The sequence below is a fragment of the Bemisia tabaci genome, chromosome 1 (genome assembly GCF_918797505.1).
Source record: "Bemisia tabaci chromosome 1, PGI_BMITA_v3".
In the NCBI taxonomy this organism is placed as follows: domain Eukaryota; kingdom Metazoa; phylum Arthropoda; class Insecta; order Hemiptera; family Aleyrodidae; genus Bemisia; species Bemisia tabaci.
In genome coordinates this window covers 67,985,347-68,057,435 of record NC_092793.1, presented here as the reverse complement: position 1 = coordinate 68,057,435, position 72,089 = coordinate 67,985,347, and positions in this window count along the sequence as shown.

The window sequence follows — 72,089 nt, the reverse complement described above, 5'->3', positions numbered from 1 at the left end:
TATTAAGTGACCGTCCGGGTCCGGCCAGGCTAGATCGAATCGGGCACATTAATTAGAAGGGACAATTAATTACGAGCGGAAAGTGGAAAGTTCTCACGGGGAATCGGGGAAATAAAAATCCCCGAAAACCGGAACCAGTTTGCCGAAGGGATATTCTCAAGGCGGTGGCCGGAGGCCTTTGTTTTACGGGTCCGGAGCTTAATGGGCAGCGGAATTTACTCAAGAGACAAAAGGAAGGGTTACTCAGGTTGAATGACATTAAAACTGGTCAATCTCGAGGTGATGCCGCGGCCGCGGGCCGCGAGGGTCGGAACAGGTTTTCGCTGACCGCTCGGCGCCAAGGGATGAATCTCGAGGGGGAAAACCTGTTCCGGGCAGTTTTTTAAATGACCAAACCTGTCTTGTCCGGCCGCCGCCGCACCGCGCCGCGAGTGCAACAGCGAGGACACTCCGCCGCCGGACCAAGGGTTTCTCAGGGTAGCCCCATGCGTAATGATTGAATCAAATGATACCCCCTTTGTTTTACGCGCCCGACAGGTTCCGGCCACCTTTGTCCTCCCGGCCAGCCTCGTTCCGTGATATTTTCGCCTCGATTATATTTATCTTTCCGCGATGCCACCGTGGGAAGTGGGCGCTCGGCGAGCTTTTGTCTATGCTTTCTAGCGATTAGCCAAAAGTAAATTAGGACCCGGTCGCAGTGCGTCGGGAGACCGCTTCCTGGTCGGTCTTTGCCTCCACTCAAAACTTCTTCCGCTCGGATTTTGAGCTCCGGCTCTTGCTATCGACGGAAAACCATTATTTAGGTAAGGGAGTATGTAAACTATAGTAGACACTCGCTTTTTTCCACACTATGTGGCGGTTGTGAATGTCGGATAACGGAAATATCAATGAATCGATACCACTAACAGGCACGGAAAAAAAGAGGTAGGGGTTGTTGAATGGTATGGACATCTCTAATTTTTTGTGGTAGTACCCCAATAAATTAGGTTAATAACCAAAATGTTGCTGCATTACAGCAGTTAATTTTAAATGCCCACATTATCCAACAAATTGGGGTAGTGCCACAATTGCAAGGGATAATCTAACACTTTTTTTTCGGTGAAAAGTCTAAAAAATGTCATTTCCGACTCTATTCTTAACCAGGAAGCACAAGCTTCACAATTTATTTTACATACTTCAAAATTTTGCGTGAAGAAGTATTCACAATATTTGTGAAGGAGTATTTTTTGACTCGTAATTTAGACAAAAATCGTAGTCTGAAAGTGCCGTTATAATTTCTATTACCGATTGTCATCTTTCAAACTAGTCGGTTAACGTACCCTTCATTTATCAATTTCCGAAAGTAACTTCAAACAACGGTAAGAGTCCTATTTGCCCTCATAATATTTTGTCTATGGCAGGAGAAAAAATCCTGAAGTGTCTATTGAAATTCTTTCCGGCAAAGTTGTCTGATTAAATCGTGCAAAATAAAGATTGACCATGACCACTTCCGCTTAACTTTTCAGTGTTGGTTTTGAACGCCTCGAATGCATTTTTGAAACATTCTTTTTCGATTCGCATTTCAGCGGAGAAGGTAGCGGCTGTAAGAGAGGAACGGGACATTATTTTGAAGCACACTCAATTTTACTATTCGAAAAATGTCAGACTCATTGGCTTACTACCGCCACTAGCGATCATGTCTAGTCTGCCGTCCAGTCTGCCGGCACTTCTACTTCACAGCATTTTACAGTTGAGAAGTGCTGATTGAAGAAAGCTTGTGATGCATTGATGTGAGATACGTGTGTATCGCTCTCTTGAAGTTTGAAGTATTTCTCATGCTAAGACTCCGACATGTACATCAAAAACTCGGCACGTGATCCATTTTTTGTGGTTCATTCTCAGGCTATAGGCTGAACCTCCGAGAGAGCGATTCATCCCTTTTACTCCCTTTGCTCGGAAAAAGTTTAAAATTTAATTTGAACTTTTAAAATTCCCAAAGGTTGGCTCGTTCGACCTCTAGAAAAAATTACGATAAAAACCGTGAATGAATGAAAAGTTGCATGCCTGTCGATTGGTTTACAGTCAAAGTAGTTCTCTCTGTGTTTCGACCATTTTTGACTCCTGAAAATTTGGTCAGTCATCGTTGTCCCTCTGACGTAATCGCGTAACTCAGTTTTCACGTGAGCCCTGTTTTACGTGTAAATCCATGCATTCTGGAGCTCATGCGGGAACGAGGCGTGGCGTGATTTGCGGTCTATCGATATTTCCCGATTTGAAGCTGTGGTAAATAATCGATTATTAAGATGTTCGCTGCGAACACCCGTTTTTCGATACTGTTCCATAGGTTTAAATGACCGCAATCTATATATCGCAAAGCACGCCGCGCCACTGATACGGGAATAAAGATAAGCCCTTACGTCACACAGTGGATCGAGTCAATTAGAGAGGTCGGACATGAAATTTTTGGCTGAAAACGCAAATTTTGATGTACATTTCGTCACATTTTAAATTGTGAGGGGTGCTTCTAGAAGAAAATTTCACGAGGAAACCAATGGAACAGCTTTCAGAATCTCAAAGTTCTGTATAAACGGGCTTATAAGCTTTTAAAGTTTCCAAATTATGTCCGACCTCTCGTATTGACTCGTCCCACTGCGCGTCAATCGATTGAATCAATTATTAGGATAGATTATCGCTCGTGAATCAAATATTTCAGAAATGATTACTCGAGCATTCATTATTGGATTTTTGAATGGCACATCATCTATTATGGATGAAAATTTGGCGTCAGTGGAGCTTAGACGAGCTCTACGGAGGTGAAGGAGGGTGGGGGCGCTGAAGCGTGGTACGGTGGATTTTTGAATGAATCGAAACCCGGTTTCCCGTCCCGCGACCCGCGGTTTCGACCGCGCATTCCACGGCTGGCATTCCACTTGACCTATCCACTCCGAAGAGTGTTCTGTCATTTTTAGCTGACGCGCCCCAAGACCAGAACCAGTTCCAGAGGACGACACCGCACCGTCCGGTCCGAACCAGAAACCGCGTATCTGCCCCGGAGAAACTTTGGAGTTGCGCGATTTGAGCTTAGGAGGGAACTCCCCCGACGGAGACGCGGCCTGACCGCTAGCTGCCCATACCTGTTTGGGCCCGGGCTCATCACAGCAAGCTCAGCTTGAGTCGTTTATTACCCACATTTCACGCCTACTCTTTTTCGCCGAAGAAGAACAAGAAGGCAAGGCAAGGGTGTTAGATTCTACACTTTTTCATTTGTTGCTAGGCTATTTACGCGGGATGCAGCGTTGCCAACTCGTTCTAAGTGAGAAAAAGTACAGTAGAGAGACCGTTTCAGATATCTTCTTCTTTTTCGCTACTTGTTCGGAAAAGGGCATTCCTTACCCTGGGCTTGAGAACATGGCAAAATTTATTAAAGCAGAGAATCGAAAGGTTTAAAAGAGCAGTTTCTGACGAAACTTAGAAAGATTAAGTATCTCTAAATGTTGTTTTTCAAGTCGTGTCAAAAAAAAATTAATCGAATCGGCAATATTTTAATTCTGTAAATCTAGGGGGTACATCCCACGGCTCCAATTTTAACGATTCTTAACCCTTTGAGGCCTGAATTATTTCTAGCAGAGGAAAAAAAATGTTTGAAGTGGATTCTTACCCTCGATGGTCCTCGTATGAGCCCTGATTTTTAAATCATTGAATAAAAACTGAAACATTGATTCACTCCATATTCACATCTGAATTTTATAATTTGCCTATTTCCTTGTAAACTGTGTTCTCCAAAAAAATGTTTGATGTCAGGCAACAAAATGTTAGATAGTGAAAAAGAAAATTAGGATTAAACATGCACGATGCCATTTTCCCCTCAGGAAAGCCACATAATGATATAAACCTCGATTTTAGAGATGATCAAATATAAAGACATTGATCCGGAAATGTAATTTAAACTTTAGTTAAAACAATTCTAGCCAACCAAAAAAGAAAAAAAAAATCCCTTTTGACGGTTCTCTGAGAGTTGAAAAAAGTAAAAAAAAAAAAAAAAAAAAAGTGTCCGCTTGATCTTTCGTGCTCACATTGAGCAGTAAAAATACAAAACCTGGTTCGCCCTTTTGAGTCTTTTCAAGATTGTTTATGACATTCCTCTTTGCAAATAAATTTAGGTGCCTTCATATTAGAGATTTTCAATTGGAAAATTTGTCTCTAAATTTTAATCTTATTTCCATGACAGGGATCGTCAATCTTACAATTTGACCACTCAATTCCTGTTAAACTTTTAGTAGTAAGTGTGACCCCCAAACCGGAGGCGCGTGTTTCAGCCAGTCAAGTTTTAATTGTGGATTGATACTTTCAAAAGTATTAGCAACTCCTCCGTACAATTACTGAGTCTAAATACTTAACCTGTTTGCTTCTCTTCTATTGGCAGAGTCCGCCTTCCTTCAGCTAATATTCGTAGCTGTAAAAGTAAATGTTCATTTCGACTATTAGCACGGCTGATGTGGTATTCACTGGATCCCAAGTGTTGGAGTTAAGTGTGCCAGGCCCTGTGACATTTTTTTACACTTCGCGGCGAGGCTCAAACGCGACCACTAAAATCAATTAAAAATTCCCCGCACGAAGTGTTTTTAGTGATTTACAATAAATAATGATCGTTTTCCCCCACTCTCATTTTCAATCGACTTACTTTTATTGTTGCATCGCTCGGTCGCTCCAAGATTCCGACGAATGTTGAGAAAGAAAACAATTAATAAAATGCCTGATCAGACACTTCACGCGGAGTGGGAGGGGGTGGGGGGGGTGGAGGGTGCCTAAGAGAGAGGAAAAGTGGTCATGCAGGATCGAGATAGCTCAGGATCTCACCAGTTTTAAACTTACCGGAAACAATTTACTCATTGAAAATTTCTTACTCCTTGTCCATGCGATGAGCATCGATTTACTTTTAACGCTGAATTCTCAAATCTTAAATAAGAAAGAAAAAAAAAGGTGTGTAAAATCATATTACGATTTAATATTAAAATTTCAACCCTCACCTTTCTTTTGTTAAACTTCGAATTGAAGAATTTTCAATTCCCCAAATGAAACTTTGAACTCTTCATCGGTCAAAATTTTCCGCACTAAAAAAAGAGAAAAAAAGGATTTTTCTGTTCATTTTGATTTAATGAATTATAGTTATATTTGGTATTAGTTTTAATTATTTTAACACGAATTCACAAATATGCACGTAAAATGAAAAAAGGTCAAGCTAAGGGATATTATAAAATCTTTGAATTTGTTCGATAATGGATTGTGTAAATCATTACATTTAACGGACAAGAAGTGTGAGATTACACACTAAGACTTCCATGTCCGTGTCCGTCACGATTTTATTTCATTTTTTGCCCTTCTTTTTCATTCCAATTCAACTTATATTATTAGACGCATGCCTCGAACTTCCTGACATTGTAAAGTTGAGAACCGAGAGGAATCTGCTCCAGCAGAGACCTTTCCATCGACTTGTTGAAAATGTTGTGTCTACGAGATCTGAATCTGGGGTCTGTTGACCAAGAGTTAGAATCGCTGACCACTAGGCCAAACTTTCCGAGGGCTGGTTTTCTTGTAAACAAATAAAATATGTGTAATCGGAAATTTAGAAACGTTTCATCATAGACCCGTATTTTTCGACGCTCGTCATAGATCAAGTGTCATGCACCTAGAACTATACTACCGTGCTAAGGAAGAACGCCGCATGAACATTTGACAGTTGCCAAATTTCTCTTGATAAAAAATGTATTTTTGACAACATTCATGCATATTTTTCGTTGAAATTTTCAGATATTTTAGTTTAAATTGCGTACAAAATTGTCTGAAGATTTCGGCAAATAATATCCGCAATTTTCCCAGTAAATTCGGTTTTTGTCGAAGGAAACTTAACAACGTCTGAAGGTTTATACGGCGTTCTCCCTTAGCACGGCAGTTTATCACTTATCCACCAAGGAATGTAGCGTCCTCCATGCCATGCACGCAAATGAAGGGAAAATCTTGGGCGGAAAAGACGTCGGGGTTTGGAAGCGTGCGAGAGGGTAGACGGACGTAGCTGTGAAGGAAGCTGGGCAGCGGTAGCCGGGGTATAAGATTAAGAAAAAGGCCGCGAGGATGTGCGGGGGGTGGCGGGGTTAGGGGAAGTTTGAGCCGCATAATTGAGTCGGAAACGAAGACCAAGTTTCGGGCTGGGCGGTAGTTTGCGGCGGAGTGGTGGCTGAGGCGGCGGAGGCGGGTGGTGGTGGTTGGTGGTGGACAGGGGCCAGAGACCGGCGGCGGCGGCGGCAGGGGAGGAGACGCAGCGAGGGTAATTTCTGTTGAAAACTTTGGAAGAATAAGCTGAGCGATCACACTTGACTCGAATGTGGGAAACAGAGGCGAAGAAGAGAGAAAGAAAGGGGGACGAAGGAGGAGTGATGAGTAAGAAGGAGGGGGAAAAGTAATAAGAAAAAGTGTAATTTAAGAAGAAATATAGGTCTAATTAGACGTCGGTGGTCCGGGGCGGTGGGAGGGGGAGTTTAATAAGTGTGACGTCACGGGGGGTAGATGTGTCCATGGAGCTTGACCGCCAATCAACCCCCTCGCGCTAGTTTCTCATTAGTGAAGCTCACCGCTAAACACACTCCTTTCCGTGCCCTTTCTCTCGCAAATCAATAACTTCTTAGTTCTTTTAGCTTAATGAAGAAATGTTTCCTTGTTTCCGACGCATTCGCATTTCCATGAGAGCTTGATATTTAAAATCCGGGTCGTCCGGCCCTGTCTCCCGCCCCCGATCCCCTCCCCTACCCTTTCTCGATTTCCGCCGCAACTTCGTTGACCGTTGCTTTTACAACCCCCGCCCTTGCTTACGTCCTGACGTCTCCAATTCACTTAGCTATACTTTACGCCCACCCCCAAATTTTAACTCCGCGCTTTTGGAATTCGAATTTAAAGATTCGATACGTTGCCGTATTTCCGTCTCAAGAAAACAATGACATTGAGTGCCCCAGTTTGTATTTCTACGCGTGGTAGACATTGAGTCCTTTGAAAAACGATTATTTGGTGATTTTCAGATAGTCCTCACAACGAATTGCAAAAATTACTATGGCAGTAGGAACAATTCAAAGTGCTGTCCAGTTCATAAGATGGTACATAAACTGTTGAGCCTGAAAATAAAACAAAAGTCGGGACGCTGTAGCAAAAATTCAAAAACAGTGTATATATCAGGATACTCACGTTCCACTGAAGGCGAAAGACGGCGTACAAAAAGTGGACAATCCAACCACATTATGTTGTTATTTTCATTTTTTTTTTTTTTCAATTTTAAATAGTTTTGATTTTTAAGTTTTTATCGTGCTATTGAAAGTTCGCTTTATTTTCAAAAGAGGAAGTGTACTTTGGAAGGAGGAAGGAAAAACGCCGTATGAACATTCGAGAGTTGCCAAATCTGCTATGATAAAACGTGTATTTTTGACAACATTCATGCATATTTTTCCTTGAAATTCAAATATTTTACATTATATTGCGTTCAAATTTGTCAGAAATTTTTGGAAAATAAAATATTCAAAACCATCCCAATAAATTCGGTTTTTATCGGAGGAATTTGGCAACGTCTGAAGGCTCATACGGCGTTCTTCCTCAGCACGGTGGTATGCGCGCGTGTCAGTATATTGCGATGTTTTCAATTCTTTTACTGACATTTTAAATAGTAGATAACATTTTTTTTTCTACGGTAGAAGAATTGTTTTATTCACGCGCCTAAATTAAATGTAGGTAACACAGACTGAAAGGAGTATTCTATTCACGTGAATGTTCCAACATTTGAAATCACTGACTAAACTCACTGACTAGAATCCTAGTAATTCCCCGAAAAAACAGATAGTATTTTTCGCTACAAAAATAAATCATGACTAAATTACTGGAGCATATTTTTGGTGCCCTAATAATTATTCAAGCGCCTTCCACGTGGACCATTAATACGCCTGATTTCAAAACGGTATGGAAAACATAAATTCATAATCAAGGAGAAAAAAGCTACCGCCGTGCTCACGTAAAAATTCCATGGATCACTAAATTCAAAGCAACTAATTTTTGTCTCAGTCGATTAAAGATTTGACTGGGAACGACAATCGTTTTAGACGTCGTGAAAAAAGGATAAAAACCGTGGACTATAGTCAATAAAAAGCGAGCTGCCTCCGAGAGCTCTTAAGGCCCGACACGGATTTCGGGCGCTATCTGCGGGGGTACAGGAACGGATTAAAATTTATTAACTTTTTCTCAAAATTAAGGATTGCGTTATACCTATGTCCTCCTTCTCCGAGCCGGCCGGGCAGGGCGTTAATATGATATTAGTACAGTTTCAGGCTCCCCGATCGTAAATTTCCAGAGTCCGTTAATTAATACTCACGTGATGTCATCTCATTATTCATGTAAATTACCCGAATTTTACGGCTTTCGTGGTTTATAGGTTTTGTTCCATTCCGGCTAAAACGAAAAAATCAGGATTCATTCGAGCCTAAAATTGTACGAGTGTCATGAGCACCTATGTTCCCCGATCTTGATGCCTACACTCGGAATAATGCTTTTATGGCAGTCGTATAAATTTGAGTAAATTGGAGCCACCGGTATTGCCATAAATTTAGGGTTTTAAACGTTGACATTGTTTAGAATTGGAATGGTAATGATTGAAAATAGCGATCTGGCATCGACGAAGGAGACCAAATGACTCTACTCGATTTCACGCGTTGGGGAAAGGATTTTAAAACCAATCGTTATGATTTCATCCGACATCGACCGCTCCAGATGAGTTTTTACCTCTAATTTAAACCGGGTTAGGCTTTATCTTGGTCAAACGATGCGAGAAGTTAGCTGTGTGGGTCGCACAAAAATTAGCCGGGAGTGTCGCAAATTGAAGTTATCTGCACGAAACGACGTAGAAAATGAGCAACAAGTTCGTCTTGGTTGCTCACCAGCGCTTAAATTTAAAGGCCCTCATGTTTCCGAGAGGTCAACCACTAAATAGGATAAATATAAAATCACTACAGTACAAGACTCCTCATCAAATTTCTGAATCCATGTTAAATTTAAAGACGTTTTTGAACCCGATAAATGTGGCAGATACTATCGCTGTCAATTCAAATCTTCTCCTCCCCAAAAATAAAACTAATACATTATAATGAAAAAAATCGTTGGGAAGTACACTGGTAAAAAAAAGTAGCTTGAATCCAGAGTCCAGCCTCTTAAAAACATTGACAAGAAAAAGTACTCTTGATTCAAATGGAAATCCGCTTAAATCAAGAGGCTCTTCGATTCAAAGAAAAATCCGATTGAATCAAGAGTATTTTTTCTTGTCAATGTTTTTAAGAGTCTGGACTCTAGATCCAAGCTACTTTTTTTTTTACCAGTGTAACAATTGAGTTTGACGTTACGACGAGGTCATTTTTCCCTTGATCCGCAGGACGCAGTTATATACTTTCTCAGGAGATACATTAAGACTCTAAGAGGATCATTTTATCAGAAAACAGCGATGAAAATATTAACAATAAAGGTTAGCAATTTGAATTTCATAGTAATTGGCCAAAGGAAAAAAATCACTTTTCGATGAATAACTGTATATACTTCACCGGCAGAATCTGACATCGATGGAGTTATTAGAGATGCGGGTCAGTTTCCGGGAGATCAAGATGAAGAAGTGGCGGAACCGAATCATGAAGCGAACAGTTTGAACTTAATGCGATGCGATGCCGATTTGCGCAGCTTTGCTTTCTCCTTTTCCATGTAAAACTGCAAAATGTCATCTGCATCTGCGTTAGCAATTTGCATTGCACATTAACGCACCATCCGGGCCCGTTTTGCAAGTGTGTTGAAGCGCGGAAGTCAAGGGTGAGCTCACTCAAAGCGCTCATAGTTTCGTTGAGTAGCAGGATTCCTTAATCAAAATTACTTTTCAAAGGGCTCAGAGTCAGTGCGTCATCTTCCAAAATGACGTTAATCTGTTGAGATACAACTTTAAGTGAATAGATTTTTAGAAATATTTTATAGAAAAAAAACTCATCTTTAACATCTTAGAGAATAAGATACAAGTAATCCAATAATTTTCGTCAATTTCATGTCCTGAGAACGTGGCAGATTAGAATTTTAAATAGCTCCTTCTCAGCACCATAAATGTTTTTTGAACTCTAACCCTTAACCCATCGAAACTCCGATTTGTTGTGACGTTTAATGACTTTCTTTTGTCCAAAACTGATTTTGAGGTTGTCTTCTTGGCTTTGGTGTAAATGTCTTAATTTAGAGCTTGGATCAAAATAGGGTCATTTTTCTTGTTGACGCGATGATAGTCGATTGATAATATTAAAACTGCCATGAAATTTGTGTTAATAAAACTTCATCAAACCTAGAACATTGTATAGGAAGTTAGGATCCATTAACAACCTATGATCATGGAACAGTTAGAAAAAATTCCGCAAGTGCCCAATCGGAAATTTGACCTTGGGCGGATCGGAATAATATTGTGGCAATCTTAGCGAGATTGTGAGCATATTTCAACAGTAAGGTTGGCCTGAGAATCTTGGTACAATATACCATCAATACTGGATATATAACCTTAGTATTTTAATATTGCACCAATATTAGCAACATTAGAAATCCAAGGTCAGGTGGTGTTCGGTGATTCCAAGATTGTCACAATGTTGTCACAATATTGGTTATACAATATTGGTAAACTAATACTGTCGTAGAGTTATGTTTTCAATATTGCAGTAATATGTTAGTTTTAACATTGGCACATTATTAAAAAAAATACTGAACATAGGCTTCTGCTTATAATATTGACACAATATTAAGAAAACAAAATTGCTAAAATAATATCGATACGATGTTATCTTTGTGATACTGCGGTATTGTTATTATGTTAACATTCAATTAACGTTAGAACAACAAACATAACAGGCTTCTGTTCGTAATATTGTCATAATATTGACACAATATTGGATATCTAAAACTGCTGAATTGATATTATGCTAACATTATTTTTACAACATTGTGGTAATGTTCGCACTTTAACATTGTCACAAGATTAAGAAAATAAACATGTTAGGCTTCTGTTTCTAATATTGTCATAAGGTTAACACAATATTGTGCGCGGCGAGCACAATTCGACCGCGTTTGCTATTTCCGCCACCAGGGCGCGCTCGCCGCGGATCTGCCGTTACGGTCCCTTTAAGGGCAAATTAAAGGGCAAAAACTGCGACCTTTCGCTTTTTGACGTAATAGGCACATGATCCATAGGCGTCTAACCCATCTTACCGATATTCTTAGGCCAAGGGCTCAAATGGAGCTTTTTGGCAACGGTCCGCGCGCGGCCGCCCCGTCAATGGGGCTGGTTCTCGTTTCGCCTGGGCAGTGCCCGTTACATGTGGGATCCAAGTTGAATACTTCAGCCAGTGTAAGTAGCCAAGTAGCTGACTTAGGAAGGTTCCTCGGCACTCCAATGTTCCGTATGCCTACGTCTGGCATTGCGACGCTAAGAAATTTCTTCCGCGAGGACGGCAGGCAATACGGCGTTCTATCGCCTACCTTGCCTCAGAGGCAAGATTGGAAATCCAAGCTTGTCTCAGAGGTAAAATAAATATCCTGCCAATAATATGGCAATATTTTAATATCAAGTCTGTGGCAACATCATGATCACAATATCCGCCGAACAAGCTTGGAGCAATATTATTAACACAACGTTGTCACAATATTGAATATCCAAGTTTGTCTCGGAAGTAAAATAATGTCCCACCAATATTGCGGCAATATTGTCAGGATAGGCTTGGAGCAGTCTTACAAACCTAACCTTGGCACAATCTTTGGGCACAAGCTTGTCCCAGAGGTAAAATAAATGTCCTGCTAACATTGTGGGAACATTAGCAAGATAAGCTTGGCAACTCTATTCAAATGTGAAAAAATGTCATACTAAGCTTGTACCAAGGTCAAATTTCCGATTGGGTGATTCTCCCCCTATCACTTAACTGTCGACTTGTGCTATTCACTTTTCATGCGGTATTTATGAAACATCGTCAATTTTTCTCCTTTTTGCGACAGAGGCTGTAAGTCACACATTGGTCACTGTAACTTTTATCATTTCTACCTCTCTAGATCTCTATCAAGTAAATTTTCGTAAAATACACTTTAAACCGGCATTTTTCTTCTATCAACCAGGGGAACAAGATATTTTGATGGAAACAAAAATTAATGATTCGAACAATTTCATAGTAGCCGCATAGCTCTCTCAAAAGTTTTATAGTATATGATTTCTTCTGAGAGTTGTTCCGTAAGGTTGTCATACTACTTAAAGATTACTTAAAGGACGAAATAAAATTATTCTAATTACTTCTGTTGTCAAAGATGTCCTGGAATCTTCTTCAGGCTGTAAGAATGGTTTTATGAATAATTACGCGTACAATCGTCCTATCCGAATTTAAATCAGCGTGTGGATTCCACTAAAATTTCACTCGCCCATAATAATGAGGGAGCCGACCCAATAAATCCGCGGATAAATTATTTCAAGTAACTCAATATTAGGTTCCAATCGACTCCTGCTGCTATAATCTGTAGTGAAAATCTGGCGACGGTCAAAGTCGGCTACCTTGAGCCGTAAAAGTCCCCATTGTTCTGTCCGCGGCTCGGCAGAGAATTATTTTCGTTCCTCATTAACAAAAACGGACGTAACAATGCGCAAAACTACACTCGAAATCCAAGATGTTAAATAATCGAAAGGAACGACACATGCAGTAGCTCGCCACAGTCGCAGAACAATTACGCCATGCTAAGGCAGAACGCCGTATGAGCTTTCAGACGTTGCCAAACTTCCTGAGACAAATCACTAATTTTTAGGAAAGTTTGTGAATATTTTTCTTCCCGATTTCTCAGATAATTATGTTCAGCATATGCCCTGAATTTTCTGAAAATTTCAAGGAAAAATATTCGTAACTTTCCTTAAAAATAAACATTTCTTCGGAGGAAATTTGGCAACTCTCGAATGTCCATACGCGCGTTCTCCCTTAGCACGGCAGAATTACGCCCTGTGCAGCGACGGAGGAAAACAGGTTTTTAATTTCTGAAATAATATGCACGGTCACGGGTAAGAAGAGTCAAAGGAGACGGAATTAACATTTGAATATGCGAGATGGATCTCGGCGCGGCGATAAGCGAAGATGCCCCAAAGTTTCCTCGCTGACCGTTACCGCTGACCGTGTAGGGGTAGCAGAAATAAAATGCCGGACACTTACGACAGCCGCGGGGCTGTACTTTGTTTTTTCTTTATTATTTCTATTTTCGCTGAATACAATATGCAAATCCATGATTATGAGGTTCCTCTCGAGCCGCGCCGGCATGTGTATTCATACATTTCGGTGAGGCAACGTCTTTGTTTCGGTGAGTGTTGAGACACCGCAGATCCGAAGGGGTTGGAAACGGAAGAGGAAGTAGAGTTCTGCGCTTCCGAGGTGCCTCGGACGTATCTTTGTTTCCTTTCCTCCCAAGACTACACCCCTCGAGGTGTTCCGATCGTATGCAAATCGCAAAATGGCCGTCGCCTTGGTTAATTCATATCATGTGCGCCTCATGCTACGCATCGAACGAAAGTCGGGGAGTGGAAGAAAGTTTGCTGGACAGAAGGGCCAGGCTACAGCCCTGCATAGACGATCAAATTCCGAACCAATTCCGATCAAAGTAGACATGCTGATGACTGGTGGTCACCATCTACCATCAAATTCTGACGGGCCGCACTTTTTTGTTCAAAGTAAGATCAGAACGGAGTGCCACCATTCATCATTTCCTGCCACAGGAAACATTTCTGCCAAGTTTTCATTTTAAAATGAAGCAAATTAATGAGTTTAAGACTGATGACTCCCGACACTTTGATGCTACTTTTATCGGAATTGGTTCGGGAATTTGATCGTCTATCGAGGCCTTAAGCAAGAACGCCGTAAATGCATCGAGATTTTCCCGCGTTTTTTGGAACTTAACACTTAAAATAAAATCTGTTTTACCCACAAACCTCAAATTTTCAGGTTAAGTTCCTGATAGTATTTCCGAAAGAATACATTTTTCAAAATCAATTTTGCAACTTTAAAGTACAGTTAGTCCTTTCAAAATACTAGGAACGTAATGATGAGCAGAACGCGGCGTCCGAATACGACTATTCGTGTTCGAAGGTTGGCCGTGTTGCATGTACAAAAAAGCAAAGGCGCACACTAACTGGCATTGGCGCGGCCTTTCCTAGTTTGAAGTAACAGTTAGAAAGCCGTCATTAGAGAGGGTTAAAAAACGTTTGATTTTCTTTTAAAATCTCATAAAGAGTAGTTGCTCTATTTAAAACACCTAACTTGGTTTTCACAGGTAAGTAGTCTCGGCAAACATAATTCATAGATGGTAATAATGGGCCTGTTGCATGCAAGAGATACAGCCGCGCGAATAGACTTTTTAGGGGTTAAATGACACGAAAATTACGATGGTCTCATTGAAAAAGTCTGAAATACACTCCTTACTGCGCAATTTTGGTTGTTAGGAACGCGCTTTTTCAAATTTCCCGCGTCTGGGGGCAGTTTTCTAATCACCGGAAACGAGCAAACGGCGGGCTCGGTGATTTCCGGAAGATGCCGAGTCGTTGTTGTTGTTGTTATTTTTTCCTTCAGTTTGTTTACAAACCCAACGTGATCTCATATAGTGGTCCATGTACGCTTTATGTGGTAACGAAATCGATCAACTTTTAAATATCCAACGCAATCCTTCTGCATTTCATTTCACGATATCACGAGCTCCGATTTTTAGGTTATGTTGTCAGTTTTAGTTGACCGGAAATAGCCGCGAGTTGCCGTTAGAAAACTGCCCCCAGACGCGGGAAATTTGAAAAAGCGCGTTCCTAACAACGCAAATTGCGCAGTAAGGAGTGTATTTCAGACTTTTTTTAGTGTGACCATCGTAATTTTCGTGTCATTTAACCTCTAAAAAGTCTATTCGCACGGCTGTATCTCTTGCATGCAACAGGCCCATTGCGCCAAAAATCTTAAAAGTTGATAGAATAACTTCTTCCAGTTAATCAGCAAACGTTTTGTTGGCTATATCGTTAATGTAACTATAATTTATAAAATAACATCATAGTTTATCAGATGAAAATTCGGTAAAATAAATGACATCAATTGGGCGGATTGTTTAGAATAGAGTGCGTTGGTGCTACGTAGAGAAAGAGGATGCTTTATAGCAAAAAATTAAATTAAAATATAATAGAAAGCTGTGCAAATAATTGAAAATCCACATAATTTATTGGAGTTGAGTAAACCGTTAGTGAGATTACTGATTAAGCCGGTACTGGCGGATTGCCATAGCGGTGACTCTCTGATTGAAAATGTACCAGGTAATTGATGAATGGTTAAAGAGTTCGCATATTTAGAGCCAGGAGCCATGCGCAGAGCATGCGGATAGGGCTTGAAAAGTCGCTATCTTGCTCCACCCCCGGTTGAAACAGAAGAAATTTACTACTATGCTCTTATCGCGAAAAAGATTTTGACTTTCAGGAATGTTAATGTGCATGGAGCAATGATTTTAACGAGGGATTTTTAGAGTTTTTAGCCTGATTTGTCTGATGCACCAACACCGAAAAAAAATTGTATAAAAAAAGTGTGTGAGAACTTATAGAATACTGAATTACCCTCCTTAGTAGTCAGTTTTACATCTTGGCATTACTAGACGGCCGTGCGACGCAAAAACACCGTAAACACCACTTTACAGTTTTTGGAAACAATGTATCATAGCAGATAAACTTGTGTTCCTTGAGACAATGTTTTTTACAGTAGTATTTTGAAAATACTATCAAAAACTTAACCTAAAAATTTGAGGCGCATGGATAAAACGGTTTATATTTTATAAAGTGTTAAGTTCCAAAAACGAGGGAACATCTCGATGGATTTACGGCGTTCTTGCTTAGCACGGCAGTAGAGGAACCGATGTAGCGGGTGACTCGGTATTTTTTAAGTTTTCGCACATTTTTTTTACAAAAAAAAAAAAAATGTTGAATCAACTTCACTTTTTTTCGATGTAGTGTACCAGATAGTGGACAAATTAGTCATCTTAGCTTTGAACAAACGATGTACGAGTTTCGAAAGTGTTGCCACATCATCAATAAAAAGCCCCTTTTCATGCGTACTTAGTCGGTCCCGATGTGCGGTGAGCGGGGATCCCTGCGGGACTCCGGCTCCCGCGGCCTCCCGAGTGGACGATGGGCCGGAGACGTGCGGCGACATAACTAGCGGCCTTAATTAAAACGTGAGCGGGACAAAAAGTCTCAAATTTTAGTTTTAAGTCCGACTCAATTAATCCGGGACCTCATCATGCCGCTCTTATTTACCAGGGACGAGTTGGAGTTGAGTTATTGCTCGACGGACGGCGGGCCCTCTGCGGAGCTCTTTCGCGCACACCCGGTGCCGGACCCGACATTGCTGCCGTGCTAAGGAAAAACGCCGTATGAGCCTTCAGGCGTTGCCAAATTTCCTCCGATAAAACACTATTTTCCCAGTGAACTCATGAATATTGTCCCGCAATTTTTCAGGCAATTTTGTTTGCAATTTCATCTGAAGTTTTTGAAACTTTCAAGAAAAATTATACACAACTTTCCTCAAAAATTAACATTTTATCGAAGGAAATTTGGCAACTCTCGAATGTTCATACGACGTTTTTCCTTCGCACGGCAGATTAATCAAGATATGCATCCGAAACAAAAGCAGCTAAAATTCCCCGAGTCGAGGTGAGCTCCGGTCCTTTATAAATTGTGTCTCATTAAGACGGTCCATGAGAAAATTCGGTATAAATTCCTTTGAGAGTGGAAAGAATTTTCTGGAGCACTCATTTTCCAAATTCGATCGAAAGAGAGATTGCCGAGTCCAGCGAAAATTCTTCTGCATAAGGGACGCATGCATAGTTGTCCCTTTGAACGATGACATTCCCAAATGAAGATCCACATGGTTTACATTGCTATCGAGGGCGGTTAAAAAGGTAAGACTCGGCGAATTTCGTAAATATGACGGTGGTTACACGGACCTATACCTTATAGAATATGCAAAATTTGCACTAAAATATCTTTGGTATTTTTTAATTATTGTGCACCCATCGCTTCTTATAATGGTATGTTGAAGACCTCCTTAAACTTCCCTTGATATTAATGTAAACCATATGTGGCCTCTCCAAAGAGAGGAGCTGTTTAAAGAACAGCTGTAATAGCCATTAGGCACCACGATAAAGGCTACTCATGCCATTTTTAGCAGATGATAAATATATTAATAACGACTTTTGAGTAATTCTGTAGGAGGGCATTGAACCTTTCCCAAGTCAAACTTTTCAAACGCCCTGTTCGGTGAATAACCTAGGACAACTTGAATACAATTTTACACCATATTTACTTCAGAAAACCTTACAACAAATAGCAGACAAAGATGCAAACCCATATCCTCTTACCCTCTACGGTAGGTTAGTAACGTTGTATAATTGTTCTCTTCTCATTAGGATCAAATCCATCCTTCTCTCTTTCAGAGACTTACACGTAGAATAAAACTTCGTACATGGGACCCGAAGTTGAGGTCATATGGATCTCTGAAGTTTTCTGATCGCGCATCCGAAAACTTGAGGTCCAGCTGCCGAAGTTCGGGTGAGACATCGAGGCACCTCGGTATGTACCGGAGTACTTCAGATGTGTGATCCGAACCCTTTGGTATACATCGAAGTACTTCAGATTTCCGACCCGAACTTCGGCAGCTAGACCTCAAGTTTTTAGCCGAAAACTTCAGAGATCCATATGACCTCAACTTCGGAACCCACGCACGAAGTTTTTTTCTCCGTGTAGCATGCCAACTTTTTCAGAAAAGCGATGGCCACTTTAAGCAAGCCAAATTCGTGCGAAAGTTCGCGAAAGCTGCATGGAACGAACGGACTTCTCGCTGTCTAGCCCCCCCCCCCCCCCCAATCACCAGACACTCCATTGTGCGGGAAGCTGATCGGTCATACCTGTGTCTCCAGCTGACGACACTCCGGACACGCCACGCGATGGAGTCGGATGGGGCCAGAGGTGCTTGCGATCGGATTATGGGATTATCGTGACCGCTGCAGAAAATAAATCATTTCGATAAGGCACCGTACATCACATCAACCGAATGTCGGCCATTATCCCTGCAATCCCGCGCCGTGCCGCCGAACTTGGCGGAATCGCGACGCCCGGGAAGTGAGGTTAGGTTCGAAGCGGCTACGTCGCCGACGGAATCTCTAAGACTTCATTAGAGCCCGCCTCGAAGTCGCTCTTCGGAGTGGAATCTAGTTACACCCGTTTTGTATACGAGTTGGGTTCCCGCGCGCTTTGCCAAATTTGCGGCTCGGTGAGATTTCCACTGGGGCTTGGAGGACTAGGCGCATAGGTGCATTTTTAGAAAAAAAATTGAGATTCATGATTTCAACTACAACTAGTGTTAATTCATAAACTCTGAAAAATTCGCTTCCAAATTCTAATTTTCAAGCATCAAAGAGTAACTTTGAACTTTCTTTCCGCCATAAGGGATCCATGTACTTTCGAAACTTCAAACACGTATTTGTCGAAATAAGTAGCAAAAACTGCTACCACTCGAACTCAGAAACATTCTTAACTCAATTTTTTCGAAAATGTAGGTTGGTTCCTTTCTGATGAACTCGGTCCATTTATAGTTAAAATTTACAGCTGTTGCCCAAGTGGTTATTTTGACATGCTGTCTTCCTTAGAAGCGCAAAGTAGTGCGAAGTCAATGAAATATTTCGGTCCTGACTTAATAAACTTTGCAGAGAAGCCCTGTTTCACACAAGCAGCCGACCGCACGACAACTCAGGAAGGTCGGGGAAGAGTCCGGACGATAACTTTCCAGGTGAATAGACGAGTCTCTTCACACAAACAGGGCCAAAAACGGGAGGAAAGCCCCGGCGTGGGGCTCGTCCCCCGTGTCACTATTTCACGACCTGGGCGAAGCGTATCCTGCTAACGAAGATAATAAACCAGGCTGCCGCTCTTGGATCCCACTAATACGGTGTCAGCAAAGTTACACTTAAATCCAAACCACATATGAGCATTATTTCATGAGCCGCGTGTTGTGGGTGTTCTTATGAGCTTGGGGGTTCATCGAAGAGTGGGCTTGTCGGGGCCGATTCTGTCGTGGTGAGTGATCTGCGGATAAAGGCGGAACATGGTAATTAGCAGCCGTTTCCCCGTGCGTCAGAAAGTCGCGCTTGATCTACGCGCCTTTTCTTCCGTCCTTCTGCGTCGGGATCCGATGGGGCGTCCCGACTCGCGATAAGCAAACAAGGCTGCGAATTAGTGCAAGCCCCGCATCGTGCCCCCTAATTTTTTCCCAGGCTCCGTGCCCTGCTTTTTGCCGAGGTTTGCCGGGGGAGCTCCATCGCCAAACAGAGATTGAACATTCTGGGGGCACTGGATTGCTTCGACTTGTTAAGGGGTCCTTCATCAAATACACAACGTTGAATTTCAGAATTTTTTTTTGCACCCATAACGCAGGTCTGCCCTCCCCCCCCCCCCCTTAAAGAATTAAAAGGCGCTTTGTTTTACTCTTTCTCCAATTCTGCCGTTCCAAGGAAGAGCGCTATAAGGACCTTCAGGCGTTGCCAAATTATCTTCGATAAACTATGAATTTTCGAGGATTTTGGATATTTTTTTTTCCAATTTTTCAGATTATTTCATTCGAAGTTTCATCTAAGGATTTGTTTCTCAGAAAAGTCACGAAAATTATATTCGAAAAATGTTCCTAGAGAGGAAACTAGGCGACATCAGCAACTGTCAATTATAATCAATCCCTTTATTTACATTATCGTGAATATCATTCAACATTTACTTCATTACAATTGTTTTTTTTTCTCATTCTTGCAGATACAAGGATGATTATCATTAGTTTCCAAGAGACTTTCAAAACTTTTTACGAAACGAACAATGGTAAGTAATTATGTGCTCTATTTTTCAGTTCCTGCAAACTTAAAAAAAAAAAAAAAAAAAAAAAAAAATTAAGAGGATTTCACAAATATTTCAACACCGGTTGTTAAAAAAAAAAGAAAAAAAAAAAATTAAAATTTTCTCTATGATCGATGCAGAGTAGCTGCATCCATGCACAAGAAAAAATTATTAACAAATAAGATTTGGTAGTTTCTTAATTCTTTTTTTCTCTTGGATATTGGATAGCAAGTTTTTGGATTTTCAATTTTAAACATTCTGATTTTAAACACGATGGTACGCGCTGATTTAAATGTTTTCATTAAAATCTTACGCACCCTTGATAAACCTCTATTTTATGTTTGCCTGAAGTTATAGGCTGATTATTTAAATCTGGTCTGTAGTATTTTAATAATAGACATTCGTTTCATTCATCGATGGGCTTGTCCGTGCTCCTCCAATCATTCACTCAAAGATTTCTTTGAATCTTGTGAAAGTCAAGACTAACGGCAGTAAAATTATTTGCTGTCAATCGCTTGACTGCTCGCGGCTCACGCCTTGAGGATCAGTCAACGTGACACAAAAACAATGTATGTGAAATACAGTGGAACTTTATTTGACGTTTTTAACGTTCCACAAAACCGTCAACGCGTTTGTCGTTTACAAATTCTTAACACGATTAAAGACGTCGGCTCGCACAATCAGTAGGTAATAGTTTTTTTATGCCGATCTGTTGGAAGTTATAGCGAAAATAATAGAGGGAATAGAAACTAATCTCCACAGATTCCCTTCAGTTCTCACCATCACGGTGAAACTAAAATTGTAAGGTCCTAATTTTTAGATCTGTCATGAAATTTTCTCTGTCTGACTGGGTAGATTTTCGCATCCATTCTACGCCTTATGTACCTTGCTTCTTAGGTCGAAATTTAAAATTCAAAGCTAGGATTCCTGTAACTGTTAAAATGTATTCTAAATTTTTCTGTAGACATTCTTGCTTCGACTGTATTGTTTTAGGGAAATAATACCAGGCATTTCGCCGGGAAATTTTCGAAGGATATTCTCAAAAGTACAAAAACATTCACAATATTTCGTGCAGTACTGATGCACGAATTGTGATGTGCGTTTCGTGCGCTCAAGAGAGTAAAAGAAGTGACACATTAGCGACGTTTTCTGCAAACTGGTGTAAGCTGTAAAAAATATTTGAATGAGACTATCTTCAATAATTCAAAATGGAATGAGGCCAAAAAATTAACTAAAACTTGAGTAATTCCTCTTGTCCGACCAATTAAAATCTGAAGTCAATGTTATCAAGCTCCCATATTAAAGAAACTCTAAGTCTTAAATTTTTATTGCGTGCATGATTTGATACTTTCACTACCGATTTAGACAGAGAACCAGATCATTGCAAATCTAAACCTTGAGGAGGGTTGAAAAAACGCAATTCAGCTCCCAAACAAGATGCTTTTAATTACATAGTGACCGCGTTAACCTGTTTCCACCCTTTGACGCGAAGAGGGGTGATGTGGGGTGCATGTTACGAGGGTACCGCAGTACCGGCTACTGTTTTAACCACTCCTTGTCCTGACTAATTTATAGCCAAAAGGTTGTCATGCCAGACGGTCTCATCATGCTGGGTTCTGTTTTTTCTGTTGCTCCTAACTTAGCCACTCTATTTCGCTAATTATCCACGGGCACTCGAAATCGGTCGCGTTATGATCAAGACATCTAAAACCAGCTTGATGTCGTGAATTAGAGTCGGGAAGTTTGGTCCTGTGGGGTGCATTCGGTTTTATTTCCGTATACAAATTTGTTCCAGAAACTCCCCACCATACAGGAACCTGATTTTCACGGGTAGCTCTGACGATTCACTCAATGATCTGTTTTGTTTCAAGATACAATTTTTTCGCGTCTTTGTCGATCCACGAGATCAACGAGTTATCTGTGGAACCCTCCTCTACGTCTGTTTAGTGAGACTGAAACATTTACGTTTAAAGTTTTAAAGAAATACTCTCGAACAATAAAAACAAAAAAACAATAGAAGTCTTATGGGATCAAGGAAATCGAGCTCACCCTAGTTGCCTTTGAGGAGCGTTGGTGGTTTAGGTATAAGTGAACCATTAATTTATACCCTCTCTTTAAGTCATTTGTAGTGGAGCACATTCACATGGCATCATGGTTTTCTTCTCCTGAGGATGATTCAAGATTTTATACTGTTTTTATTGATTTGATGATTCCTTCATTTTTAGTGATTTTTAGATTTTTAACATTAATATAACTTACTGTGCTCTTCACTGGATGGCCTGACAAACAGGGCTATGCACTGGTTGCATGTAGAAGAAGAAGAAGAAGTGAGCAAGCTTCATAAGAAATGTTGGTTTTCTGGGGGCAATTCGGCAATGTGCGAAGGCACTTACGGCATTCTTCGTTAGCACAACCAAAGAGTATAGTAATAACAGAGGAACGCCGCGTCGCGTCACGGCGATTGTTCCCGAAGTTACACCCGGGACAAGTACCCGGTGCTCCGACGAAGATCGCTGGGATGGCCTCTTAGTCAAAGAGAATGAATCGCCGCTTTTTCAATCAGCACAAGCCAATTTTTGATTCGATACGCATCTCATTGTCGTCGGGCGTTCGCGTAAAATATCGCCCCTGAGAGCATCACAATCGGATGGTGTCCCCCGATATCTGCCTAATTAGACGAGTACGCCCCGATCCGCGAAATTATATGCAAACATCCTCCCGGATTGGCTCCCCGTTTTCTCCTTTTCCGATGCGCTCGAGATCGGCGAGCGTTTGTGCGGCTGTCTTCTTCTGCCGTGCTAAGGAAGAACGCCGTATGAGCTTTCAGGCGTTGCCAAATTTCCTTCGATAAAAACCAAATTTACTGAGAAAATCGTGCATATTTTTTTCCAAAATTTTCAGACTATTTTGCACGCAATTTAATCTAAAATATCCGAAGATTTCAAGGAAAAATGTGCGTAAATGTCGTCAAAAATTCATGTTTTATCACGGGAAATTTGGCAACTCTCGAATGTTCATACGGCGTTCTTCCTTAGCACTGCAGTGTTCCTCTCCAATCATTTTGAGGTGTCCTCTTTTCAGTTTTACAGAAAATTCCCGCGAGAACAGAAACGTTTTTCAATACTGCCGTGCGAAGGAAAAACGAGTATAAACCTGTAGACGTTACCAAATCTCTCCTGATGAACTTTTCATTTTTGAGGAAAGTTATGCTAATTTACCTTTGAAATTTATAGATGTTTTAGATTAAATTGCGGACGAAATCGTCTGGAAAACTTGAAGAATATTGTTCACAATTCGCCCTGAAAATTGGCTTTTTGTAGGATGAAATATGGCAATGTCTGAAGGCTTATACGACGTTTTCACTCAGCTAGTCAGAATAGAGAGACGCGCTATTTCTGCTGGTCTAAGGCTGAAACGCCGTAACTCAATCCAAGCGTTCCCCAACACAATTTTCTCTCATGAGAAAATCAACGCATATTCATCCCTCATTGTACAATCCAAAACGACTCGAATACACGTTTCATATTGTGCAATTAGTATCTTCCTAAATGGCCAGCTGGACACAAAATCGATTATTTAAGCGCCTCGAGGTAGAGACTGAGGGTTCGTTTGAATAAGAACTAAGCACGGACTGAAAACGTAATTAGTATAAAGTTCTTAAGGGCATTATCTGCAAATGGAAAATAGAGCTAAAAACCTACTAATATAGGAGAAGGAAGGGAAGCCCACTCTTTTGTGCGACACTTTTGCTTTTATGTTCCTAATCACCTTTTTATCTTTTCCTCTCCCTCTTTTTCTTCGTCTCTCTTTCTCTTTCACTCTTGCGCCAAGGAGGGACATAACGGTCAACGGTGGTGGTTTGCCCACCCCGCTGAAGACATGTATTGTCATTTAGGTATATAAATTCATACACACCGTATTCACTGTCTCTCTCACCGGACGATAATTTACTCACCCAGAGTTGACAAATATACATTAATATGCCATGTCTATAATTTTACATGCGGAAGTTTAACTTTCATGGGCTTTCACATTTTCTTTGCTTCAACTTCAAGTCAAAGAATAATATGTGTGCAAAACAACCTCGGATTCTCCGCACCAATAACTCTTAAATCTCCACAAATGTTTGCGAAATTCATAATATAAATATATTATTGAATTTTTTGTAGTTACGTTTTTTAGCATATTGTATTAATATTTCAGATTTATCCTTTTGTTTTTCCTTGTTATTCTCATTTTAAATTTCCTATCAGATCAGCATTTCCTACTCTAGTTCGTTTCCTGTCAAAAGTCGTGATTCCCTTGATTTTAGGTACTTACCTTCAAGCTATTTGTCATCAAAAAGTAAAGACGAGGTAAATATGGAGATGCGCCCAAACATATCGTCACATGTAAGGAAAGAAGTAAAGAAAATTGTTAAATAATCTGGTAGGGGGGTGGTTTTCCACTTTTTTTATGCAATCCGTAGAACGATGGCGATGAAGCTCGCGACAAACTCGCAACCCTGCGCGCGCTTCCTTCAGCTTACTCGTCCATTATCTTCGGTAAATAATGGTCATAAAGCTCCTTCCTTTGTTAAGTAAAGGGTCTCCTCAAACTTTGACCATTCGCTCGTATTAATATTTTCTACGTATGCATCCATAAAACCATTAGTTTCGTTCGGAATACATTCTGAGTGCTCTCCGGTGTGCGCTCTTTCCGCATATTTTCATACGTGATTTCCTAGGCTTCGATCCTCCACCCCCTCTTTCACCCCTTCCTCCACCCCCTCCCCTCGAGACGACGAGAGCGAATGGCAAACTCTCACGGATGGACCGATGTGGTTTCTTCTTCTTTTTTCAGCGTATCGCCAACTCAGGTACTTCAGGGAAGGCAAACTTCTGCATAGAATTCTGAACCTTCATATTTTATGAATTAAGATAAATGGTTCATGCTCATACCGTCTGAATATTTTGTTTTCGCTCCTTTTAAAAACTAAGGCAAGTTGAGAGGGTTTGCAGAGACTTGGTAGTACAATTTCGAGATTATTCGAGCAATGATTACGATCAAAGGCCATATATTTTGGAAATTTCTGAATTTAGCAATGTTGTCAGACAGAAAAACTTGAATTCGGAGTCAAACTGTATTTTCCGCCAAATATGGATCTCTAAGCATATCTCGGAGCATTCAATTCACCTGATAAAAAAGCCGGACTGGTGGAAAAAGGCCCGGGCCCCACTCTGTGAGGTATGGAATACCCCCTGAAAGGCAGACTTTGGGAACTCTCCTCACTAATTTTTTAACATTTTTGCCATGATACGTATTTTTGGTCAAGAAACATGAGAAACACCATGGTGTCTAGCAACCTGAAAACTCGAGAATTATCAGGGACTTTTTTTGCACCAATCAAAACCTTGTAGAACGTCGTAGACCTTACTTTAACTCGTAGTCAGTTTACCCTCAGCCTTAAGTGCAGGCAACACGAGCTCCCACTTGGCCGAATAGTTGCATGACTCTCAGATGTAACAATAACTTGATGAAGAAAGCAAGAATAAGTCACCGAGTGGCACGCCTCGTGCCGTCGCGCCTTCGATTTTTCGGACGCAACACGGACATCCATCCAGCACGAATAGTTGTATCTCTGCGCCGTAATAAACGTGCGTTCTTTTCTTTGCTCTACTTCCATATTATGTTTGTTTTCGTTTGTTTTATTCGAAGAAGTGCTTCAAGACTCAAGAGCCATATGAGCAGCCGCGCCGAAGATCGGAGAGCCTCAATCAGGCCTCGTTTTTTAAATTTCCTCCAGAATCTGAGCGACAATTCTTTGGTAGCATAGAGCGGAGCATTGAGAGTGCACGCCTCGCGCCATCGCGCCTTCAATTTTTGCGGATACAATACGGACATCCATCAAGTTAGAATAGTTGTATTTCTGCGCCGTGACCAACGCACGTTCTTTCCTTTCCTCTATTTCTACATTGCGGTTGTTTCTGTTTGTTTTTTTGTTTCTTTTGTTGTGGTAGTTCAAGGGCCGGTTGAGCAACCCAATCAAAGAACAAAGAGACGTAATAGGGCCTTTTTTTAAGTTTCCTCAAGATCTGAGCCACAATTCTTTGGCAGCATAGAGCGGAGCATTGAGAGTGCACGCCTCGCGTCATCGCGCCTTCAATTTTTGCGGATACAGTACGGACATCCATCAAGTTAGAATAGTTGTATTTCTGCGCCGTGACCAACGCACGTTCTTTCCTTTCCTCTATTTCTACATTGCGGTTGTTTCTGTTTGTTTTTTTGTTTCTCTTGTTGTGGTAGTAAGGGCCGGTTGAGCAACCCGATCGAAGAACAAAGAGACGTGATCGGGCCTCGTTTTTTAAGTTTCCTCAAGAATCTGAGCGACAATTCTTTGGCAGCATAGAGCGGAGCATTGAGAGTGCACGCCTCGCGCCATCGCGCCTTCAATTTTTACGGATACAATACGGGCATCCATCAAGTTCGAATAGTTGTATCTCTGCGCCGTGACCAACGCACGTTCTTTCCTTCCTCTATTACTATATTGCGATTGTTTCCGTTTGTTTTTTTGTTGTTTTTCTAGGGCAGCTTGAGCAACCCAATCGAAGAACAAAGAAACGTAATTGGATCTTGCTTTTTTAAAGTTTCTCCCAGATTTAAGAGACACCTCATTGGCAGCATACAGCGGAGCATTTGGAATTCACTTAGGCGTAGCGTAGAATAGAAAATTTACATTTGTTCTTTCATTTGTGGGAAAATGTATATTCTTAACTATCTTTACTTCTGTTTTGATTTATTTGTATGATTAAAAGAATTGGAGAGAAAATCTCCCCCCACCAAAAAAAAAACCTCCCAGATCAAATTTGAAGTAGATTTATCTGAGGATTTATGAAATACGTGAGTGTTTACGCTGACGTAATACGTGTACGCCGAGAAAAAGACGTAATTTCATATCGAGGAGAGCTCGGAAGAGCATTCTATTGTACGGTCTCTGCCGTCCTCAGGAAGAACGCCGTATGAGCCCTCAGACGTTGCCAAGTTTCCTTTATTAAAAACCGAAATTATTGGGAAAATTGGGATTATTACTTTCCTAAAATTTCAGATCATCTTATACGCAATTAAATCTGAAATATCTAAAACTTTCAAGGGAAAATATGCACGAATGTTGTCAAAAATACATGTTTTATCAAGGGAAATTTAGCAACTTTCGAATGTTCATACGACGTTTTTCCTCACCACGGCAGTATTGCAGAGCGTACTTACGCCCTTATGTCAGCAGGGCGACGAGTTGACCGCACCGGGCACAGCCTCCCGTTTTCTTGGACGCTTTCGGAATGAATGGAGCGGGCTCGTGGGGAAGGCGTGGTGCGGGGGGAGCGAGGGCGCGGGGTCGGAGTGGGGGGAGGCGTGTTCTGGGCGTCGAGGGGGGACGATGCCCCACCTCCGAGGGCCCTCGCCGCGCCGGCATGAATGAGCCGCGGCCCGGGACCAGTGCCCACGCCGCCGCGGACAACGAGCTCCCGTGGCCACCGTCACCGACATCCACCGACGACGCCGACGCACTGTGGATCGAAGGATAGGGCGGCGCGGACATAGGGTTATCGTGTGACTGTCAACCGCCATATGATACACAAATATATGTTTTCTACGGTAATTTTTCACGAGAAAGCTGAATATCATATTGAAAAGGCGTTTTTTTCCTCTTTGAAACCCTTCAAAAAATAGTAAATGCTCTAATAATTATTGCGATTAATTATTCTTTTATTTGTTTCAGCTGAACTACAAATATTTTGTTTTCTTCTTTTATTTTGCTGTAAACTCAATGTGAAAATTTTTAAACAAGCAATGCCCCCCCCCCCCCTTCCTTCGCTTCCAAAATTTACTAGCTGGATACGATGCGGTTAAGTGAGCTGTTCAGGTACAAAGCAAAACTTAATTAAAATAAAAAAGAGAGTTTATCACTCACAATGAAAACTGAGGGGGCAGAAATATTCCACTTATACAGGGTGCTCCAAGCACTGTTCCTTGACGAGCAGATCCAGAGCTTCCGGTAAAAGGAGTTTTGACTTTTTCTTCGCCGTAATTTGGGGTCGGAGGCTCGAAATAATAGGATCTGAGGAGACCAACAAAAAATGCATGATGCCTTCATTTGCAGTTTCGAGCAGCTTGCAGCTTTGAGACGTACTATCATCTTGATTCAGTTATCAGTATCGCTGATTGATCGCTTATCGTAGCGAAGTAGGAACAAACGCAAATCTGAGGATATGGTGACCGCTCAAATCGTCGCTCCTCTGACGTAAAGGCGTATCTCAATTTCAACGTGAACCCCGTTTTAGACATAAGTTCATCTTTCTGGGGCTCATGCGGAAATAGAGATACGCCCTCACGTTAGAAGAGCGACGAATTGTAAAAAACTCAAACCAACAATCAAGTCGAACGATTTTTTATGAAAACCAGGGGCATCATTTCTGCAGAATTGTAGGAGGTTGAGAGTAACATTTGTTTAAAAGAATAAAAATTACTGAAAGGGAGGGGAGAGTAAAATTTTATAAAGTCACAAATCCCTAAAATTGATGCATATATTGACCAAAAAAGAAATCAAATTGCGCTACGATCAATTGACTTAGTGTTCCCTCCTTTTTTTCGATATAGAAAGAACAAGATTGTGGTGCAAGATGATATTATTGGCGTTGGAAGGGAGAGGGGGGGAGGGCATGACTAATTTATTCCGAAAGCCAATTCGAAACGGTGGTAAGTTACCAACCCAATGGGAGCCTTCCAGCCTTCCTAGATGCAAAAAACTAGGACTTTTCATTTAAAATTCAAATATTGGTTTTTTCGAGGAGCGAGTTGTCATCACATTTATAGGCCTAACTTCTAAAAAGGCAAAAAAAGGCAAAACTTCTCAATTGATATTGGTTCCTAGGGATATAAGGAACATTCCTCTAGGTCGGTTTTCTTTGAAATGTTCTGAAACAATGTCGAAATCATTCACTGAATTTGGAAAACCGGGTTTTTTAGGGTACCATGTCTGTGCACTGATATTAGTATTAAAAATAAGGATGAAAAATATGGCAACCTGTGTTTCTCTCTCCCCATTGCATCAATAATAGAGGACAACCCCCAAAATTTGATACAAAAATGCAGGATAATTAAAATATAGGAGTAACGTCTAGGCTGAAAATGTACCCGAAATTCACCTCAATGTGGACACGGTGTATCACACGTCCGTTACATCGCTTTAAATTTTTTTTTCAGATGTAATATTGGTATCTTATGTTCGGCTAAAGAGTCTACTTTAAGAAAATGCCAAGAAACATTATGTTCCTTCACTTTCATTTTTGGGCCTATGTCCGACCTTTACCATTGGCTCGATCCACTGTGCGACGGCCCACAGTGGATCTAGTCAATAGGAGATATCGGACAAAATTTCGAAACTTTAAAAACTTATAAATCCGTTCATACACAATTTTGAGCTTCTAGACGTGGTTCTATTGGTTTTCTCGTGGAATGGAGATGTTGCATGTGTGAGGAATTTGCGATTTGACTGTTGATTCTTATGTAAAAGTTCGCGAGAAACACGATGATGCCACTGATTTTCTCTGAAATCAACTCCCAAGCTCAGAAAAAGCTCTCAACTTGAGGCCAAAATGGAGGGGATATCCCACGCTACCCTGAGAGTCCACCTCTACATAAAGACAAACTCTCCATGCAAAGATAGGGAGCAAATACATTGACAGGGCTGCCACTTTATTTGGGGACTCTATAGGACTGAAAACACAGCAACCCTGCTAATGTATTTGCTCCCTATCTTTGCATGGAGAGTTCATCTTGATGTAGAGGTGGACTCTCAGGATAGCGTGGGATATCCCCTCCATTTAGGCCTCAACTTGAGAGCTTTTTTTGAGCTTGGGAGTTGATTTTAGAGAAAACCAGTGGCACCATCGTGTTTCTCCCCAAACTTTTGCGAAAGAATTTATAGTCAAATCGCAAATTCCTCACACATGCAACATCTCCATTCTCCATGATAAGCACCCCTTAAAATTTCAAATGCGACGAAATAGACATTAAAATGTGCAGTTTCAGTCAAAAATTCCGTGTCCGACCTCTCCGATTCACTCGATCCACTGTGCGGCCCGATCGTGGCTTGTCTGCTAATTGATCTTATTAACCGGCCGACCGTCCATTTTGCCGACGCCCCGACGCAAGGCAAGGGCACCATGGACGCAACGGTTCCCCTTGCCCCCCTCAATCGAAGCGGTTGTTGTCCTTGATGCTGTCAAGAGACTTCCGGTCATCACTCTCGGTGGCATCCCTAGATCTTTTAGCCTGGAATCTGATGGACATGTTATGGGTTTGATTGACTTTTTATTCTCTTCCGATGGAAGGAAAAACAATAATCGATGATTTTTCTCCCTCTAGGTCCGTCTCCTCTTCATTATTTCCTTCCTCCGAATCTGCTTTTCTCCCTTCTTCTTTTCTTCTGTTTATCCCCGTATGCTTCTATTTTACTTTTTCCTCTGCTTTATGTTTTTCCACTTCCTCTCTCATGTTGATGTTCCCTGTGCAGATAGGATCTTTTATAGATGCGCCAAAATAGAATATTTCCTTAATGTAAAATGTACTCCATGTCCATGTAGCTGTTGGCTGTGTACTGCCATGCTACTCCGTATGAATATTCGAACGTGGCCAAATTTTCTTCGATAAAATGTTTATTTTTGAGGAAAGTTGTTCCTATTTTTCCTTGAAATTCTCAGAAATCTCAGATGAAATTAAAATTAAAATTATCTATAAAATTGGGAGGAAAATATTCATGGATTTACTGGGAAATTCGTGTTTTATCAAAGGAAATTTGGCAACGCCTGAAGGCTCATACGGCGTTTTTCTTTAGCACGGCAGTATAGTTGAGCGACCTCTCGAATAACGTCACAGTAAGAATACCCCGGAAGACGAAGGAGTTGAAAGCACGAGTGAGAAGCGAGTGGACACGCAGTCCCTGACCCTGGGCATCCCTGCCGCGGTGTCCCCCATCCCTCCTTTATCGGTCAAGCGGCCAATTCGCTCCCCTCTCCATCGCCGTGTCATTCACGCATGTCCCTCGATCCCCTCACGAAACTCATGGACGCATGAACCAGCGCAACTTATAAATCATTCTCTGTGTACATATTTAAACTTCCGTGTTCGTTTTGTCTCTTCCTGGTGGCGAAGTGTTGGCTCAGCGATCGCAGACGCGGATCGGAACGGGCGTCCGAAAGTTGGCAAGACTGTTTTTTCTCCATTTAAATGTACGTAAAACAATCGATTCTTGTTGAGACAACTTGCCTTTCCAGAAATCGATATTTTTAATGGATTCAAATGGAGAAAAAACAGTATTGCCAACTTTTAAGAATCGCCACTGGTTCAATATTTGAATCAATTCGTCGTTTCCTATAGTCGAAAGAACAGGGAGTCCGAGCCAAATAATTTTACGCACTTTCAGAGTGCGATAGAGAATCTCGTGACGTCAATTTAGCATTGAAAATTACTGCAAGAACCAAGATGGCGGATCTCTTATTGCAGTTTGGAATTGGAAGTGCGTTATCTCTATTTGGCGTGGACTCCGACTGCACTTTAACGTTATAAAGTTTTTCCGCGCAAATTCTACTTTTACTGGGAAACGGTTGCACGTTTATAATTTAAAAATATAACTGATTTATTTGTTTTCTATGAACGCAATAAATAGTAAATTTTTTGACAGAAAATGCAGAGCCATTTTCTTGAAATTAAATTCATTAAATTTGGTTCATCCACACAGAAAAAAATAGATGGTGCTGACGACAGAACCTTTTGTTCACACGGCTCCCGCAGTTTCTTTGTTACACTTACAGAATTTTTCTGTTGTGAGGACAGAACTTCGGTCGTGGGAACAGAGTATTCTGTCCTCATAACGGAAGCTTCAGTGACTGTAACAAAGAAACTGCGGGAGCCGTGTGAACAAAAGGTTCTGTCGTCAGCACCATCTATTTTTTTCTGTGCAAGCGTTAACTCGATGATGACCACCGAGAAGAAGTAGATATTAAATTAGTTTTCAGCAAATATCATATTTTTAGCGCAGCCGTCATTTTTTATTTACTACTACTATTAAGTCGCTCTTCTAGCGCTTCTGTGCACTCTGCGACCCCGAACCGCCACTGACAGCGATCTTGCCAGAGCTCCTCCGGCCGATCGCATGCATCTCCTCATTTCCTGCCTTATTCCCTCAATCCACGATTTGGTAGAGGTATTTTGCTTTTATATTTTAAAAATAATAGTAAACTGATCAAATGACACCAAATTCCAGCTAAATTTGCTTTACCTAGTATTTAAATTGTTTTTCATCACACTTCTATAAGAGGCCATTAAAAATATCGCAAATCGTACCGATAATCGAAGATCGACCCGCGGAGCGCCTAGCAGCGTAAAAGGCCCTGAAAGCAATAGATCGTATCGGTCGAATTGTTAACGCCGGAAAGAAAAGCGACGCGGTGCTACAATTTACCCTAATCCCTTATTCCCGACGAGTATCACAGCAGAGGAATACTAATACATAAATCAGGAAGGAGCTGGACTGGGACCGCTGGAAAAGCTGCATATTCAGCCGCTTCGGATGCCCTAGCGAAACGTACAGCCGTGCCAAGGAAGAACGCCGTAAGAGCATTTCAATGTTGCCAACTTTCCCCGAAATAAATATTTATTTTTTAGGAAAACTGAGAACATTCCCTCTCGAAATTTTTGCACACGCCAGATTAAATTTCGAAAAATGTTCCTCGGAAATACTCAGCGGAAAAAGTAGCAACGTTTTTCAGGAAATTTGTGTTTTATCCTGAGAAATTTGGCAACGCCTGATGCTCATAACGGCGGTTTTCCTAAGGACGGGAGCGTAGCTGCGGCTGAATTAATGCCACGCGGAAATTTACATTAGCGTCTCGCTACACATTTCAGAACAATAGAATAATCGGGGAGGATTAAACATGTCCCGGCTCGGCCCCCTTTAATTTTTTCCGTTCTCATTAAAATCGAAGGAGGATTGATAGCCAATCAAACCGCTCATTATATGACATCAATCATGCGGCAAAAAAAGGCAGATAAAGAACCGAGAATCAATGGACCCGCTCCTGATTCCTGATTTCAATTCTGATCTTCCACCGTTTCTGTCGTCCAGCCCGCTCCTGGATTCGCAATCCTTTATTAGACGGAAACTCGAGTCCAGCTGCTCTGCCGCTCTGAGGAAAAACCCCGTATCTACAATTTAACCTTGCCAAATTTCCTCCAGTAAAATGCAACTATTCCAGGAAAATTGCGCCTGTTTTTCCCTTGAGAATTTTAGAGAATTTCGGTCACAAATTTCTTTGCGTTCGACGAAAGTTCTTTAAAAAAATGTCCAAAATTCGTCTCAAAATAAAATATCGTATCACGCGAAATTTGGCAATGTTTAACTGTTTATATGGCTTTTTTCCTCAACATTGCGATGCTAGACTCTGGAAGCTGCTTGTCAAGGGGCTCATTCTTCTCCACACAGTTTTGATGCTTTTTAGGTGCCTCGAATTTATGGATTTTCCAACACCTGCTTCTGGGTTCATTGTTTCGGTTTTTTGCCAGTAGCAAGCATTGTATACTTTTGGGTGCGCCAAAGGTTTTGAATCTGACACAGGAATTCCAGGCGCCTGTACATTTGCGAGTTCGGATCAGCAACCGTGCATATTGCCGAGCAATCATGTAGATTTTTAGGATGAGTCAATAATGCCTACGGTTTACGAAAAGAACAGACGCACCTTACAAGGCAAAATGAAAGGATTTTATTTTCAAATTTAAAAGCCACCTGTTTATTTCCATTAATTATTTTTGTGTATACGATGTACAATGACGATCAAAAAATGAAAGAATGGAACATAAGCTCACGTTTTTGTCTAATACTTCTTCTATGAATTCATTTATTCTAAGAACAGCATTGAAATTTCAAATCAGTTTATCTATACAGTCAATCTGTCTTCACTTTTAAACATGCAATACACACATACATCCGTGGAACATGTATCGAGGCGCCGCAACCAACTCAGATCGAGACATTCCGTAGGATGAGACAATCACCGACTTGAATCGGGCATTCTAAAAAATACTTAAGCGCCAAAACCTATATCAGAGAAAAGCAATAAAAAACTATTTAATCGACCCGTTCTTAACGTCAGAGCTCTGAACTGTTTAAGAAACCATTTGTTTAGTTACAGTATTGTACCGTTTACGATTTAAAACGGGTTGATTACCACAGTTTTTAATGTTTTACTCGTGTTTTCGTTCCTAGTGCTTAAGTCTTTTTAAGAATGACGATTTGATCATTACCCTTCGATACTATGACCTAGTGTCACTAGCTAGTAAAACTTTCCATACAGAGGTACTGTTATACACTGCAAAATTGACGAGTATACGTGCCTCTTTAAAGAAGTGAGAAAAGCGGAAACGCCTTCAATTTTGAACATGCAACACGCACATCCGTGGAACACGAATAGTTGCATCAAGGCGCTGCAGACAACTCACTCTAGTCTTTTTAAAGCGGCAACGCTTCTATTTTTTGAATATGCAACACGCACATCGAAAATACTGAAAATTTAGGCAAATTTGTTTTTTTAAAAAAAAAACTCGTAAATTCGCAATAATTTTTTTTTAAAAACAAATGAAAAACATAATGAGCTGTAAAATTTATTTACATGCATGTAAATTGTTTCGATAGTTTTAAAATTCGACCGAAATCTCGCGAATTTTCGTCAGAAGTTCGTCTCGAGGAAAAATTGGTTGATAAGCGTATATGAATTGCATTTAATATTAACGACCGGCCGTAATTTTTAGACTTTTTTGACCGGCCAGTCCGTAAGCTGGCTGCCCAGTTCATGAAATGGGCAAGAAGATCGACCAGTTCACGGATTGGGCAACGAGATTGCGGGGTGACCTGCCCAAGGATGGCACAAAAAAGTAGCCCAGTCTCCGGATTAGGTGATTTCGCCAATGGGGTGAAAGATCTACGTCATCGGTTAGTTTTTAATCAATTTTCTCAGCTTTTTTCCCCGGTAGTGTTTCGGTTAGATTAGAGTAGGCTAGGTTGTTTCACATTAGGTAACACTACACAGAGAGAGTAAAAAGCATTGGCAAGGACTTTCGTAAGAAACTTATCACAAAAGAGACTATAATTCCTTTTCGCCTTTAGCTTTAAGCGTATCATCATATTTTTTCCACTTTTAGAGCCCTTTTTCGTCACCATTAAATGATTACAGAACGTTAATTATTCCTTTTTTTTTTGGTGAGGTGAGTGTGCGCAATCTGTTCAGGAAGATAAACAGAGGCCCAGCTCCACCCCCCGACGCTGACGCTCTCCTCTCGAGTCCAGCATCCCCTCATGATCCACGGACGAGGTGCGGCCGACCTTCTCTCCTCCGAGCTGAAGGACTGCTGATCGCGGATAATAGAGGAGGGGGCGAAGTGGGAGGGAGCGAAAAAAAGAAAATAAAAATAATTAAAACTCCGATGAGCCTTTGACGGGCCGAATTTGCATAATCTCTTTTTCACAAAATCAGCGACGGTTAGGCACGCAACTTAAGAACAAAAGCTTTTTCGAAGCGTAAGGGTTACGCATTCCACCCTCTAGTCGAGAAATCATTCCCTTTATCCGTATGCTAATTAAACCGACAATAATGGGGATAATCATTCTCATAGTTTCATTTTCGAAAACAAAAACCTCTGCCCCGTGGTCTGTCCACCCCCTGCTGCCTCCGGCCGACACGCCTGAGGCAACGTTGTCGAACTTGTCTGAAGTATTGGGCCATTCCCCGGGAAAAACGAGGTTTAATCGGTGAATTTGGGGAGGGTTTCGAAGCCGGGAGCGAACACCCGTCCCTGAGCCGCTTATCAGGATCGGTTGAGCGGCGCTCCTTCAGGGTTTCGGGGATTTTCAAAGCGTGTTCGCGCTTTTGTTTTTGGCACACTGTCACCAAATTCGAGCTCGGAGGGTGCGGGGATCGCGAATCTGTCCATGAGAAAGTGTTCGTTGCAAAGGGCGAATCTGCCTGCAGTTTGAATGGAAAGAGCAGTGTGTAACTGGCTCAATGACCTGCATCCAGGAGTAGGATTCTTACCTTTAAACTGGATTTTAATAGAGAAGGAAGAGAGAATCTATTATTTATTCGCCCTGCACCGAAAAAAAAGATGCTGTAGTTACATCCCGGGTGTTACGGTTGTTAAAAAAATGTGCGACAACTCTTGGGTGCTGCTACCAACACTCTGACAGTTAACGTAGCATGATAGGATGTAAAAGTAACATCCTAGGATGTTACGTTAACAGCCAGAGTGGCAATGAGAACATCAAAGAGTGGTTGCACGTTTTTTAACATCTCGGATGTTACTACAGCACCTCTTTTATAGTTCGGTGTGTTTCTCAAAGTGAAATGTCCGTGCGTAACTGCACGGAGTATGTCATTCAGAACTTCCACCGATATTTCAATATTTTTACAAGAGTGGAGTAGCTCCCTATTCATTTTGCCTTTCAGGAGTTTCAGGTGTAAGTAGGTAGAAAAGGTTTTTAGTTTTAGAGCATCCCAAGTGCTTGCACCTAGAGCAACTTTCGAGAACAGGCATGTCTTGTTGATTGCTAGTTACTCTTGGCCTAATCTTATAGCTCTGGCGAACCGCAAATGGTTTCTGCCATGTAACCACGTTCAACAACTTGGAGGAGTTCCCGCCTTCATTTCAAAGTTTATGCAAAAAGCATCTCCTATGCGTTAAAATAGTTGCATCTTCAAGAAGATACCTGATTATGAGCGGTTCACTTGTTAGAGAACCATCACATCTTAATTGACTGATCATAATGGCAAAAATAGTATCCGGGATCGAGAGAACGATCCTAGACCACATATCTCGTTTTCGATGTCTGAAAATCTCTGCCTCTACATTATCTTTTTAGAGGAGAAGAAATTGACATCATACCTTGAAGATTTTGCAGAATTTTCTTCGCATAGAGAAGAAAAATCACGACAGTTTTAAGGAATTGCCGTTTTAAGGTTTCTCGTTTAAAAAATAAGGTATGCCAGAAGGCCTGCGACGTTGCAAACCGAGTTATGTGATTGCCAACTTACACTGTCGACATGCTCCCTTAGAAAAAGAAAAAGAGATAAAATAAGGGAGGCCAAGTGTTTGAATGCGGAAAAATTAGCGGGAAAATTATGCGCGAGCTGTCGGCGGGTCGGCGGAGGGGTTAAAAGCTGGTGGATTGTTAAAATCGGTCAAAAGCGGGAATGAGACTGGGATGGGAGGTCATTACAGAAAGTACCTCCCACTTGCATACGCACGGGGCAGGAGGGCGACATTTCAAACCAGCTTATATAACAAGCTGCGAAAGGAGAGCCCGACCAGCCGCAGCCGGCCAAAGAGAAAGAAGAGAGGGACAGGGAGCGAGGAAGAGAAAGAGAGGCTCACAATTAAACGGGGTATCTGTTGTCTCTCTTGGGCGGCGGGTCGCGCTGTCCATAAGCGATATCCTTCTGAATCAACCCCCACCCCCCGCTCGGCCGCCGCCGCGAAGCTTCCCCTTCGCGCACTTCGTGTAACTTGAAGTTTGCTCTCCGCTTATTTTCCGTAATTAATTCTGTGTTATCTCTCTGTTTCTCTCGTGCCTCTCCCGCTCTCCCGTTGTCCGTCTCTCTCGCTATTATAACCTAGCCATATCTCGCTTTTCTCGCTTCTAATTTAGTTTGGAGTGTGTTCGACCACTGGCTACATGTCTCCCACATTCCCGGGTCCCTTGCACAATCCACGCTTTTCGCAACTTTTGCTCCGGGTCCATTTTTCCCGAGCCGCCGGTTGCGGTTCTCAGTCGCGCCGTGGGTTCCCCGATTTTCGGTCGTCCGCTCGCTTCCCGCGTTGCCTGGCAACCGCCTCGAATATTTTCACCCGCCAAAATTGCGTTTGAAAACGCGTCGCGTGGGTGGTCGCCGATGACGTCATCCGAGCTCGTGTGTCATGTGACGACCTCTGATGAGTGTTACGTATTATGATATGGATGAAAGTGTTTTGTGTAATAAAGTTGTTTATACTCGTTCGTTTATTTTTTACACGATTTGAACTCGTTTAGATGTTCGATAACATTTCAAGGTATCCTAACGATTCGCTGAACAGTGATTTCTTTTGAACGTATGATGTGACGATTTAAACATTTGATAGCGAAACGACTTCATGTAATGATTTGAGATACTTTCATTAGTTCACCAAATGCTGGTACACTGAAATGTTCAAAGCGTCTTATTTTCACTAATTTTTTTTCACATGATTTCCCCTTGTTACAAAGGCGGTACCGCGAGTGTTCATTTGGGCTTAACGTTAAAATACAATTGGTTTTGCTACAGTGAATTATCTCATGTTGGATTGTGTTTTATATTGGCTCAACCATGAAATAAGAGTGCTGCAGAATTCGTCGTTGTCACCGAGGATACTTCAAATAAAGTAAGCAACAGCTCAGACTTACGTTTGCCACTTGTTGCATGTATCAATACGAAAAAAACTGTCAGTAAAAGGACAAAAATCTTAGTAACTCATGGATCAAATTCCTGTCAATTAATCATAAGATACTTCCGCTGTTAGTCTAGGAAAGCGGCCTTCACACAGCACAGTAGTCTGTGATGGGAGGAATGTAAATTTTTGACAGTTGCAAGTCGTTAGGAATACGAAAACGTTTGAGGCTAACCAAATTGGCACGCAATACTACCATTACTCTGCTGATATTTAACTTTATTTCATCGTTTATGAGCACAAATGTGCACATCATCCTGTCGGAAACTCTGAAAGAATCTTGAGACTCACGTGTCTTATGTATGAGGATGTAGTTGTGATCAAGGTGGGTGGAGGGTGTGAGTATTAAATTTAAACCTCCAAGTACAGGGCTGAATTGAAGTTAAGTATACGATAAAAATGACGGAGTAACGATGGTTTTTAATACAGTGTTAAAACAATGCTCTTGGCTTATAAAAATATCATTGTGGTAGTATCGAGGACAGCTTTGTCATAATTTGATGAATTTAATCGACTGAACAAGCTCATATCACGCTAATCTGGTAAAATTATCGATACTTTTTTATCGTAATATGTCTTATTGTGCCATTCCTATCATAGTTTAAGCAGCTTTGCAGTAAATTAATTATTCAGGAGGGAGGTGAAGTTGAATGAGGCACTAAGATCAAATCATTCAGGAGCATCTAAAAGATGACGTTTTTCATGTAGTACAGTGCAATAGAATGCTGTACCTACTGCTGATATTATTTAGAATAAGTATATTAAAGTCATTTGCATGCTAAAGTTGTTGTAGGTAATCGTTTTTTCCAGTCTTTAAGTGAATTTGGCATATTATTTTCACATGTGCCCAAGCTTTACTGCAACGCCAGTTCAATAAGATACTCTTTGTATTTGAAAAGAATGAAAGGAAGAAAAGAAATACGTGGTATTACATATTAGAGTTTTCGAATACGTCACATTATGATGAATTTTATATACTAGATAAACTATCTTCAGACCAGACGGCTCATAGAGCTACATTACCTGAATCTACACCAGTTTGCCTATTCTGCGCTGGTTTTGCAACATTTACTGATAAAAAATGCACAAAGTGGCCACCTTCAATTAAGTGTGTCAAAAAATGTTCATGGGATAAGTAAAACCGATTAGGAGGTCGGAAAAAATGCAGTCATCCCAATATTTTAATGAATCAATAAACAGTTTCAACATCAACACAGCTCAAGAGAGGGCATGTAAAGTTTTCCTCAATATTTCTCCTCAAATTACCACCGACTGGATTTGAAATGTGTGAACTGCCTGCATGAAAACAGTATTTAAGTTGATTTTTATTGAATGCAGATAATTCATGTTTTCACGGAGAATCTTGGAATGCATTATCCCGAGAATACCCCAAGTTATGCTCATTAGTAAGTTCAAAGTGAGATTAATGTTGAGTATCAAAAAATTTTCAAGTAATGAAATAAACCGATAAGTTCTGAGGGGTGCTTTTCGGTTAAGTAGACTGAAACCTCAGTCGTACCAACCTCTTAGATTCACAGAACCGAAAAATTAATGAAACGGACCGAGGATTCAGTTCAACGAATCGAAAAGCTTCTGTTCTCGTGGAACATGTTTTGCATACTGTTGTGCTAAGTGAAAACGCCGTATCAGAATGCAAAAGTCGCCAAATTTCTTCTTTGAAAATATTTATTTTTCAAGAAAGTCATTAATTTTTTCCTTGAAATTGTCAAACTTTTGGATCAAATTTTTCTCAAAGAAATTTTCACAATTTTTTTCAAAATCTCGAACTTTGTCGAAGCAATTTTGCAACCCCTGATTGCTCATAGGGCGTTATTGCTCAGCTCGGCAGCAAAGAGTCAGACTGTTCGATTCGATGAACCGATACTACAGATCTCTGCGCTGAGCTTTCGGTTCACTGACCTAAAATTAGGTTCTGTCTACCCAGGAGATTGGCTCACAAGGCTGACGACTCAGTACTAACTTTCAGCCATTGAAAAACACCCACTAACAGTATTGGTTCCTGCGATCAAATTTTTCTGCTCGTGTGTAATGACAGTTTAAAATTGAAAGCTCTCCGATTGTTGGAATGTTAAGTGTCGATCTCCAAAGTTACTTTTTAAATGAAAACTCTCGGCCGATCTGTTCGTCCCCCCGCAGCTAGACGGGCCCGATTGACAGGAAAAACTGAAGATGCCGACATCGACATCAAACGACGATGATGTGGAGCATTAGTCACTGCAGAATGTTCAGCTGCCGCAAGATGCGATTTATGGTCGGAGAGATGAGATGAGCCGATCGGAAGATGAGAGATGTATCTTACGAAAGACCATGTCTGGATCTTTGCGCTTCCGTCCCTGGCCATCTGCTTGCGTGGCGTCCACACTGATTCGTGTCGCCGGATACGTGGGCATCGTGCACTGACTCGAGCAGTTGAAGTAAACCTTGAATTTTATCTCTATAGGTGCAATTTTTGCACATGTCAATCCAACCCACCGCCGAAAATGTTACCTTTCTACGGCTTATAGTGTAAAAACTAACAATGAACAATATTATATCAGCGGTAAAATCACGATCATAATTAACTTGAGAAAATTCCTCGTAAAATCAGCCACCAAACCAACTTTTTCTGACATTTTCATTGTTCATCGGAGCCACTGCCAAAGACTTTGCCTTCTTACTCCGGTGATCTTATCACTATTAAACGTAAGGCTTTGTAGTAAACTTAAACGTAACTTTTTGTATTGACACCGAAAAGCCTAATGCTGTATATACTGGAAAAGAAAGCTTACCTGCATTAGGTAGCTCTTCAAGCCTGAGGTCAGGATTTTCGAAAAAAAATCTCATCTCATCGAAAAAAACGAGAATGTTTCTGAAGATACCTAAAAATTCGTACTCAAAAAAGTGTAACGTCAATATTTTCAATGTGTTAAAGATTGAGACATTCTTAAGAGAGGAAAAATATGATTTTTTTTTTTTAAACCATGGACAAATAAAATACTATTGCAACAGGTCTTCCATCTACGTGAGAAGTTCGATCATTAAGTAGATTGATGTACACTACAACAGCCCGAGTGAAAATGATGTAATGCAAAAAGCAAGGATTCTACACACGTTAAATCAGGTCGCATGAGCCAAGTTATCTCAAACTTCGCTTTGATCATGCGATTTTAAAAATGTACCCAGATGATATCATTTAATGTGAGAATTGTTCTTATAAAATGTATCAAAAATCATCCATTGCTGTATAGATTCACCTAGACCGATTTTAACTTGGGCAGTGTCCTACTCCACCGAGCTAAGGGTGACGCCGTGTGAGCCTTCGGATATTGCCAAACCTCATTCGACAAATCATGTATTTTTGGGAAAGTTTTTACAAATTCTCCTTCCAATTTCTCAAAGAATTTTGTTCGTATTTTGATCTAAAGCGTCTGAAAACTAAAATGAATAATATTTATAACCTTCGTCAAAAATGAATATTTTCTAAGAGGAAATTTAGCAACATTCGAATGTTATTACGGCGTTATTCCTTAGAAGCCCGAATGGAGTGCTTAAATAGTTTTCAATCGTTACAGTGCCGATGTCCAACAGTGCACTAAGAACGAATCCCCTCCGCGGAAGGGTCCAAGCGGAACATGGGCAGGTTTTGTCCCTCTAATCTGACTGGTTTGACCCTAATTGCGCAGTGCGGCCCCTTCGTCCAATGCTCGGGAGATTATTCAAAATCTCCTTCTGGCTACGCGCTTCGAAATGTCTCCGTTAATTCGATTTGTTTTTGGGCCGTGGATTTTTAGTTCCAATCAGACTCGTGTTTAATTGCAAGCCGCACATCTACCCCTCGCTAAGTTTTTCATCTCCGTTCATCTAATTTCTGAATCGATCCCTGAGCTCCTTAGGGTCAGAGATCCCTCCCTTCTCGATCTGCTTCTGTGCGTTAAGCATTTCCCTACACAGACCGAAGTTTTGCTCCCGGAGCGACAGAGATTTTGTAGAAACATCTATAAGATATCCTAATTGAAGTTCAAATCAGGGAAGTTCCAAACAACTTTTAAAATTTCGACGTTGCAGGTTTTGAAAACGCTACTTGCTTCAACTTTTATTGTAGTTACAAGATCAATATTAAAATATTCTCTTCAGACATTTTTTAGTGGCTGCAGTGAATCGTGTAATCTATAGCTTTTGTCAGGAGATCGTGGGTGTCATGGGGTCCAGATCTGCGTGGCCCTCCTAGAATTGAATATGCTATTATCAGGTCCCCCTAGAAATTCGGTCTGGTGGAAAAAAATCTTCGTCAACGATAACTCTCCGTCACAGTATAACTCTTTGTAACAATTCGAAAGTATTTTAAGCTGAAAATACTTAAAAGAGTGTAATTTATATGCTAGAATTAATGGAAAATTTGCGTCATAAATCCTTCTAAATGCATTAAAATACAGTAAAAATTTCAAAAATTCACCGGGAAGGCCCCTCAGGCCCCCTTTGAAATTGAAGGTATGGAATACCTCCTAGACCCTCGGGTGGTGAGAACCTGGCCCTCCCCTAGGTAAAATAACCTACCTCGAGTTGCAGGAGATTGCAACCAAATTATACGGAGAACTTTATATATCTTCAAGGCACCCCGCAAGAAAACCTTCCACCCTCTTTCCCTGCCCCTTTAATATTAGCGACACAGTATCGCAAAGTTTACATCGATTAGCTTTCAAAAATGCCCATAAGTATAAAGCTCCTTGACCAGTTTTGTTCTCAGACTCTACCATATCGGTATGTAAACGACTTCTTGGAGCTCAAGTTAAATGAGTCCCAGGACGCGAGCCACCAACCACGAAGATTCAACGAGAGGGCATATTGAGAGCAAGTAACATCTTCCGCTCAAGATTTATTTCATGCGATTATGAGACAGAAACAATTAAAAGCTAGGGGTGAGAAAATGTCTTGAAAAAAAGGCTCTATTTTGCCTGGCGCTCGGTGTTTAAGAGTCACTTGTGCAGGCAATTGAACCCTTTATTACGGGAGTATTAATGAGTGAGCGGGTCCTCCGGAGTAAGTACATTGTACGAGGCTAATTATTTAAATGAGGCTTTTTTCCTCCGGGCCGCGCTTTCAAAGTCAAGATCCATTGTTTTAAACTGGAAGGGAGGCTCCGGCAACCGGAGTGCATCAAATGTTTCCATTCAGAGTGCTCACGTTTTCGCCGTGAGGTGGTTTTTTATCAGCTCGGCGCTTAATCCCGAGAACATAATTTAATGAACACCGCTCTCTACCGCGTCATACCTGCGGCCTCCGGATAGTGGACCGGAGCAGGTTGGGATGAGAGCTGATCCTTTTGATGAGACAAGCAGGTCAAACTGTCGCTTAAAAGTTAGTCCCAGAGACCCCACTCATAGTGGACCATGATACTCAGTCATAGCGTATGGTAGGTATGCAATAGTAACTAGACAAAAGATCAGTTTGGTGCTCCATGCATAAGGGGGTAGGTCAAATGACATCACCTAGATTTTGAGGAGGCACCAACTCGGCCCTGATAAATGGAGAGTCTTAGAGGATTGAGTTGAAGCGTACCAAAAATCTTGTTGATACCTCTATCTAGGACCTAGTCTTTACAGTCAGTTTTTTCCTGTGATAAGCACATAAGTTTTGGGGTCCTGGGGCCTAGTAGATCTTATAAATAGAAGTAAAGCCTTAGATGAAGTGATTCAAAGTCATAGAGCTAAACGTAGATGCTTTATTCTAAAAGATGTCAAGACATTTCAATTAGAGCGTCAAATAGTTATTCGTAAATATCCTGAATTCAAGAAATTTCCGAAATATGGAAAATTGTAAATGGACAGGGCACTTAATGTGGACCCACAAGAAATGTTTCTGCACAACTTTTAAAAATCAACTGAATTTATTGTTATTCGAAAGTCGCGATTTAAGAGGGATTTCCAAATATTTAAAAAAATGGCCATTTTGTAAGCCTTACCTACACTTTAAATTTCAAAAACAATATATAGGTACCGCACCTTATAACGTTATCAAGTGTCTCGCTAAATGGTTGCTAAGACATGACAGGCCACTTCAGTCAGTGGCCACTCTTACAACCTTGCAAATGACAACACTGCTTTTCCTCCCCTTAACTTCATCAAAATAAATCGATTCAGAATCGATTGAATCGATTTTTTACATCCATATCGGGCGAAGTCTTGCTTAAGTATTGCCACCGCTATTATCTGTCTATGCTGACGGTAATGCATCGCCCTCTTGCATAAGGCCGTAACTTCATTTCGCAATGAACCTTGTCGTCCGTATAACTTAGTGCTTTCCGGGGTTCATCTCAAAGTTTAGTTGAGCCCTTTTGTGAGGCGGGCAACGAATTAGAGTCGTCCCGGGCCGAGGCGCCGCGCCACTCGCCGGGTGAGAGGCGAAGCGCGCCTGATGACGTGTTGATATCTACAGGGATGAGCCATGGGAATGGGTTATGAGCCAAGGGCCGGGGGAGTATGACATTAATGGGAGGGGAGGGGTGGAGAGGGGAACGAGGGGGAAGGGAGAGGGTCGAGGTGAGAGAGCGCCGCGAAAACGATAGTTTTATTCAAGTGCTATTGATTTTCGGTCGGCCGAGATTTCTTTTGCAATTGGGGCGCAACTCCCCGGTCGGGAACAGGTCACATCGTGGCCCCGCTTCTGAAATTAGAGTATACCTTTACCTCCGCCCTGTGGAAAAACAGCCTACAAACATTTCGACGTTTCCAAATCTCTCCTGAGAATGATTCACGAAAATGCAGGGAATACTGCCCGTAAAAGTTTTAGGGAATTCCTCTCGCAATTAGATCAAGAGTCTGTCAAACTTTGACAAGATGCACAGTGGCAAGTGTGCTTTGCGATTCATCGATTGATGTACACATGTGGAAAAGGATTGATAGACAGGGTGTTCGCAACAAACACATCAATAATTAATTCTTTACCATAGCTTCAAATGGAAAAATATCGATAATCGATTATCGCGCTCGCCACTGAAGATATATTCATATTTTAATCACAAAACTAGAACATTTCACCGGAGAAAATCCGGCTATATCTCATTGTCAGTGTTTATACAGCTTCTTCCTCTTGAGAGACCCATTGGATATTTTATCTCAATTTTTTTCGATGTGATAGCTAAATCTTGTAAAAATTTCAAAGAAGCATATTCATAAGTTTTATAGACAACTTAGGTATATTTCACACAAGTAAAGCAAACGACAGTTTCATACATACCTAACGTTTTCGCATTTATGATAGTGTGCAGAGAAACTATATGTCCACTTTCTTGGCTGAATTATCCTGTGAGGATTTTTCATAACTGTATTGATACGTTGGGAATGAAAAATTCCTGCAAGATCAGAAACTTTATCACATTGGTTTCAAGATCCCCACGGTACCTAGCTCAGAGGTGTTTGGGCCAAGGGCGCCATTTGGAGGGTGGTACGGTGATAAGTTGGCCAGTTCTTGCCCTGCGTGGTAGTTTAACATTTTCTCGGAAAACTTTGAGGAATATTAGTAGAATTTTTAAGTCATTCTCCGCGGAGAAAATATTGTCTCCACTCAAAACTCCTCCTTAGGTTATGACTCTCAAACGTCAAGAAACTCGTAACTTGGCAGCAAAATTTCGAAGTTTTCGCTGTTTTTATCACCAGTTTTCAATCCTGATTTTTGGAAATAATTATAAATAAATTTTATTTTTTTTAAAATTTTTAAAATAATCTATGGAGGATGCCAAAAAATCAGCGCTCATTAGTTTTTTTCTAATAAAAAGTAAATTTCCCAAAAATTTGCAACGTGGCAAATGGAGGTACACGTTTTTTTTTATTTCCACCACCGACATGCTAGTTTCCTGAGGATGCATTCCGTACAGCACTCGAGTGAAATTGCGACGGGCGTGGAGGGTGGAAACGAAGCAATTGTCAACTACAGGGGTATAAGCGGGGAGGAGGGGGGGGCAGGGGGCGCCTGCGCGGCGAAAATGTATCCGTGTATGAAAATGTAATTAAGCGGATGATAAATGAAGGTCGTAATGAAGGAAGGTGCGCCGGGGTCGGGATAAAAAGGGAACGGCCGGGATAGACGTCAGCGGGGACCGGGATGAGCGAGGCGGCCTCGGGGACGGGCGGGGGTAAGGGGGGCGGAGGAGCGGGGAGGGTGAAAGAGGAGAAAGGGCGAGGAGAAAGCCGAGCGCGGAGCTCGGAGATAGGTCGTATTTTGAATATGCGCAATTATAATGCAAAACCACCCTTTTGTCACCCAATGGCACGGCCAAGCTCGCATCCATCCAATAAACCTTTACGCATACTCATTAGACCCCCGGCCATGCGCACTCCTGCTCCCGCTAATTAAACAAACTAGGAGCGCCCCCACCACCGCGCGGAGGAGGTTATTCTCACCCCTCGGCTTTTCCGCGCGCTCTCTCTCTCTCTCTCGCTTCATCCCCCTACCACCCCCTATCCGATTCGCCCCAGCTCCGCATGCAAAACAACCGCCCGGCCGGGCCCGCGACACTCTCCAAGAAATCAGATGTGAGTTAGACCTTGTATTTACAAGTCTTTTTTCTCACAACCTCGTTTTTTATTTTATTTTTTTAGTTAGTTGTTTCGTTTTTTTAAGTTTTCGCCTAAACACAACGTAAGTGGGAAGTGTTTCGTCTGCCTTTTCCTCGGCGCTTGTCTCGTGTTCTCGTTTTAATAGTTTCAGTGTTGAAGTTTATGTGATTGTGTTTGCCCGGCACTCTTTTGGATTAGCTCGGAAAACCTGTACCTGGAAAACAGTAATCACGCACCTATTCATATTGTCATTTTGTAGAATATCAAGTTCTACCTCAGTTTGGTTCAGGTCATTTTAACTCTTAATGATTTAATACTGATGAGGAAGAATCCATAGTAGCTCTCTCTTAGAATTCAGTACCCACTTTCCTTTGGTTATCCACGTCAAAAATACAACGCATTACATACCTACCACGAAGTATAAACGAAAATATTTCTGTTTTTCACTTACTCTTTTTTCATTGAAAAAGCTAAGCGACTGAGTTACGTCTACAATCCAGAGTTTTCTTCTATTTCCTTTCTTCTTATTCTTCCTCTCTGTTCTCCTTTGTCCCTTCGTCATAAGCTGCAATACCAATTCTCCTTTAGTAATCCCTCTTAAAAACACGAGAATGCCACAAAGTTGGATAGTAATGATACTTTTTAATTTTTTTTTTTTCATTAGGAAAGGGATGAAATTTTCTACTTCCAGTTTTTTGTTTCTTCTTCGTTCCATTTATTATCACTGTGTTCAATACCTCTCCCCCTCCTCTCCGCTACTAACCTTGAAAATACGCATACGCATTTTCAAGGTATACATATTTTTAAATATACACGGTACCATTCAAGCCAATAGTGAAAATAGTATAGTGCTCCTTCCCGTCCGGGAGAAAAAAAGTGTATAACTGTACGTTATCTCCCTTGTCCCCGTGTACCTTGGGCTTCGATAAAATCGGGTTGACACGAGGAGAAGAAATAGTAACAGACGGTTATGCCGTGATGGTCACACAGGTTTTTAAACTGGAGGGGAAGTAGGAGGGTGAAACTACAGCACTTACCAACCACTACTCCAAACCCCGTTCATCCCCTCATTTTGAGACTATGCTGTCCAAGTTCCCAACTGATAAGCTCCCTTCACACAAGCCAAAGTTTTCGGCGCAGAGCTCTGGTACCTTCATTCATTTGATTTCCGACAACCCTTTCATTCAATGTTTTTTCGCAATACGCATCCATTTTGGTTCCACGCACTTGGTCTTGTTTCCTTCTCACCCAACTAATTTCAGTTCCATTCAAATTTTCTCCATAATTTAATTTGGGGTTTGACGATAGATTTTTTCGAATTGAATTTTTCATTCAAATTTTCTCCCTAACCAAAATTTAGGATTTGGCTATAGATTTTTTTGCTTTAAAGTCGTTGAAACCTCATTATTTTCGATACTGAACCCTGTAAAACATGCAAGCAAAATTTACATCACATTTCCCTGAAATGTTTGCCTCCTATTAAAAATAAATCAGTAGAAAGAAAAGTTAAAAAATGAGCAGTTTACCGAAGAGTATACACCAGAATTCCTCCCTCACCCTATTCGTGTGAAGAGTGCCTTTAGAATCTTATGGTTCAAAGCGTTAAGATCTATTCAGTTTTTTTCAGTATTTATTTTTGTTCCTCTTCTCTTTCCTACGTTTAAAGTTTTTTTATTGTTCATGCGAATAAGTGACTCCAAGTTTAAAATTAAAAGAATAGCTTCAATATTATCCCAGAAAGAAAATGTATAGCAACAAATAAAAAAAAATTAAATTTTTAATGGAATTAATTTTTTTATACTAAATAATACAATACTTACGATAATATCAGAGGGTGTCCAATTGTCCATAGCATCAGCGGTGCTTAGCCCTCGCGGTCTAAATAGCACGTCGAAACTAGGCAGAATATTCATCGAATAAAACTACGATCACATTCTTTGCCTGCAGAAGATAATGAATGATCACATAGGCGATAAAATGTAATGCTTGGATATTTTCAAACAAATACCTATTCAATTGTGGTAGTGCAAGACTTACTTAGTCTTTATAGTATCCTCATGAATGTTCGAACCTCCCAAGAAAGAGCTTCGAGAATAGAGTTAATGTCTCTCAGATTTCGACCGCTACCTCTAATAATTTGCCAGATCCAACTTTTACTTGTACTTAATACAACTATTTTTTAATATCTGTTGCTATCAAGCCTTCTTTTTTTAAAAAAAATAAAAAACAACAGTAATACCAAAGTTAAGGCTTAATTTATAGGCTTTATCGTTGATGAACAGTTTAATTTAAGATTCAAGACAGTTATGTGGATTCATGTGAAGACAGGATGCGGTCGCTTTTCCGTGTTATTTTTCATTTTAAATTGTCATACGTACCTCAATACTTAGAAATTATTTTCTCAAACGGCACTCTTACATTTATTTAATACCACAATATCCATTCCTATGATCGATGATTAATTTCGATGCGACCTAATAGTTGATATTCCCTCGAGGCTCAAGACGTAATATCATTTAGATAAAACAGCTGTGAGAATTTTCTGTTTTTATCGAAAGTAGCCCACTTCCATCTGACTCGTGCAACATTAATGACTTAAATCTTTCTTGAATGTCAATAATACCCTGCTCGAACGGTTTACTTGCTAGCGGTGAGATTTCTTTTTGCGAAGAATTTCATCCTGTATTACCACACATGAGCTCGTTTTAAAATGTCACTCGACAAACTGTCAATGATTGAATAATTTGAGCCAGAGTTACTTTAATCTAACTGACCTTAACTCGTTCCCAGCCTGATTTGCGTTTGAGTAATCAGATCTTATTGATAACAATCCGAACTCACAATTAAATACTTTCAGAATGATCATAAAAAGTTTTATTGCTTTTAAAGCGTTGGCTCTTTTCTTACCACATCTCATAATAACTAATTTTCCTCCTCATTTCCTTTTTAGAAATTTTTCTCCCTCTACTAATAAAAATAACTTTTCTATCGTATTTGTACGAACTATTCTTTTACGCGTTTAATTTTGAACTAAACCGGGATGACTTTGGTACGGCTGATTTTGAACAATACCAAATGGATGAAGGGTAACAAACTTGTTTGGATGGATAAAGAACGGCAGTCTTAAAGTCTATTTCATATTTTCAACTACAACCTCTCTTTTAGAATCTAATGATGGACTCTTTTGTCAAGTAGTGTCTCCTCATCTCTGCCGGGGCACTAAGTTTACCTGAGGACATTTTGGTAGATTCTCAGGGTTCAAATTTCAATTATTTTATTACTTATCTTCCCCCTTTTGCAACTTTCTAATTTCTAGAATTTTGAGCGATTTTATACTGATAACTCGAGATCATCAGGATCATCAGCTCTAAAATTGAGTGTATATACTGAGGATGGGAGACAAGTTTTGATACTTTTTCCTTAAGATCTTTGTTTCTCAATGCAGTTAGAGCCTCTGCAAAAAAGTTTCCTCACTGTACTTTGTTCTTTGACGAGGCATCTCCTTTCACGACGATTCCATTCAGAACCTCCGTCATGCCTCATATAATGTTTTTTAAAGAGGATTTGTAAAATATACGTATCAGCCATGACAAATAACAATCGATAGTATAATAATGATAATTGAAGGAATGCAGGGGCTATCGTCCTGTTTTTTCTGCTAAAAATTCAAAATCTGTCGAGATTTTTGACCTAATCAATGCGCTATACCGCATGCTAGTTCGACCACGTCACGTGAGCTTAACGAGTCACCTTAATTATCAATTGAAGCCCGATCCAATGAAGGTGTCATTTTTCTATAGCGTGTTAAATTTACAGTTAGAAAGTTTGAGTCCAATTAATTTCCTCCTGGCAAAAGCCTGTTGAAATCTTACCAACTATTGCCGCAGTAACAGAAGTAAAACATCGATTGATAGGAGAACAGGTCATAAAATAACCGGAGAAAATTAATTCGATTAAGGTAGAAATTATTCAAAAGCCGCAGGGCAAGCTGATAGTGGAGCGGCAAAAACCGACTAAACTTGTTAACATTGTTGCCAAGTTTTTGGTATGTTGGCTTTCTCGGCCGAAAATGTGTATAATAAGTAAACAAATGCCGCCAGTTTTTTGGGTAACTGTAAAATGTAGTTGCAGGTGCAACATTAATAGGAGTAAGCACCCTTTTCTCCCCGTTGATCGTCTCTAAATGATGTCTGAGGCTTTTGCAGCTCCATGGGAAATTCATCTTCTGTTTTCTTCTATCCTCGCATTTATAAAATAAGTAATAAATTGAAGAAAAAAAAAAAAAATGTGTCACAAGCATCGAACTATTTGTAAACTGAACCTCGATCAGTTCTCACTGCCTAGAATTAGAAATGCAGGCGAGCGAACAAAACGTTAAAGTCACTTCGCGTCTGCGTGTGATCCACATGAGCGTGTCATTTTACGATGATACCACTATTCGAACGCAGGGGAGCGCGTTTTGCCTACCCTGTAAGTTGAAGGAGAACTGACATGGTGCTTTAGTCATCTTTCCTTTGCCGGTTAAAAGCTTCATCCGCTCAGTCTGTCAAACTGAACGTTCGGTTTGTAAATTAAAGCTCTCAAAAGTAACCGACATGAAAGAATAAAAGGCTCGGTCGGACTGAACTCTCAGTTGGTTACACAAATCGAAAGTTTCGCTCAAGAAATTGAATCGCTCGGCCGATAGTTGAACGTATTTATGCTTCATGGGACTAGCTGCGAATTAATTGAATCGAAAAGAGCTGCGTACCTAAAAGTTCCGTGCTACAGAGATTTTTCATGTAATACGTTTGGACATACTCTTTTTTTGGCATGAATACCGTGCAATAGTTTTAAACCGTTCGGTAGGAATGACCTCAAAGAAGGGAAAAGTAGCCCAACTTTCGTTAATATGGGAAAGAGAACACGAGGTAAACACAAAATTTCTGTTAGTTTCTTTTATTCAGTTTTTTTTTTGGTCAACTTGATCAAATATTTTGATTGTGGTAACCAAGACCTTCGGTTGAAAAACTCTGAAAGATTCTGAAATTGAGTGATTCCAAGGCGACCGACATACCGACAACCGCGCGATAGGTAGGCCGGATTTCGTGGGTTGGCGACGGTATCATTAGCCCTGGCGAGTTTGTTGACAAGGCGGTGGTCAAATCATAGGACAGAAGGGAAGTTTCTACCCTCGGCTCATAAACACAATAGACTCCCCTTCACTTGTCCCCGAGCCGCCCGGCGCCCGGCCGCCCCGCAACCCGCAGAGCCTCCGTTACCTTTCACCTATACATTTTATTTACTACCCGGTGTTTGCTCGCCTTGCTTTGCATTATCGATCTCCTCGGGTTTTTCTGGTAATTACTCCCGACCGTGTCGTCACCGATGTCGCGCGTCCTTCCAGATCCGGCCTCCCTGATTTCCCGCCATCTTCGCCCCCAAACGTTGCCTCTAGAGACCCTCCACCTCCATCTTCACCCTTACAGCAAAAGTTACTTTCAAAGGTCAATGTTCGGATTTGCCTAGAATCATAATTAAACATTTTTGTAGGAGCCTAATCGATCTCCTCAACCTCGATATTCATCAGTCATCATTTTGGCGAGTTTTGTGCTTAACAACTTTGCTCATCAGTCATCATTAGACGAAAAGTAGTGTTGACTTCTGAACTTAACTTTGCCTTCATCCGAATACATTACCCAATATTTTGTCGTATTTTCTACATTCATTCATTGTGGTATTGGTAATTGCGACACTAGCGATACACAATAATGGCAGGCGTGATTTCTGGTTCTGATAAGGCATTTTACGTGTGATTTTGGGCAAAGGGGAGGGAGGGAGACAAAAAGTCCTCTATATGCAAGAGAGAGTTCTCTAACAATCTTGTTTGTGAAATTTTTAATTTTCGGGGTTCACGAGATTGGCATTTCATATTGGTTGTTGAGCAACGAGTCGAACAATTTGTTCAGTCAAAGAGGCCTTCTATGAAACACTTGTTTGGCTGATCACTCAGTAGTCGAAACGAAACTAGGAGAGGTGCCTCTGCCCTCTCTACTTCCCATCCTCCCCCAAAACAATTTAGTTCCTCATTTCACACATTTCCGCCATCGCATCGCCAGAAATGGAACACCTCTATTTGGCTATTTGAACATAGCTGTTAGGCGAATTAATTTGGATAACCTATAGGAAGTAGGTACTTACTGTGGACATTATGAATCCGACATCATTTTTCTTAACGGAATAATGTTTTCTTTGACACTTACGTAGGTATTTCTTACACTGTGGATTCATTTAAGTGTTTGAAATCTACCTTTGACAATGTAGCTGTGTGCTGTGCTCTGATATTTCTGCAACAGTATACTGGCAATATTTAATCGCTGAATATTAAGGAGGACAAAAATACTACAAAAGTTTTTAATGGTGCAGTTTTTATGTGAGTTTTCATAAAATTTTGCAATTTCCGGGTACAATTTCACTGTAAACCAGTAAAGAGACTGAGCTCCATATATAGAGTCAAGGCAAACTCAATCTCATCAATTGAACCTGTAACAACCTCAACCCTATCAATAGGATTACATGAAAAAGAGATATAATAAGAAATTTTGATACTTTTCTGACGATAGTGAAACAATTTTCTGTTTCTTGAATTCCTGTGCACATTTATATCATAGGAATTATCTGTCAGTGCTTTAAAAGTTACAATATCAGAGTGTTACGTTTGATTTTCATTTATTAAATCTAAAATAGATGAAAAAGAGAAGAGGAAATAACGTTTCCGATTTCCCTTTTTGGGTGTAAGATTGCTTAATGCGGGAAAAATAGTTTCAAAATACATCTATTCTCTCCAAATATGAGAAACATTTAACTTGAAGGTTTTAACGGTGCTTTTTTTCTCTGTTTTACTTTCTAGGCAATGAAAAATAGACATTAGCTGAAACGAATGGTTCCTATGTAGACTTAATTTAGTGTTAGTCTCTTAATGTATATAGTTCAAGAAGAGATTTTATAAATATATATATCCACGTTCTGCTTCACGTGACCATTGAATCTTGGATAGCTGGATAGTTCCAGACCACAAGAGTTCGATGAATTCACATCCAAGGTAAGCTTAAACCTATGATCGTCCATATTTTACCAGAGTTTGTAGGTCCGTTTACGTTCAACGTTTTTCCTAACATCTCAAGTCGAAAATCATAACGATCAGGTTTGAGCAAATCAAGACGATATGATATGATGCCATACTTTTGCAACTTACCATTTGAGATCAGTACTGCCGTGCTAAGGGAGAACGCCGTATGAAAATTCCAGAGTTGCCAAATGTCCCTCAATAAAATTTGTATTTTTGATGGCATTCTTGCGAATTTTTCCTTGAAATTTTCAGATATTTTAGATTAAATTGCGAACAAAATTGTCTGAAAATTTTGGAAAAAGATATTCGCATATTTCCCAAAAATTTCGGTTTTTATAGAAGGGAACTTGGCAACTTCTGAAGGCTCATACAGCGTTCTTCCTTAGCACGGCAGAATACGTTCACCAACTTTTTGAGTCGGCAATCTTCCCATCCATAGTCGGAGAACAATTTTTTTTTCATCCCAGGAAGCGTTATGGGGCTTAGTGACTACACACTCTCTAGTAAAGTACTTTAACAACGTTTTCCCTCCTAAGTGAATAAGGAAAATTTTATTTCCTGTTTATTTACTCAAACTCCAAATAAAAAAGGCTACTTTTAGGTAACCAAAAGAGGGATTAGGAAGAAGGAGCATTTACTCGCTTACCAAGGCCTGTCTTGTTCGTTGAAGTTCGATGCTAATTACCGATGCGGCGCTAAAGTATCGATTCAAGGGTCGGCTGACCACACGCAGTCTGGCAAATTACGCTCCATTTTGCTAATTTGAGGTCTCCTCAAGCAAGGCGCCCAAGGACGTCTCGCTCGTCTACTCGTACTTAACTAATTCGCGGGCAGAAATTAAGCGCAATTTCATGCCTAATTAATCCCAAAATTTGCCTTGACCTTACCGAAAGAATAACTCCGCGTCGGAGAATAATTTATGGCACAAGTATTGATAAATGTTGAGACGTGAGTTCTAGAGTTGCCTTGGAGACTCGCTCATACATGCTGCCGCTGGATACATTCGATAATTTTCCCCCTCCCACGCCATAAATGCCGTAAGAACATTAAGACATTGCTGAATCTCCTGTATTATGAGCTTTCTGATAGACTTGCGAATGTTTTCTCTAAGTTTCTCGGAGCACATCCGCTCATTAGATAAAAGTCTCGTGGTAAAATTTGAGAAAAAAACAAAATCACAAAGAGCTCTTCATTTGCTCAAGCGACCAAACGGTAGAGACGCAAGAAAATGAATGACGCCAACATAAATATCTCAATTTATTTGACACCAGGAAATTTTTTGTCAGCGCAAATTCCATCGGACGTAACATTACGCCCCATTTCTCAAGTATTTCCTATACGGTAATTTTTCGGGCTTTTAATTTTAGAATCTCAAAAATAATGGCCCGTCGAGCGTAGCATCGGTTAATAAATTAAGAGCGTTTTGAGCGGAGCTCTGTCGTGCTCAGGAAAAACAACATATGAACCTCCAGACATTGCCAAGTGATTCCCGTAAAAGTAGTAAGTTCACCTGAACTCCTGTAAAATATCCTCTTTGAATTTCTTAGAGGATTGTACAGACGATTTTATCGAGTGTTTCTCTTAATTTCAAAGGAAAATGTTCACAGCTATCCTCAAGAAGGGATACTTTACGGGACAAAATTTGGCAAAATTCGAATGTTCATATGACGTTCTTCCTCAGAGTTGTGGAATTGATAATTTGAGACGCGGGAGTTAATTCATAGCAAGGGAAAGTATAAATAGCCCCCATTCCTTGATCAGCTCACCTTCAATATCACTCCTTTCGTCTCTGTCGTGTACATTTCGTTTTTTTTTCGGGGGGAGCCGAGTTGAGACTACACGCTTCTGATGAAGTCTAACACAGGCGCGAACACACTCGACGACAATGTTTCGTGATTTATGCTCGTAACTCAAACCTCCTCTAGATATAACGTCTCGATCCATAATTTGATCCGATTAAAATCCCCGTTGCCAAAAACTCAGCCTCCTGCAATCGAGCTACCTAAAATATTCAACGAAAATGAAAATTTTATGAGACGTAGCAAAGTATACCTCCTGGATAGGTTTCTTAGGCGCTATGAGAAATTTTAAATTGTATTCCTCTCTGATATAATTCTCTCGATCGGTGTAAGACGATTGAAAAGCCTCTCTGTTTTTCCATATTTACCGTTATACATCATTGATTGATTTTTTTGGTTGGCTTGAAAGTAAAAAGCGCACCGATCTCGATCAATAAGTTACTTGAGTAATCAACTGATATGCATTTGGGTTCAATTACATTACATCGGAACGGTGACTTAAGGCAATTGACCTCTTTTTCGTAATGTATTTTGAGATTTCTACAGGAATATGTAGTTTAAAGTTGGAATACCGGTCTTTGCTACCAAAACACAAGTTTTCTAATGCAATGATCTGTCTGTGGAGGGAATACAGTGAGAAAATCAAAGAACGCGAGGCCACAGTGAGTTACTCTAACTATATTGGAACCACAAGAAGGAGGTATACATTTCTTTCGCAGTTAAAACATGAGGTTTTTTCGTAAAACTTGACAACATGTGAATTTGCCGAGGAAAGTCGCAGGAATTTTCAGAGATGAGGTCAAGTTCAAACTCCGCTACTCTCGAGAGACTAAGACAGGAAATGAATGAAGTACAATCTGTAAAGTAAACACCTATGTCTCAGTTCTCTCGATGTTTTGGTCCCTTGTACAAAATTATTCGAGGTTCCGTACACTCTCCCACGCCAATTTTAAATTTTCATTGTGTATGAATTATGCTCTGTTAATTTATTGGTTTACAACCTAAGGTCATCTGTATTGTATCTCATACTTGAGGGTCAGTAGTGCTTTCTGTTGTGGGTATTTTTGTCTCTTTAAGATTTTTTCAAATAATTTATCACGTATAATATTTGTTAATGGCATTATCCCTCAGCCAGTCATATTTGTATTAGCAACTTCCTCAGTTGGTATTATCCTCAGTATTCTACTTCAGTTGGTAATACTGTTGTTACTCCGTTAAAATCCATTACAAATTAACGGTTTTAGATGAGGCTGCCTACATCGACCGACATCGATTGTTTCACACACATTTAAATGGACTGAACCTGGTGTTGAAAACTTACGAGTCCCCACTGCTCGTCTCGTCGCACCTCCCTGACTGTGATGCTGGCCACAATTTTTCTGTCACTGAAAGGAAACAATAGCGATCAGGAGTCTGCATAGAAGAAGAAGAAAAATGCGACTGAAAAACAAATGCAGCAAAGCAGAGAAACAGCCACCCGCCGCCGCCCCCCGCCCGTTTTCTTTTTTCAATCATGCACTTTTTCCATTTAACCGAGTAGTAGCCGCCGGTCACGGAGTACCAATTGGCGTTGGAAGCGTATTGCATCATGACGCGACAGAGTGGCGTGCTGCTATAACCGCGACATTTACGTCGAATTCCGATCGCAACATTCCTCGGATTTTTAATAATTATCGCTTCTGGAAGCTGTTGCGGAGGGAGTGGAATGAGCATTGGTAGTTGCCACTCATTTCGCTGAGGACAATTTGCACCGTGGCGTTTCTTATCGGACGAAATGTAACTTCCAGGCACGATGTGACAACAATCGCAGCGTTGCCGCGTAATGATGACGGCTGTGCATGATACAAATCCGACGTCGGAAAATTTTTGAAAATCTGCATATAAAACATGCACGCTACGCTAAGCGCCTGGATGTGATGTCTCATGTGATTTCCGACCCCGTTACCAAGAGTAACGGACAACCAAGGGAGCGTTCATAAATTACGTAACACATTTTTTCCAGATTTTTTGACCCCCTGCCCTCCTCTCCCCTTTTGTAACACTTTTGTGATGTAGACCCGTATCCTTCAACACGTTAACACAAAATGGCGTAACACTCCATTCGGCACCCCCTCCCTCCCAAAGCGTTACGTAATGTGTAAACGGCCCTCAAAAGCCCAATCAAAGGGCTGGCAGGATTCAGAGAATGTAAAGCCCCCAGTCTTCATGATCGATCTATACGATCCGCGATTTTATTGTTCGCTGACTACTGATGATTTTTCTGGCGTCTCCAAAACTTTCGGGAACAGCAGGAGAAAACAGGTTTTCAGAGTAACTTTCAACTGACGAAAAAGTCTTCACCTCAAGCATTAATCCCAAAAGTATTCATAGCGCATTAACTTCCGGACCTGTAGTGGATTATTTTTCCATGCCCTCCCAACACTGTTGTACCATTTGTTTAACTTTCAAAGCTCAATTCTTTCAGAGACTTCAAAAAATGACGTCAAGGGGCCAAGGGGTAAAAGGGCCAATTCCCGCCCAACACGGAAATATTTTAAAAATATTGCTGAAATATTGTCAAAAACATTTTAACAATATTTTAACAATATCGAAATAATATTGCTGCAATAGTTTGTTGTCCGCCCCCCTGACAATATTGCAGCAATATTGTCAAGGTAATATTGATAATATATTTTAAAAATATTTACTTGCGATGAGGTTATCATATTCCATATCCGTGTGCGCGCACTCTAGGAGACGTCTTTGGTACTAATTTTCTTTCTAATGTACACATGCGTCCAGGTTGTGGATCGTAGAGTTGTTACTGACCTTAAAATCCGCGCCGTCCTAGTCGGGATTAGAACCCACGCCTCGGGGTGGAGTTGATATCCGAAGTCCAGTACTTTACCACCAGACCAGCCAGGCTTGATGTAGATGGGCCCGTAAATTCAATCTCTTAACTATCGCAGGCCTCTGAGTCCGTAATATGTTTGTTTATTGACGGATTCTTATAATATTTTACCAGAATTTATTATTTATTATTTATTTATTATTTTTTATTTCATCCTGTAATTTGTGTTTCAAATTCTTTATTAATTGTACTCAACATATTCCTATTCATGTATTACAAATTTTCGTTTTTTTTAACTCTCTCTCATTTTTTTCTTTACCAAATTACTGTTTTTTATAATTGCGTCTTTTTCCAGTTTTAATTATTTGAGCTTTTTCCTAGTTTGAATTTATGTCGATGTATTTATGTTATGTTATTTATTTTTTCCCTTCTTTTTGTCTTTTCTTCCCCCCCCCCCCTTTCTTTTTTCTAGCGATTGATTTTAGTAAGTTCCGCAAAATAATTGGTAAACAGAGCAAAACCATACGCTAATTTGGCAAACATTTTGAAAATCTAGCAAAAATTTTAGCCATAATAGCATAAACAGTAATGTTAATTTCGCAAAAGTATAGTTTGCCATTTTCGCACAATAAAATTACCACTTTTGCAAATTGTTTTGTCGTTCTCGCCACGAGGGTGGGCATTTTAGCAAAAAAAGCAAATTGCAGAAATCGCAAACCATTTTTTGCCATTTTAGCAATTAATTTTTAAATATTACAAAAATATTTATAAAATATTTTTAACATAATATTAAACAAATATTTTTAAACTAATATTTCTAAAATAATTTTAAAATATTTTGTAAATATATTTTACAAACTGTTTTAAAAGTAATTACATAAATATATTTTGTAAATATATTTAAAACATTTTTATAAATATATTGTTACAATATTGTCATGAAATATTTTAGCAATATTGTCAACATATTTCTGCAGTGTGTTTAAGGAAATATTTACATGACAATATTGTTTCAATATTGACAATATTGCTGCAATATTGCAGCAATATTTCGTGTTGGGCGGGAAGACCGCCGGACAAAGCCCTTAAAATGAGGGTGGAAGAGAAAGAGAGGACCGAAGGACCTCACATGGGGATGAAAAGGGCCAAAGAACCAGGATAAGTACCTGATGTCAGAATACATGGGCGGCCCCTCTGGATCTAGGAGTTGATTCCTTAGCACCGGTAGCCCCATCGTGCTTCTCGAGGAAAGGAAAACTGGCCGACTCTTGGAGGACTCCCATATGATACAGCGATTAACCGGTGGTGGTCGTGGGATTGCCGCTTCGCGAGGATGGCCATCGGGGCGAAGAGCGAGGAGGGCGACTTGGAGCGACGAAGCGGCAGCAGCGACGGGGTTCAACGGTGGTCGGCCGGTGTCTGCCGGGCGAAACGCCTCGCGCCCGCGCCGCCGCGCCGCGAAACAAAAGCCGCCGCGCGCGAGCGGGCATGCACATGCACCGCCGCGGCGGCAGACGCGGGGCATTTAGCGGGCGCGGAATGCCGCCGGTATGCCCGTCGTCGAGTGCCGTAGCCTAAGCCCCCCGCCCCCGCCCTCCTGGTCCAAGATCGGCCCCGGAAACAATGCTCGGAAGCATCGGTTGTGACGTCAACGCTCGCATCGATGTATCGATGATTGAGCTCTGAGTCAAGAGACCTTCCACTGGTATATTGGCAAAATATCCATTTTCTGGCCTGTCACAGTTATTTGACCGCAAAATTTCCAAAAAATCGAAAATTTTCGTTTTTCCTAATTTTTAAAGAAAGTATATCGACGGTGTAAGTCGCCAATCACATAACTCGTTTGCGGTGTCTGAAAATCTCCGCCTCTATGTTATTTTTTTAGAAGAGAACAAATTGACATGATTCCTTGAAGTTTTTGCAGAATTTTCTTTGCATAAAGAAGAAAAATCACTAGAGTTTTAAAGTATAGCCGTTGAGTGGTTTTCCGTTTAAAAAATAAAGTGTGATAGGAAGTCTGCGACGTCACAAATCGAGTTATGTGATTGCCGACTTACACCGACGATATGTCTAATACGAACATTGATAAGAAGACGCGTTTACTCGTGTTGAACACATTTTTTGGAGATGCCCTGTCAACACTACTAGCAAAAGTTAAGTTTTGTAAACCTATCTCTGTATGGACAAGGCCTTCCATTCATAAGAAGTGAACGAAGAAATTATGAAAGAACAAGCACGAATGTGGTTTAATGATTTTAACTTCCACCGCCGGCGCCGCGCCGACCGCACCGTGTTTGGCGCAATGCGTGAAGTATTCACGCAGCCTTGTAGGCGCCATGCGTTTCACGCTGACCGCACTGTGTTTGGGGCAATGCGTGAAGTATTCATGCATTCTTGTAGGCGCTTGCCGTTTCACGGTGGTCGCAATGACCGCACTGTGTTTGATGCAATGTGTGAGGTATTCGTGCAGTCTTGTAGGCGCTGATATGTGTTACATGCCGATCGCCGCGCCGATGGCTTCTCCTTTTCATCTCAAGTCCTCGTCATCATTGCTCTCTGCGCCGCGCAGCAATCGAAGCTACAGCTCCAGCACTCGTTTCATCGGCCTCTGAGCCCGGAACGGACGGTATTTATACAGCCCGTAACTCCTTTTCAGTGTACAGGACCATCCACTGTCTTTTTGGTGAGAGGCGGAGGCCTATATTTTGGGTTCCAGTAAGTTAACCCTCAGGCCTCTCCACGAGAAGCTACCTCCTTCGCAAAATTACCTCCCTTTTAGTTTTTCCTTGAGGTGGAGTATACTTGACAAACACGCCCTCGGGTCTCAAACTTTATCTCCGACAACAATAATTTCAAGCATCCGATAGGTTTTCTGCTTGAAATGCCTTCAATCCCGCGTAATTTTCTATACGCTCTGGCCGGCAGTTTGTCCAGTTGCCTAATAACCGACCCGAGCCCAATTTAAATTCCGGAAATGAGACTCTTCCAAGTACTCCTCAGAAAGACATGATATTATGGACCTGAAGAACTTTTTAAGTGACGCTCCCTCCGCATTTTCATTTTCGGGATCTTTCCCCTGAATCCGGATCTTTTCCACTGAAACTCGTGGATTCCTACGCACGATCCGACAATGGACGACAGCGGCGGAGCGCGGGGAATTTTCCGGGAGAACAAAACGACCTGTCAGCCGTGGCTTAGATTCCGGATTCCGTCCGCGGTCCGGGCCTTAATCAGAAGCGCTGAAAGTGATGAGATTTCGCTCCTGCTCGCGCGCGTCTATTATTCGCGCCGGTGGCAGCCGCGTCCTCCGCGCTCCACAATGATTCGATAATTAAAGAATTAAAAAGAAAAATGAGGAAAAGCGTAGTGGATCAATCTATTATTAAGAAGGATCTTGCGGGCTGCGGCAAAGCGCGGCGTCTCGCCCCGTCGCCCGTCGGCCCGGGCCACCACCCTCTTAGCATGTCATCAGCCGGAAAATATAATACACTCCCGGCTCACCCCTCAAAACTTAGTTTAGGGTAGATGGACAAAAATTATTGATTATTCTTTCTTGGCCCGCTCCCTCCTCCCCGCTCCCCGAGCACTTAATACGCTTCGCCTTCCTACGGAATTATACGATAAATTATATCATATAAGTTGTTTGATTAGAGCCCTATCTCTTTTTCTTAGTCATATTATTAATGTAATTTCGTCCGCTTCTCCGGCGGCGCTCTTCCCGCGCTTCCTGCCCCCTCCCCTCCCCCTCCCGCCCTCCCCTCCCCGCCGCAACCCTCAGCGCCGCTCTCCTTGCTCTTTGTTTTTATTTTTTAATCAATAGATACAAATAATATCTCCTCCAGCTTTTAATTCCGCTCTTTTGTTTCACAATTTTCTCTTCCGTTTCGCATTTCGGGCGAATCCTTGTTTTGTTGCTTTTATTGGTTTTCCTCCTCGGCCCCCCTTCAATTTTGTCCCCGGCTCACACTTCGTCCCCCGCGTCCCCTCCCGTTGGGGATAAGATGATTAGAATCTGGTCTCGCATATATGAGACCTGCCACCCCCCTCCCTCTGCCTCCTCGACATTATCAATCCGTACGTCGCGTATCGAAGAGTTCAACGTTGCCAGATTGCTAAGGAAATTCGCTTGCCTTGTAGTAAATTATGAGTAGAAAGTGCTGAATTTTCGGCAAAATTCGACAACCGTGTCGAGGAGACATCCAATTAGACGTCCCCGTTTTTATGCATCGCCCAAGCGCGAAACTCCGCGGAGAGCCTACCCGACAATACGTCGTCGTGGCTTTTTATTAAAAAGTATTATTTTTAATTTTTTCCCCGCTTTTAATACGCGCTATCTTCCGTTTCCAATCGTCTGGCTTTTTATTGGCTTTTGATTGTCTTATAAGCCCTGATAGCTTCTTCGGATTGTCCTCGGGACTTTCGGGAGATTCTCATGCAGTGTTGTCAATATATATGACTGCTTCTATATTGTATTTGATGAAAATTTACAAAATTGTCCATCAATTGGCAATATACGAAATCAAAGATAACTTTCTTTTTTTCGTGAATTGGGATGTATTGTCTGAATTTTAAGATCAAGTAAAGCGTTTACAGAAAATAATACGGTGTGGTTGAACCCTAATGTGATTACGTATATCAGCACTTGCGGAAGAATTTTAGATCGTAGGGGTGAGAATCTAGTTTTCTAACTTCCGACGCCCTTTGTCCACGCCTTTGTTTTAAGGGATCGCTGTTATTACGTATCTATGTTACGTCATGACAAATGATGGCATTGATTGCTTCGAGCCATTTTTTTCGTCCTTTTTTCAGCTTAACATATTTGAGTCTGCGGTCATTCAACGCAAGTTGCAAGAAACTTCGCAATACGTTATTTAGCATCCTAACAAAGAGACACTGAAAACGTGGCCCGAAAACTGTCAGTAACGGGATGGAAGAAAAAGGCCAGGTCCACACTATCTGTAGGGAAATCAAAGTCAGAACATCTAAAAATGATCATTTGAGTTACAGTATGAGCTGCAATTAGTTTCAATGTTAGACTGAACAGGAGAGAATGTTCAGCTCAAACAGATGCACTGAAAGTTTCTTAGTTTTAGTTCGTTTACTTAGTCTTAAAAGAATGCGTGTAAGGTTATTCACAGTAGCTCGACGAAGAAACACTTTCAGGTACAATAAAGTTTCTGTGTTCGCGGTTCCCCGGCGTTTTTATCAGGTGAGCATCCGGCGATTAAGTTTAGGGTAATTCCGGTATGGGCCATAATAAAATTATCAAGTGTTTTTATGGAGCATAAAAATTAAGCACAGTGTTAGTTTATTGGTTTGTTCTTCCCTTCCTACTGAAGTTGTAAAAGTAATATTAATCACATAATTGCCGCTTTAATGGGTGTCTCGATCGACTTTAGTGAGTGCTAATTCTGCGGGAGAGCTCTTCATTTCCGAGCCGACAAAATAATCAAGGAAGTCCTTATTTCATTGCGAAGAGCTTGTAACTGCATTTAACAATTGCAAACACTGGAGAATACCTGAGAAAAGGAAAATATCGAGAGTAATTTTTAATTTTGTGATTTAAAGAAGAAAAAAAAAACATTGTTTGATGATATAAACTTTCAATTTCGAGTGGATATATTTAGTAATCTCTACATTTGGAAAGGGAAAAATAGAAATAAGGTTGATGACCAAATGCTTAGAATGCGGTCATCGGTTACTGTAAGTTTGTATTAGCAAATTGAATTACAGTTTTTTTTATTCATTATTTTTTCTTCGTTTAATCTAAGGCTACTTTGGTCTTTAATTCGCGCAAAGAGTTCACTGAGAATTTTTCAACACCTGATGTGGTGTATTTGTTGAGATTCAAACATGATTACCGTGCAGCTTTCTACTGCTTCAAAAAGTAGTCCTATCAAAGAAATACTTTATGTTTCGAGACCCTCAACTCGACCGACAAATATAATGCCATTTAATGTCATTACAACGGATACATCATCAAATAAATCTGAATTTAAACCAATGAAGTCTCATTTATTTCTCAAATATTTTTTCAGACAGATTTTCTTATCAAGGCCGATACGTGATGTGACATGCGAAATAATTGTTGCTCAGTTCATGAATAAAAAGAAGACGATAGAAATTTAGCTTCCACGTTGAAAAAACACACATGCGCAAAGCTAAAACTCGTAAAAAAGGCACCTCACGCACGAACATCCATCAAACTAAACCGGTAAATTAGAAGAAATTAAATAACGGAGAATAATTTTTGACTCCAGTGGTTGTCTCCCGCCTGCAAATTTATGTTTTCCCAGAGTACACGCGAAAGGCGTTTCAGCCCAGTAGTCGTGAGACTCCACGGCCCCCTTCTCCTCCCCCTCCCCGATGATCGGGTGGCTCCGGAAACGCTGTCTACAACGAAGGGACAGTTTTCGGGGCTTCCCTCCTTATTTATCGTCTCAGCGTTTATCCCTGTACATTTCGACCGAAAAATTCAATCGAAATTGGATGATAACGAGTAATTAAATTGTAAGACTAGATAGTTATTGAATCAGTGGTGTAAATGTAGAGCTCGCGATGGGGACGGGCCCACCGCTCTAGGGGGCCCACTGCCCAGTCGCCTGCTGGAATTTTCATTTTTTTTATGAAAAAAATGTATTCTCTTGATAGAGCTCGGGGGGTGGGGGGATATCTAGGAAGAAGGGGGGGGTTTAACAGTCTGTAAGCGGGCCCGCGCTTGGTGAGTAACGCCACTGTATTGAATACCAAGGCGAGATATTAATTATCAATTATCGATATTTCCCCATTCGAAGCTGTGGTGAAGACTCGATAAAGTGTTCGATGCGAACACCCATGTATATCGATCCTTTTCCATCTCTAAAATTCCAATATTTAAGCATCAAACAGCCAGTTTGAACTTTCTTTCCGTCATGAGGATCCATGTCAATTCGAAACTTCAAACACGTATTTCTCGAAACATCAAAAACTGCACTTATAGGCCTTGTCCTCTGAGCCCCGTCGTGATACGTCGTTTTTCCTAAGCGCGGGAAATATACTCTGACCAAGATTTGGATGTATTTCTGCGAAACGGAACTATGTGCATTGCAACGTGAGCCCTGTTATGCATATATTCTTATGGGTCTAAGGGCTCATGTCTTAATGCACATAGTTCTGTTTGATAGAAATACGTTCATTTCGTCTTGGTTCGCCTTTCGATCCTTCAATTAAAATCCGTTCGACCACGGGCGAGACCCATCCTTTCTAGGGAGGTGCGAAGAACGTGGCTGAAGTCAGTGTGACATTTGGTGGAACGCCAGTAAAATAATTTACCGCTCCTCCCCCCCCCCCCCCCGTTTCATCCGCCCGCTCCCACGGATTTATTTCTGTGTAATTTGCGGGTGACCCTGTCCTCTCCGCGGCGATGCACGTCCTGTTTACATATCGAGTCCGAGCCATTAAGCCTCGTCGATTCGTGAAAATAAATCCTCGCAGGAAGTAGAACAATTCATTCATTTGGATTACCATCATCAGCTTGTCCAGTCTCACTCCACCACGCTGCGCCGCGCCACAGCGGCCGCCTGGACGACCGCGCTTCGTAACTTTTGGACCGCTTCCTCTCAAAACCAGAAATGTCCATCCTATAAGGAGCCCTGGCATACGAGCAGTCTTATGGAGCGCAAGGCTTATCAGAGAATGAACTTGTTGAGTTTTAAGCTCCACTGTAACATTCAGCCAAGTGCTCTCTCGGGTTTCCGCCGCAACACGGCGGGAAGAGCCATTGGGAGAGATCGGACGTAAATTTGCACATTTTTATGTTTATTTCGTCATATTATACATTTTAAGGGGTGCTGCATTGGTCTTTATGAAAAAATCAATTGGACCACATTAGGCATAAAAGAACTAAGCCACATCAGCTATTGCCAAATTTAATTGGCAATTTACTTTTTTACATGAAAATGGTTGAGCAGAATCTCGTGCAAATTTCAGTTTTTCTGCTTGGTACAAAATAAATTTCTTAAAATTGCAAAAGGTGCCCGCACAATCGTTCTCTCGTAAAAACTTTTAATTGCCTAATAAATGACGACTTCTTATGTGGCTTGGTTCCTTCCGGCCGAACGTGGTCCATTTAAGCATGCGCAGTTTTCTGTACAAACATGTCTGGAGCTTAAAATCAATCTTATTCTTGAGTATACGAACGATCCGTGACGTCATCCTTAAAACGGTTCATTGCTGGCAACACTCCTCGGTCCCGATAAGTTATTGACTCCACCCATCAAAGGTTCAGCTCAGGCGCAATGTTGTGGGGGAGGGAGGGGGCGCTTTAGCATTTCCTCACTGGACTCATCTGAACTCCAACTCCTGTACGGCAAGGGACGGGGTTTTGGGGCGGGAGGTCAGGGGAGGGGAGTAAAAACACGTGCTCGTATACTTCATATGCAAATTCCCTGAACTTAATCATTGCACTCTTTCTGAGCAAGTATTGTATTCTATGTAATCAAGCACGTCTAGGCACCCCCCGCACCCCCTCCTCCGCCCAATCCCGAGCAGTGTGGCTCGTATAAAATATACTCTGTTCGTTTTTACATGTTGCCTTTGGAGCGGAATTTCTCCTTTCTTTTCCGTGGAAATCCCTGGATTATTTTTAAGAATTGGCAATGACGTGCTGGTCCAAACACCCGAGCTTCAAGCGCGCACACAACGGGAACAAGTGCGACCACAGCAAAAAATGCACGTTTTTGAGCTTTGCGCTGCCTGCGTTGCCGCCACTGTAGCATTTTTTAAAATTTTGCTTTAATCCTGATTTTGATTGGACAATCTTGGAGAGTATCCGTCAGTTCACGAGAAGGTAAAAGTTGTTTTTACGTGGAGGAAGATTCCAAGACAATAAGTACAGTATGTAGACAACCTCCGGAAAAGTTTGTTACTGGGCGTCTAATTTAATATACACTGTAAAATTGATATAGCCTTAGCCTTTGAAGAGCAGGCACATGGATCTGCCAAGTGAAAAAGTAAACAATTTTTAGGGAACAAAAAACCCCTGAACGGTTCTCATCTTTTATAAATCGTCGAGTGTATCAAAATTCGAGAAGATTTGAAGTATGTGTGCGCATCTGCTTAAGTTGTAAACTACGGTTGAATATGTAGTTGTGTTGCAGTTTTAGGTTTTTGAACGAGGTTTGTCTCCAGCAATTTCCACAGAGCAAAACTTTCCGTGCAAATCATGTTAAATCAAGAACGCAGGTAGACGGATATGCTTTTAATTCATCGGAATGTTTCACACCTTTTTTCGGAGGAAGTGCATATTTAACCTTCAACTCCCGTTACGAACAGTGGCTAAATATAGAGGAGTGGTCTCTCCGTTAAAAGCCAACGTATTCCGACAGCAAAGGTGTTGAAAATCTGTTGTCTACTAACACGACATATTTGGTCATGCACTCTAATGATTTCGCAACATGCTGTGGAAAGCTTTAATGCGCTGAAAAATTAAAGCCTACAGTTAGAAAACGAGAGGGAAAATTATGATGAAAATAAATGCACAAATCACGGGAAACCCCAACACCTAACTACTCAAAATGCACTTTACTCGATTGAAAAAAAAACTGATTGATTACAAATTAGGTTACTCTGCGTGATACATTCCGCAATTTTTACACTAGGAGATAATTTTGTTTTAAATCCCTCTCCCTTTTAATTCCGCAGTATGTCGACTGCAGTTTTTTCTTCATCTAGAGCCATTCCTCCTCATTAAAACGGCGGATTTCTGCGCTATACTCACCGAAACGGTGTGGTCTGAATTTTGAAAAGGTCACATAGTTTAAGCTCAGTTCTATTCTTAAGTCTTGCATAATAATTTTCTTCAAGGTCGATTTGCGGCACTTAGTCGGTCCTAAACAATTAATTGCGCGCTGATCTTCCAATTCCGGAGCGGCGCACCCTACTATGCCATGAAATATCGCCGCAGCCTCATCTAAACTGGAGATATTGAGCTCTTAATTATTGTTGAATGAAAGCAACGTACGAACTCTTGTTTCCAACATGTAAGGAATCGACACAGTGGCGAGGCGTGAATGATCGACTATCGATATTTCCCCATTTGAAGCCGTGGTAAAGAATCGATCATGAAGGCGTTGGTTGCTAACATCCTGTTTATCGATCCTTTCCCATAGGTTTAAATGGCAGATCAATCGATTTATCGCAAAGCATGCCACGTCACTGGCAAACACGTCAGAAAAGGCTTAAAGTCCTTTTTTGCGGGGGAGCGGTCTCTTGCGTCCGAATCGTCTAACGATTACTGAATCGGAATCGAATTGACTCGATGGATCGATTCCTGTCTTGGCAATGCTATTTATCCATCAAGCTCATTCGATAACGGTCCGATAGTCGGCTCGTAGGTAATTATCGTGCTGAGCTGGATAAAAAACAATATAAAAGTGGTTATAGTTCCTTTTGAGAAAATGGAAAAGCGGGATTTTACATTAAGCCGAAAGGAAGTGAGCGCTAACTCGTGAGCAATGGGCATGTGACAAGAGCGTTGTGGACAGGGCTCACGAGTTAAAAACTGTCAACCTAGTCGTCGTCGCCTCGTCGGTCCCGTCTCGCGTTGCCGAGCCCAGTCCTCACCGCTGACGTCACTGGCGCTTTTAAATTCCCATTCATTCTTATGGCCCTCAACTAACGAGCAAACCCCATCTTTCCACTTGCACATATATAGTTCCACTCAGCATAAATACGTCCAATTTTGTGTTATTTTAGTACCGAAGTCTCCTGTCCTCCAGACGGCTCACTTTGAGACGAAATTGAGAAAAATTTAAAATGTGGATAACTGTGAAATTTGAACAATTAAACGGCATTGCAGGTCGCGTGATTTCCTCTCATGTTTCATTTTTAGGAACACAAAACAAGCAATGTTTTGCCTTCAAATCGAGTGAGTTCATTCTTGATGATGTGGGATAAATCAACATGACTTTTAACGGCATTATGGCACAAGCTCTTAATTTAAACATCTGTTATGAGAGGCAATTAGGCAACGTGAAACTTAGGCTGATCTTGATTGGTGCAGTCCAAATACTGATTGTAGGAAAAAATACTCAGGCAGGTTAGAGGTTAAGGGATTTCTCCGCAGATGCTAATCAGATACATCCAGGAACATGTGGAAATGGAGTCTGAATTTAAGAAATTCCTCCACATTCTTGACGCGCAGACGCAGGTCGCCTCGCGATTTGCGCTTGTATGATATTTATTTTTACAATTAATGCAGCGGAGAGAATAACGCGATCATCGTCCGAATTAGGCAGCGCGCCAACTGCGAGGGCTGTCCCCCGCTTCTTCTGGTGGCCGCGTTGTCGCGTATGCGTAAACAGGTCTACCCGACGAATGATGTTAATTGCCCCTCACCGCGGCGACAATTAAGTTGACGATGTCTTCAAATTGTCGCCCGGATTCCAGTCCTTCCCCCCCCCCCCCCCCCCCTCGCACGGGAGCAGTTTCTAGGAAGGAGGAAAATACCGGGCTGCGAAATATCCAGTGCTGATCTTGCAATCCCCCACGCGGTTGAAATCGTGCTTTGTATACTGCTTGAATGGACCACCTAATGGGGTAAGAATTTTTTACGGGGGGGGGAGGAGAAGCTTTTCTGAAAATGAAATTTGAGAAATATTTCTGGACTTTTTTTGGCTTTACAAGTGTGACTTAAATTTGTGTACTAAATATCTCATCAAAATTTCTTCAAGATGATCGAGTTTTTGTAGATTCAATACTAAGATGGTTGAGTCGCTGTCATAAAAATCACTAAGATGGAATGTGTTGCAATGATCGAGAATTAAAGCATCGCAAGGCATGGTTCCTTGTCTGCAGTTCACACGAAACCCTTTTTGGTGTATATGTGTGTGTCTCGTCTAGTTTGTACGCGCCTTTAGCTTAAGGTCTGCTCAATAAGGACGATAGATAAACCTGAAGTTTTTGTGGACGGTTGGAGGAGGATCCGCTAAAAAAATTCAATTCTCTACAAAAAAATCATAAATCGAAGAGGACGGATCGACATTGTTAATGGAATTCCCCCGAGTCAAGTGGAATGCGTGTATTTTTTCACGTAATTCTGCAACCGCGCTGAAGACACGGTTGCAGTAGGACGAATCACTAAAAATAACTGGTCTCAGCGGGAGGATTGTTTTTACAGCCCCTACAATTTAGATTAATACACAGCACTCATTAGTCACGCGAAAAAAAAAAAAATGAATGAGGTCGGTGGCATAGTGTTGAGATCATAACTCTTAACTACAACCCCTTCTGTGCTTTCATTGCTACAATGTGCTTATAGTCTGTTCGAGATGGGAAGAACCGTGGAAAGTCGGAATTAATTGCACTATGTAGAAGCAACGATAGCGTTCGGCCATTGTATGAGATGAAACACTGAACCAACCCTGTGTCTTGGCGCACCGCACAGAGGGCTGGCTCCTCATGAGTCGCTTGCCGCATCGCGCAGCTCGGCGCCTAGCACAGGAATTAGCGGCTCCAGGTTCATATCCCGGGGAAAACCGCCGCTCCGAGACCCATAGCCTCTTGTGCGGTGGCTGCGGCGTGCGCGAAACATCGAAAAGTGACAGATGACGAGGGTCGAAACACCCCTACCCTGCAAAATAGTGCTAATTATTCCGACTTTCCACGGTTCTTCCCATCTCGAACAGACTATAGTGCTCATGACTTGAGTATCAAATGAACGTATTTATGCTAAAAGAAACTATGTTCCACGCAAACCCTATGCACATAGTTCCTTTTAGCATAAATACGTCCAAATCTTCAACCCCTGTTTCCCTTTTTCCACCTCTTTATTCAGAGGGCTCTACAAAATGTTGATCGTTTTCTCATTTTAATATCATTAAGGTATGGCTGTCTTTTACCGTGCACTTGAAAGAATAGTAACATCCACTAATTCAACATTTGACCAATATTTATGTATGCAGTATTGTTTTGTACTGCCATGATGGCAAGATACGTCTGATTTAAGGGTGTAGCAAACTCGCACAATTTCTTGTTGTTACTGATCAGACAGCAGTAAATGCACATAACTTTCAGATGAGAGAGCTCTCTTCCGCCTACAACTGTTTTGTATGTATCGACACTTTTTCTGCCAATTTGTATTCCTTGGATTAGTTTGTTATTATTTTGATGCGCAATCAACCAAGCACGCATCAAGTAGTCCTTAACATACTTCTGTCTCAAGTAGGTAATATGAAAGAAATAATCTTTCTGTCAAAGTTAAAATTATGCGAGATTGATTTTCAATCATTCTACC